Here is a 53437-nt window from a genome sequence, read left to right on the forward strand (position 1 = left end):
TTCCTTTACATGTACTGGAAAAACAACCATAATGTCTCACCTCATTTAATCTATAAATGGGTATAACTTTTTTAACAGGCGTCGTATCACTTTGCGGTCTTCGGCAAAGTTGTTTGGCGCTTACAGCGCCACCAAGCGGCAAAAATCTGGAGCGCACCCTTAGGCGTCATCGATTTTGCTCAAATTTTAAACGTAGCTTCCGGGAGTCAAAAACAACCTATTCAGGAGGTAAAACTAGGCATTTTTCATTTTTTTATTTTTCATATAAGTGTGGGCCACCCTATTGTTCATACCTACACCAATCGGACACGTCTCATCAAGCGTCTCATATAGAACCAGATGGGGGCTACTTTAGACATTTTTAACTATAACAAAACTGCATTTAAAATTCCAGGGTTATTTAGAAAACCACTTTGCACCAATACTGTAGTTTGCTATATCATACATTATTTCAATAAAGATATGCATTTTTCGAAGGTTCTGTGCTGTCTTAGGTACTATCAACAGCGTGATATTGTAATATAGACAACCTTAAAAAAGGGACCATCAATCATTCATATAGGTGAAACAGTGAAAGGATAGACTAGACATATTCGACTGTATACAATGATCCCAAAGACATCAAACAGATTTGAACCCTATGTTGAATTAAAAAAAATCCATATAAGTGTCAAAAGTAGCCCCGCTCGACGGTATTCTCAACTTTGATTTCTATTTTGGTCAATCACGTGTATTTCTTATGGGAGTAGCCAAATTAAAAGCATTAATTATTTAAGGAAAATTTTTGTTTTCTTGTATTTTTTAAATTAAATAATATGATTTTAACAACTGTAATCACCATATTATACTAGCAGGGTGATGCCTACCTGGAAAAACCTGGAAAGTCAGGGAATGTCAGGGAATTTATTTTTGGACCTGGAAAATCAGGGAAAGTCAGGGAATTTTGTTGACGTTCAGGGAAAATTTTTCACGATAATCATGAAACGATGTATTTGAGTTATACCACATGTTATGGAATTTGAAAAACTAGCTTAATTCTTGCTTCAAACTGTTATGTGCATGATTCTGGTTTACGATCAAATCAATGTATGAACTTCATTCTAATTTTTGTAGTATTCAGTTAACGTAATGCTATTCTAATTTTTTTTCATGAAGCCTTATTTCATGACAAGATAACAAGTCCGATTTAGAGCGAATAAGCTTAAAATTAAAAGTACATGACATTGTACTGAATGTAATTTTTGGTGAATTTTCGGCCCATTCTTTGGTGACATTGTTTTGTGATGCCTCAATCCTGCATCTTGATGGGTTTCGTGGTTCGATGGTTCTCTTGACATGATTACTTGTGACATGATTTGGTGACACCGTAAAACAGCATTCTTTAGTTTTTTTTAAGATTCATAATAGTTTTCCATCGTGTTCTCGAACAGACCACTATTTAAATTCATATAAATTTAAAATTTGGGTGAACAGTGTTGATAATTCTCAAATACATCCTATATCATAAATGATGCGTACCAGAAGGTACCAGATAGTATTATATACAGGTTTAATTGTTTGATAAAAATACCTATGTGGGCTTAACTCTAAAAAAAACTGAATCTTGCCGTTCTACAAGAAACCCTTCATAGATCTAAGTCTACAGTAAAGAAATCATCAAGAATTTCGATGAGAATATTTAAAGAATCAAGTGACGAGTTTACTATCGATCCCAATAAAATTGCAAATTTATTGAGACTTAAGAAGAGAATGCACAATAAAATAGAAAAGACATTCTCTTTTATATTTTATACACCAGAAAAGCATTTGAAAAGTTTGAGCTATTTCAAGATGATAACTGTGTAACGAAGACAGGATTATCAATCTTCTAAAAGTCTTTCAAGTGGAATTCGTGTTGCAATTCCTAGTTTTGGAAATTATTTTGGAAGAATTTCGAAACATAATCTGCTAGACATCCTGTAATCTTATATTAAGGTTCAACAGATTTTAATCAATGATTCAAGGCATCAGAGAGTTTAGCAAGAAAACCCGTACAAATTTTTGAAAGCACTTGATGGAGCTTTTAAAAGTATTTTTGGAACATAATTTTTACAAAATAAATGGTGCGCATTTCCAAGAAAAACCACTAAAGCAGTTCTAAGTGAGTTTGTCGGCATTGTGGCAGACCTCTTAGAAAATTTTACTTGGAAAGTTACACGATTCACGAAGGTGTTTTTGACAATTCAGGAAAGATTATAAACTACATTCAGATATTCTAAATAAATTTACTGTACTTATTTGTATCAGTATCAAAAATAATATTGCCGAACTTTTGGATGAATTTCTTGCTGAAAAAAATTTGCGAACGAAATTGCTACAGGATCTGAACATCTGGAGTATCTCTTAGAGTAATTCTAACTAATAAAATAAAATCCAGATGTCATCCTAACGATGTTCCTTAACCCTTTATAAGGCAGTGGCAACTATATTGCCACCTACTGTTTGTATTGTTTTCTGTTTTATAACAATTTATTTCGAACTTTTTTTTGGTTTACGCAAAATTGGGACTACTAACAACGCCTGGTATTTTTTTGGTACTAAACAAAGCTTTAACAACAATTTAGGAGCCATTTGTAGTCGCAAAAATGGCTAATTTTGACCGCGTGAAGAAAATTAGCTCAAACTTATTGTAAAATTATAGATTTGGTAAATATTTTAAGAAATAAGCAAATTCTGGGTTGACATGAGCTGAATTACACAGTTTATATTATGGGTTAAGCCCCAATCCACTCTAAAATCTCTTTTCCGGCTTTTTGTTGAAGTCAAAAGAAGAAAAGTACCCTAAACGGGCAGTGGCAAGAATATTGCCACCAGCGCTGGTGGCCTAAACGGGCAGTGGCAACTATATTGCCACCTCAAAAGCTCGTTTTTGGGGTTAACGGGCAGTGGCAACAATATTGCCACCAGCGTTTTTGGCCTAAACGGGCAGTGGCAACTATATTGCCACCTAGATTTTTGAGAGTTTCTTTCAAACAAAAATTGTTTTGTACATGTAATCATGTATATAATCATTTGCATAATAGTATGCGATGACAACTCTTCTAGTTTTCTCGGCCTTATAAAGGGTTAATTAATATCTTAAATTAATTTAGTTGTAATTTTGGCGTTATTTTTAAAAGAATTGTTACTTTGTCTTCTTATAGAATTTTTATCTAATTTAGGAAGTTTTTGGTGGACGTGTCAAAAGTTATTTCCAGCACAGCGTATCAGGTAGAAGAATTCTGAAGAAATACTGCCAATATGTCTTCAATCTATTGGAAAAAAGTTGGTGCAGTATACTTTTTTTTTCCTTTTTCTTTTTTTTTACTTTTTGAAAAACCAGGAAAATTCAGAAAATTTAATTTCATCTCATGAGCAGACACCCTTAACCTTAGATTTACATGACCTGGAATTTTCAGTGCAAGTGAAAGTCAGGGAAAGTCAGGGAATTTCATTTTCAAAATTGAGTCGACACCCTGACTAGGATTTAAACGTAAAAAAAATGTTTTGCTGGTTCAAATCGCAACAGGCTGAATAACGCAACAGGCTGAAGCTCTTACCCAACAGTATTTGTTTTTGAAGATTTATGCAAAATAGTGGCTCTAGTTCTCTCAAAAAGTTGAATTTTGTAAGGCAACTTCTGTATAGATTACCTTGTGAACCCAGCTCTGCTGAACATGAAGTGATGAATTCGAGTGTCGTGCCTCGAGCATGCTATACCTCAGGATAACGTCAACGGTTGGTTAAACCTTTCCTTATGGATGCTTTCAAGGAAGTGCTTGCATATTGTTTTCAGCGTCTTTCCGTTGATTTTTGGCAGTGTTGCTATGATGATTACATCATCTGAAGTAGCTCAAATATTAGTTAGAGAGGCTGCAGTTTCATGGAATACTATAGTACTAGTTCACGGATAACTTAACATAGAATTGTGCATAACATAACTCTGCTTGAGTTGACTGATAACTCGCGCTCTTGCATTGGCACTCCAAAAGAGTTTCATGATGGTTTTGTTACTACTACGCCCTCCATTACGGGGTACCAAAACTAATGCTTCAAAAAACTTGTTCTCTGCGGTCTGTGGGGACCGCAAGAGGTACTACCAAATGGAACTTTCAAAACATCTTTGGATAAACCAGTCTTTCTTATAGTTGGTTACGAATCTCAAAAATCGGCTACGAGTATTTTAGCTATCGAATCGATTTTGTGGGCATTTAAAAGTACCTCAAAAGTTAGTTAAATTTTCATTATTTTAGTTTAATAATTTACCGCTACCAGCCCTGTATATCCGGGGAGGAGGCCCTATTACCCTGTCTATTCTATGGAAAGACTAAGACCATATCCCCGTCCGCCGCTCATCCCTATCTCTGCCCTGCTGCTAGGAAAACTGCCCTGATCCTGATGCCATGACGCTCGACGACGGCATTTCATCACGCGACTCGAGATTACGCGCCATGATTGTGTGATGCTGTGTGATGTAAACGTCGACACACGACGAGAACTATAGAAAAAGGCGGAAAACTACTTCTCAACGAACGTTCTTGTGCCTGCGGATTAAGTAATGCGGTGGTGGTGCGTTTCGGGACAGACCGGATAAGCGTCAAGGAGAGAGTGCAGTGGTCGGTGCAGGAGGAGGGTGGGATCTGGGCTGGATTTTCGCTCGGAATGTTTCCCATTTCACTGTGTAAATGGGCTCTTGATGGCAAAAATGTGCTCCTCCATTGTGATCTATGTTTTTATTCGTGGTACAGTGGAAAGAGAGAACTTTTTATCTGGTTCAGTGTTGTAATTTTGTGCTGCATCGATTTCCTAGATTGTTACTTTAATTGAATGCTTTCCGCCGTTTTGAAATATGGGTCGCCCGGAATGCCGCTTGTTGTTTGCAGTTTTTATCTCAATTCGGTAATAGTTTAAAGTCGCACATCGTCGACGCCACATTACAGAATTTCCTGCGCTTCATGCGTTAAATACGCTGTGGACGAGTTTGAAAATGCAACCCATATAGCCGAAGCGGTAAACGCATGGGTATCCAGTAAGATCATGCTGAGGGTGACAGGTTCGATTATCGATCGATGCGGAAACTTTTTGTGATAGAAATTCCTTGGACATAGAGTATCTTTATGCCTGTCATGGAAAAGTGCTCGCAGAGCTCTAAGTTAAGCAGCAGGCTTTGTATCAGTGGAGAAGTTAAGCAAGAAGATTTAAACGTGTGCGCTATTCGGTTACTTTTGTACATGTGCCTTTTGAAGAATACCAAACTTTAGCAAGTCAATTGCAGCACTGGTTCTTACTGTCATTGGGGAAGTAAATGAATGTTAATGTGACGTTGCTTATTAAAGGGTGGTACGGTCAAATTTTGGTCATACAATTTTTTTTTATAACTTAAGACTGCGTACACCAAAATAGCTGATTTTTGGACCAGTAATGGTACATTGTATGTAGCTTATACCATACAATTTTTATCAAAATTGGTTTAGTATTTGCGGAAATATTGTTGAATCCTGAGATCTGCAATTTTAAAGTTTTGTACGAAGAGGATTCACAAATAAGAACACATTTTTACTGTTTTATTTATATAGCCAGAAAAAGTTCACCGATTTCGATGGAACAACGAACGAACAGGAAAATTTGTTTGCAAAGTATGCATGTCAAAATGTTGTGTAAAAATGTCATTAAATTTTATCTAGCCGTTACAAAGTTATATTTTCTTAAGTAGCACCCGGTCAGTTTTTTTCATATTCAAACTGCTACAACTTTGAAAGTATTCATACTAAATGGCTGAAAATTTAACTAAGAACATAATTTTATAATAGTATTAAACTGTAAAATGTTCATAAGAACCGGAGCAGTATTGGACGTTCTATAATCAAAATTGTGCTTTACTGTCCTTAAATTGCCAAAAAAATACTATGGAGCGCTTTGTACAAAATTTTAAAAAGGCAGGTCGTTGGTTTTATTTATATATCAACCAATACTTAATGGATTTTGATGAAAATTTTATGGTATAAGCTACATATAATGCACCATTACTGGTCCAAAAATAAGCTGTTTTGGTGTACGCAGTCTAAAGTTATCAAAAAAATGGTGTGACCAAATTTTGACCGCACCACCCTTTATGTTCGCTATTACTCTTGCATCTCCACGGCTGTCACGAGAAAAAGTTTTGATCATAGGATTCCTAGATATGTCTGTTTGAGAACGTAACCGAGAATTTTTGTTTTGACTGAAACATCCGGGCATGTAGACATGTAGACATTTAGACATCCAAGGTGTTGAACCAATAGGACAGATCGGTGAAGTACTAGATTTGTAGTAATGAGCTGAATTTTAGTGTGGTGAGAAGGTCAATTATCTGTTTCTGCAATGAAATGGTGCAAAAAGCGTGGGTATTATGATTCCTTGCCTAATTTGATGCTGTTGAGCTTGAGCTTGAGCTTGATTGACCGCCCGTAGATGCTACTCCAGTATCGCCAGACCAGCTACACTCACACAAGGAACCAATGAGATATTTGCCAGGGACTAGCAGGCATCTTCAGTGTGTGAGCGTTGGTGATCTTTTATTTTTAGGCGACAATGGCGCCTGCTACGTCAGGTTGCAGGTCAATGTGGGGAAGGGTAAGGAAGTGATGATTGCAATCGTTTGTATCCACATCTGACCGAATATACCTCTGCGTCAGCACAAATTCATGCGGATGTCGGAGTGTTGGTGGGACTTGGCTGGCAGAAGGTTCATGCATTGGTGTGTGAATACCAGGGTAAGGTGATAGAATTGTGTGTTTTTATTATTCTGAAGATGTGCGACACAGTTCGCTTGATTGCATAACTTGTAGGCATTATCTAATAGGATTGAGACACTATGCTGTGAAAGTTTGGAAGGAAGGGAAACGGCTTTTTTAGTCCGTTTCTGTTCTAGCGATGGCTATGAACATGTGAATATACATGAGTTGTATATGTAGAAAGCAGAGAGAAAGTATATAGAAAGATACAAAGTAGGAGGAAAGGGACGGGCCAGGGATTGAACCCAGGACCTTCTGCATATAAATCAGAAGCGGTAGCCACTAGACCAGCAAGCCCGTCTATTCCTTGCCCAATTTGATGATGTTTGAGCAAAATGTTGGCAACAGTGTTGTTGTTTTCTCCATTTCTTCCTACATAAACAACATAGTTATCCAAAGTTTTGCTCAAACAGCATAAAATTATGCGAGGAATCATAACACCCACGCTTTTTGCACCATTTCATTGCAGAAACGGAGAATTGACATTCTCACCATACTAAAATTCAGCTCATTACTACAAATCTAGTACTACACCGAACGTGCCCCATTGGAACAAACAATTCGTAAACACATCAAAGTACGAAAATGTTAAACATTGATTTGAAGTGGCGAACCTTTCAACAATTCACTAAGAAAATTAGCAAAAGTTGAAGGTGTTAACATTTTTGCTGTCCACAATGCTGTCATACGATTTGGAATGCATAACACACTGAGGACTCATCCGGACGCGGCAGAAAACCAAGTGCGTCCAAGTCAAATTTGGAAAGCAAAATTTGCAAAACCTTCAATGGAAATAAGAAGGTATCCATCAGAGATTGTGCAAAAAAGTGTGGAACGACTATTGGTATGGTTCAGCGAGCCAAGGAGCGTAATTCCCTGAAGACCTACCCAAAACAGAAATGTCCTAAACGCAGTCAAATTCTGGCGGATTATATGAAAACTCGGGGTCGGAAACTGAACGACGATGTTTTGAGCACAAATTACATGTGCATAATCATGGATGATGAAACGCATGTCAACAAATTGGACTACAAGGCACAGTTTCTCACTGTAAAGCGGGGCATGTATGTTTCGAATTCGGAGAAATCGATTTTTTGCGAAAAATTTAGGAAAACGTGTTTGTTTGGCAAGCAATTTTTTAAAAGTGGTATGAAATCGTCACCTTTCTTCACCGTCCCAAATATGAACGTCGAAATATACGAAAGGAATATCTCCAGAAACTAATTTTGCCACTCATCTTAAAGCACAAAGGTCCTACATTATTTTAGCCGGATTTGGCATCCTGTCAATATGCGCGTGACACCTTTGACTGGTATGAAGAAAACAGCGTCCAATTTGTGGAAAAGCCAATGAATCCTTTAAATTGTCCGCAAACAAGGCCCATTGAGAAGCATTTGGCTTTGGTGAAAGGGAAACTACTGAAAAAGCATAGAGGAGCAGAGGACATCATCAAATTCAAGAAAAACTGGGTCAACCCAAGCAAAACCATCGACGGAACGGTTGTCAATAACCTTATGAAGAACACCAAGAAGAATGTGCGAGAGTTGGCAAGATCCACAAAAAAAAACAGATATAAAATAATATTATGAGTTTTTCTGATTGTGAAAAAACAATGTAATTACATTTAATTTACAAAATAAATAAAACATTTTCAAATACAGCTATTTTCAAGTGTACTCATAATTAACGATACAGTCCCTACAGCTCCATAAAAACGTCCTCCTCAAATTCATTTGTATGAAGCACCAGCGATGGTAGGGGTCGTACGTCAAGTTAAGAACTATCCCCGGCTCCAACAGTACCCAGTTTCGGATCGGTTCAGTAGTTTTCGAGTCATACAGATATAAAGAAATTCATTTTTATAGGTATTTCTTTAGATAGATTGAATCTTCCAGGGTCTCCAGTTAGCCTAGTGATTAAAGCTGTGGATCGGCTTTTCTCGGCTCCCTGGGCATAGTGCATCCACGTGTATCATTGTCCTAGCCTCACAATATACAATTTCATGCAATGGCAGGCAAAGAAAGCCCTTCAATTAATGACTGTGGAAATGCTCAAAGAACACTAAGTTCAAGAGAGACAAGTTCCAGTGGGAACGTAGAACCGCAAAGAAGAAGAAGATTGAACCTTTCCATCAATAATTTCATAATGTTATGCTTTAAACATTTGCTATGCTAAACCTTAACCGATTGAATCCTCATTGATTATTTATGTTTACCGGACACGGATAGAATTTCAATCATTTCTCTGTTCGAAAAACCCAGCCGAGCAATGATGCGTTATATTTGGCAGACTGTGATTCTATTTAAAACCCACGTGGCTGAGTTTCCGAGTGGTTACGCTGGTGTCTAGAACAAAGCATAAAACACGTGCCTTTTTTTGGGGAGGCAAAGCGCGCACGACATGCAACCAGTCCGACCGATAGTAGGTACACGCGGCTCCGAAACCGCACCGCCAGTCGATTGACGGGGAGCAATGAAAATATGGAACATATAGAAAAACACGCCACCGTCATCCAATCTTTGGCAACAGAAACAAAACGCTGGTTTTTCTCGTTTTTCTGTAGCCAGCTTGTCTATCCTCTGCTAGGTGCCAAAGCTATAGCGAACGGCGAATCAAGGTTGTTGACCGTCGCGTCTCCACCATAATAACGCTGCCTGGATTGTTGTGGTCTCGCATTTATCACTGTTTACATTTACCCATATCTTAAAGCATGGTTCTAACTTACATCATTTCTTTCTTTTTTCTATTTTCAGATTCAAAATGTTTCTATTATCTGGGAATATGTTGCCTTCGTGATAAAGGAAAAAAATACTGACATAAGAAAATAAATAGTTAAGTGTTACAAAGTGTTTAAAGTGTGTAAAATAAAACAAAAATCCAAGAAAAATGGCAACCCCAAACTATAAGGAGCTTAAACTGCAGTCTCCCGCTGGTGCGGATCCGTTTCTATACAATTGGCCGTTCTCGATTGGCGGCGGTAACGATAACGGCGGTATGGAGCTGATCGAGAACGTCCGTTGGGTGTGCGAGGACATGCCGGAAATAAAATCCGCCATTGAGGAGATCAACCTGAACGACATAGACACGGGAGACTACGACGCCATGAAGAATCTGTGCGATCGTTTCAACAAAGCAATCGACAGCGTGACGGCGTTGGTGAGTAACAATTGCTGAACACTAGACTGTTTTATGACACATTCCATGCGTTACGCTTTGCGCGAGAATCAAACTTTTGCTTCCAAAAATTGATATGTTGTTAAATACATGCTAACCAGTATATAAAACTATCAGACTTGAATAGAAGATTCAACTTATGCGAGTTTTCACAAAGGCTCAGTGTGTGCCTGGGCTCGATTCGCGATTGGCCTTGGATTTTTTTTTTCGTAAAGGAAGCATCTTTGAACATATGGTATGTTTGTACCTATCACAGTATTACTGGAAAGGCAGGCCCTCGTTATTTCGTTGGGACTTCACGTGTAGGAAAAGAAAATGAATTTATGGTCGTAATAAATTTAAATTGTTAACAATAAAAAAGACCACAGCAGCTTTTCGTGAGCAAACATTTTCCTGTAGATCTAATGATGATGGATGATTAGAAAATCCTCATCAACGCCAATGACACAGAGCTATCTTCTAGTAGTGTTTACATGCGTAAGTTTTTCTAAAATCAGAAATCCAGAATTTCTGGGAAAAATTGACAAGGATACTTAGAAAAGAAGGAATCTCTGGGAAAATTTAAGGAGGAGTCCCTATGAAAATCAGAGGAAGCTGTGTAATAGTTCAAGGTTTTCCTCGAGGATTTCCTAGTGAAATCTAGATCGAGGAAGCTCTGTAATATTTTAAGGAATTCTAGGAGAAATCTAGATCGATTTCGGAAGAAATCATTGGAAAATTCCAGAACAAGTTCCTGAGGAATTCTGTAATAAATATCTAAAAGGTTTTCCTGGATTAACCAAATGAAATCACCGGAAATACTTGGGAAAACATCCCAGAGAGAAATTCCGAAGGAATCCTTGATGAAATCTTTAAGAATTTCGGATATAATTCTTCGAAAAATTCATGTTTTTTTTGTTAAATACAATTCCGAGGATTATTCTTTGAAAAAAAAATCCGAAGCTAAATAATGGAACAATCTCGGGAGCAATATCTGTTAAATTTCTGGAAGATACCTGAAAGAATTTCAGTTGAAATTCCGATTGAGTCTTCGGAACAACTCCAGGGAACCGCAGGAAACCGATGGGTTCGATCCTAGCCCCGGCACTTTCGTCAGTTGCTCTTTCCCCCTGAGAGCAGCTGACACTGACCCTCTTCTGAGCCCATGGCTCAAACGGACCTGAATACATGGACATCGGCGAACGGCACTCATAATGGACCCCCGATTTGACTGAAAAAGGGAACAACCAACAACCACACATCAATATCCTCGTGCTCATTATTCTACCAGAAAGTGAAAGCAGCGCAACGGTAACCAGTTAGATATATGTAGTAGAATTAAAATAGAGTACATTTAAGGGCGGACGGGACGGTCGGGTAAATATCCGCCATTGCTCTGTTGCTACTAAGATGGTAATCTCAGATTCTACTTCATATTTTGCAACAAAAACCTATCATTGTGTATGCTCACTTGCACTGCACATGCTGATTGTTTTTCATCATCTTCAGCGCAATAGAACTCGAGATTACCATCTTCAAAATCGCGAGGCAAATTGTTAGAAAGAGAGGCAAGATAGGAAAAATAACACGGCGTCCCGTTTCACCTTAAGCGCTGTACAAAGCGTAAGTACATCTTCCAATTGGAATCGCTCACGCAGTGCCCTATTAGACAAAAGAGCTGTAAATTAGGTAAAGTGATTGAAGAATTAAAAAAAAAAACTCCAGGAAACATATCTGTAAGATTTCCAGGAAAAAGCTCTGAAAGAATTTTGAAAGACATCTATGAAAGCTTTGAAAAAACCAGGAAGATTCCCAAAAGGAATCGAAGAAGAATTCTCAGAAGATTTTTGGAATTAATCTCTGGAAGAATAGGACAGATCGGTGAAGTACTAGATTTGTAGTAATGAACTGAATTTTAGTATGGTGGTAAGGTCAATTCTCCGTTTCTGCAATGAAATGGTACAAAAAGCGTGGGTATTATGATTCCTTGCCTAATTGGATGCTGTATGAGCAAAACTTTGGGCAACAGTGTGGTTGTTTTCTCCATTTCTTGCAACATAAACAACATAGTTATCCAAAGTTTTGCTCAAACAACATTAAATTAGGCAAGGAATCATAATACCCACGCTTTTTGTACCATTTCATTGTAGAAACGGAGAGTTGACCTTCTCACCATACTAAAATTCAGCTCATAACTGCAAATCTAGTACTACACCGAACGTGCCCCATTGCGAACATAAATCATGAAATATTCCGAGGGGCATTTTTGAAAAAAATCAGGGAGAAATCCTTGCATCAATTTCGGTAAAAAATTCTTTAGAGAATTCCGGAATAAATTTCGATTCCGGGCATTTTCCGAAAAGAATTCTATAGTAAATTTTGAGATTATTGCTTGGAATATTTTCAAAATAAATCATTGGAAGTTTTCTGAGAGTACTCTTCTGACGAATTTTCAATATTAATTCCGATTGATTGATTGATTTGTCTTTCAGTCCTTGGCTCGTTCGTCTCTATTAATTCCGAGAAGAACCAATGAAAGACGTCCAAGACGAATCTTTGGAATAAAATCGGAGAGAATTATATATAATCCTTCGAATTATTCCTGGGAAAATTACGAGGGGAATCCCTTGACAAAAATCCGGGAGAAACATTAGAACAACTGCGGGAGGAATCTCAGAAAGAAGTGACTGAAAAAGTTCCAAAAAGAATCTCAGGACGAATTTCCAAATTTAAATCGCTGGAAAAATTCTAGGAGATGTCCCTGAAAGTATGCCGTGAAGAAACCGAACAGATTCCTTTGAAGACTCTGAAGGAATGTTTTGAAAGATTTCGGGAAATATCGTTGAATCAATTCGGAGGAAGCTCTGGGAAACATCCGACAGGATTTCGAGATAAATCTTCTGAAAGAATTCCGAGAAAATACCTAAAATATTTTCGAGAAAATCACAGGAAGACATTCGAAATTGCATTCTTGGGGAGAACTCCAGGACAAATTATTCCTAGAAGAATTCAGGAATAAATCTGCAGAATGAAATTTGTGAGGAGTCTAGCTGAAATGCATAGGCACTCTTCAAAGATTTGTGTAAGGAAAAATGATAAAATTCTCGGGGGCATCTCTGAATGATTACAATAAGAAATCCGAAAGAGATTTATGAAAAAATAATACCGGGATGAATATATCTCAGCATTCAGATAAGAATCCTTGGATAAATTCCGAGACAAATCTCTCAATACACGCAGAAAAAAACTAAGTTAAAATCAATAATATTTGAAGTAAATTCAAATAAATTGTCAATTTGTTCAGGCAACAAAAAATACAACTGTTTGGAACAAATCGAACGTCACATTTGAAGCAAATGCAATCCATGTTTAAAACAAAAATGCATCTTCTGACAGATTATGTTAGAAACAAATGTGAATATTTTTTTACATTACATTAAACCTCTAAAGTTATTTCCTTCGCTGGAAAAACCAACCTCCCGTGTTGTACTTTCAATGTCAACATCATGTATAGTATAGGCAAAGTTTTAGAGTATTGTTCTAACTATATCCTAACGATATCTCCGGCACCTTTTCGGAGCAATTTTGTGAATTTCTGAGTAAATTTCTGTGAAAACGGCTAAAAAACACAAAATCGATTTGATACACCTTTAAATCTTTTCCAATTTGGCTCAATTTTGAACTGAAAACTTGTTTTTGCAAGTGGATTGATAATTTGATGTGTCACGGAGAATCGGAGAAAAAAAGTTTCAAAGTGAACAGGTCTAATGTATACATCTATTAGATAACATACGCTCCTGAAAACAACGGAATTTCGTGGATACTTCCGGTGAACCTTGCCTTTTTTTGCAGGAGGAAATCTTGTTTGATATTGCAGCTGGAACTTGTGAGTTTTGTTTACGTTCTAGATGGTGGAACGGGGGGCTCCTCAATCGGTATTGTCGAAATAAATGTGTAATTGAGTTAGTTTTAAAAATTAAAATTTTAGTTTTAAACATTTTTTCAATTTACCGAATAAACATGAATATGTTTGTTTCAAACGAACGAAATTTGTCTCCGTGTAGAACTCCGGGAGAATGAATGCAGATTTTCCAGGAAACACCTGAAATATTTTCCAAAAGAATCTGGAAAAGAATTCCTGGAGGGATTCCTGGAAGAATTCCGGAAAGAAACTTTGGAAGAATTCCGGTGAATTGTGGGAGGAATCCTTTTGAAGATTCCGGGAAGAAGTCCTTGAGATTCTCCTTGAGAAATAGGGTGCCTGTACCAGTTATCAGACTACCTAAGCAATACTATTTCTACAAAAATAAGAAGAAGATCGACGAATGCCATCGATATGTCTAATGATAGATAAGTTTTCATACTTCACATGAAAAATATAGAAACCGAGCCAAAACAACTTTTAGTATTTATTACGGCGTGTGCCAATGATAGGAACCCTGTACCAGTTATGGACATAATTGTTAATTTGGGTTCCACTTTGCACTATTTACATGTATTCCTTACGGGATTAGCCATAACTGGTACACTTTGGCGAAATAGGGTGCAAGGAAGCGAAAAAGTTAAGGAAAATTAACTATTCCTATCACAATTTGCGCAAATTGTGAAGTTTGAATGATTGCAGCCATCTTTTGCGATCGTGATATGTGTTCACGACTTTTTTCTTCTTGATTTGCATCATTAAAGGTTGAAAATCAACTATGGCGAATTTGAGGTACTATAGCCATAACTGGTACACTGAGCCTACCTGAAGACTTGGAGGAATTCGTGTAACGATTCCGGGGGAACTCCTATGGAGAATTTTGTAATAAATCCTGGAAGAATACATAGAAAACATTCCAGGGGTTCAGGTGTACCCCTGTCCGAGAAAAGCTCTGAAAAAAAAATCCTAGGCAAATTTATGGAATCATACCGGCGGAAATCTGTAGAAGATTTCTGGGAGACGGATGTGTTTAACCCTCCTTTGGCATCAGGGTCATTTTTCACCCAAACCGTACACTGCGTCAGCGAGCTGCTCTCAACGTGATGCAAAAGGAAGGTTGAAAGAATTCCTGGAGGATTTCCAAAAGAAATCTAGGTGAAAGTTTTCCAGGAAAAAATCGTTAATCAATTTATTGGGAAATTTCCGAAAGAATCATGAGAAGTCATTGAAAGACTTCTAGGTGATCTCCATTGAAAGAATCCTTTTGAATCCTATTCCCATTGACCTGTTCATAAAAGTTTAAAATTTGTTAGTACTCGCAGAGCAAGTAGATTTGAAGTTAGGGCGTTGCCACTGGATTTCGGTAAGATTTCTGTCATGAATTCCAGTAGGATTTTTCTGAATAATTTCCAGAGAAATTTCTTAAAGAATTTTTGGAAGATATCTTTGAAAGAAAAACCTAAAGGAATCACTGATGAATTCGTTGAAATAATTCCGAGAGAAATTTCAAAAGAGTCCCGAAAAGCAATTCAGAAAGAATAGAGGGAGGAATCCATTGAAGAATTTCGGGAGGGATCACTGGTATACAATTTCCGAGAGGAACACTTGAAAAAAATTCCAAATGAGAACCCAGAGAGAGATATGCTGTTTGAGTATTTTCTGGGAGAATCTTTATAAGAAATCCCTGTAAAAAATCCCAGACAATTTTGCGAGAAAAATCACTGTGAGATTTCCAGAAAAAAGCCTTGGAAAATCCGTAACATATCCTAAGTAGAATTCCTTAGAAGAACTCAAGGTGAAATCTCTAGAAGAATTCCAGATGGAATTCCAATTGAAACATTTGGAAGAACTCAAGGAAAAAAATCTGGTAAGAGCCTTTAAAAAAATTTCGAAAAGGAACTCTAAAAAATGAGAAATTGCACAGGAAGATTTCCGGGAGAAATTCTCGAAAGACTTTCAAAAGTGATATCTGGAAGAATTCGGAAAGAAAATTCCCAAAAAAATCCGAGAGGAACTCTGGAAAGGAATTCCAGGGAGAAATCATCATGAGAATTTCGAGAGAAATTCCACCAATGTTTCCGGAAGGAATTTCTAGGCGAATTCCGGGAGTATTCCTTGGTATATTTTCGAAAAGATTCCTTGGAAGTATTCCGGGGGCATTCTTCTGAAGAATTTTTGAAGGAACTCCTCGTAAAACTTCCGTATACATTCCTGGAGAATTCCGGGAAGTATCTGTGTAAGAAATCCTGGAGAATTCTTTAGAATAAAATCTGAAAGGAACTCCTTGAAGAATTTCTTTAGCCATCCCTGAGAGTGTTCCTGTGTTCTGTGTTCTGTGGATGTTTCCGGAAGTAAACCCTGGAAGAATTCCGAGAAAAATCGCCTAGAGAATTCCGAGACGAATCAAATCATGATTTCCGGTTGGGACATATGAAATTGTTCCGGGAAGAAATTTTGAAGGTACATACATACATACATTTATTTGTTCAACATCATTAAGACAAGACATAATCAACAATAGTACGCCACAATACTCGGTTTGTGGCTGCCGCTCTCCATCCTCGGTCGCGTCTAATGCTCGCCAAGTAACGCTCCACCTGGTCCGCCCATCGTGCTCTCTGCGCTCCACGCCTTCTTGTGCCAACCGGATCAGTTGCAGCTTTGCAGGGTTGTTGTCCGGCATTCTTGCAACATGCCCTGCCCACCGTATCCTTCCAGCTTTGGCCATCTTCTGGATGCTGGGTTCGCCGTAAAGTGCAGCGAGCTCGTGGTTCATCCTTCTCCGCCACACCGTTCTCCTGCACACCGCCGAAGATCATTCTAAGCACGCGTCGCTCGAAAACTCCGAGTGCTGGTCCATGTCTCGTGCCCGTAGAGGATCACCGGTCTTATTAGCGTTTTGTACATGGTGCATTTGGTGCGTGGGTGAATCTTTTTCGACCGCAGTTTCTTCTGGAGCCCGTAGTAGGACCGACTTCCGCTGATGAAGCGCCTCCGAATTTCACGGCTCACGTTGTTGTCAGCCGTCAGTAAGGATCCGAGGTAGACGAATTCCTCCACCACCTCGAAAGTATCCCCGTCTATCATAACATTACTACCCAGACGGATCCGGTCGTGTTCGGTTCCGCCTACCAGCATGTACTTTGTTTTTGAGGCATTCACCACCAGTCCGACCGTTGCTGCTTCGCGTTTCAGGCGGGTGTACAGTTCTGCTACCGTTCCAAATGTTCTAGCGATAATGTCCATGTCGTCCGCAAAGCACACAAATTGACCGGATTTTGTGAAAATCGTTCCCCGGCTGTTGAGCCCGGCTCGTTCTAAAAAAATCTCTGAAAGATTCTGTGAAAGCTTCTAGGAATTTCAGAAAGGATTTCATGATTAAACACTGAAAAGGTTCTGAGAAGAACATTTGAAGTGATTCCGGAAAGAATATTTGTAAGAATTCCGGTATGGGTTCCTGTAGGAATTCTCGGAAGGATTCCGGATTCGTGCAAAAATTCCGGGTTGAATCCTGTGGAGAATTCCGGGAAGATACCATCAAAAATATTCGAGTGGAACGCCCGAAAAGAAAATTCTGAAAACCCTGTACAATTTTCAGAAGATGTTTGTTCCGTCTCCCGCCGAATACGCGTCCAATCTAAAAGTAATACCGGCAACCATGTCGGTAAACAACCAACGACGTGCAGCGATCAACAAAACACGTTCAACCAACAACGGCACTGCAGTAGCGTGCTCGCATCAGTACAAGTCCGACCGTCGACCCGTTTGCGTCACAGTAGCAGTAGCCAGAGCAGAAAAGATTGTAGCTAGAGAAAAGTGAGAAAAATAAAGACATTGTAGTTTACCCGCCGGTGTTCGTCATTTCCCTCCCGTGAATCCCGTCAGTGTCGAATCCAACGTCAGCCGAATGGTCCCCGAGTCGTTCGTCCCAGCGCGAACATTTTGGTCCATCCCGAACCGGATCACGAACTAGTCCGTAGAAGCTTTCGCCGTGAAAGTTTGTCCAGTGCCGTTGGACAGAAGCCGGTCGCCATCTTTTCCGCCGAGTGAAAAGTGTAACGCTGCGCTCTACCGAAGTGAAAACCCGAACGAACAATTGCTCTCGCTACTACGGTTGCATCGCGTCGCGTCGCAGAGTGAAAAGTGCGCGTATACGTGTCGCGTTTGTATTGGTGGTCGTCTAACATCAGAAAATGTCACTGCAACATACGCCACCACCCGCGCGACGAGAAACCCAGACAAACACATCCCGCGATTCTCCACCCTTCCAAGGATTCTCCCAAGGTGAAATCACAATGGATGCTGCCACTACCAAGGAACTCTATGCACTGTACCGGCAGCGGAGCCAGGCTCGGAAGAAACTAGTGCGAATCCAACGGACAATAATCACCAACGATTCGCTCGGATTAGCCCAACTGAACGTCCTCTCCAAGAGCCTTTCTGCTACGTACACCGAATACAATGACTTCCATAGCAAGGTGCTGGCACTGGTGCCTGACGATGCCATCGAACAACAGGAGACCGAATATGATGGTTTCGAGCAGCTGTATTACGCCGTTTCCGAAGCCGTGGAGGAACTGCTTTTGGAGGCAAAAGATAAAGCAGTATCACACAACGCACCCAACAACGAACCGATGGTGGTGATCAAACAGCAACCGCTGAGTGCGCCAATTCCAACATTTGACGGAAACTATGCCGGGTGGCCGAAATTTAAAGCAGTCTTCCAGGACCTGATGGCCAATTCGGGAGATACAGATGCCATAAAACTGTATCACCTTGATAAGGTCCTTATCGGAGATGCAGCAGGTGTATTGGACACAAAAATCTTGAGCGAAGGAAACTACAATGAAGCTTGGAACATTTTGGAAGATCGTTTCGAAAACAAACGTGTTTTGGTAGAAACCCACATCCGTGGCCTGTTTTCGCTCCAAAAGATGACGTCAGAATCCTATAAGGAGCTGAGAGCTCTATTGTCCACAGTTACTCATCACGTTGAAAGTCTGAAGTTCCTCCAGCAGCAGATCATTGGCGTGTCAGAACATATGATCGTTTACCTGGTCGTCTCCGCGCTCGATAGGACTACCCGCAAGTCCTGGGAAGGGACACAAAGGAAGGGTGACCTTCCAAAGTATGACCAAACGATCACCTACCTTAAGTCCAGATGCCAGATACTAGAGAACTGTGAGACTGCGGATCTAGCTACCAAACAAAGCACGAAACCGAAGCCTTTCCAATCGTCGAAGATGAACCCGCAAAGAAGCTATGCAGCGTCGACCAATCCTTTCGAATCCACCAGCGTGTGTGAAATCTGTGGCGGCTCCCATCTTAACTTCCAGTGCTCGACTTTGTCCGATCTCTCTCCGGCCCAGAAAAATGAGAAGATTCGCGCGGCTGGAGTTTGTTTCAACTGCCTACGCAAAGGTCACCGAATTAAGGAATGCCCGTCCGATAAAGCGTGTCGGAAGTGTCAAGGCCGACACCACACATTGCTTCACGACGATGGAGTACCCACCCGAACACCCCCACCGAATGTTTCGCTTCCAACGGACGCTTCCGTTCCCGTACCGACTCAACCGACTGGGGTGCAGACGTCTACCCCTGTGGATGCACCCGTGTCTACAGCATGTTCATCAAATTTCGCACAAACAACAAAAACGGTGCTGTTATTGACTGCGATAGTACAGGTCTTCGACAGTTACAACGAGCCACATCAATGCCGGGTCCTCTTGGACAGTGGCTCACAAGTCAACTTCGTGACGGAAGAAATGGCCAACCGCCTTGGCCTAACGAAGAAACCGGCTAACGTTCCTATCGTTGGCATCAACGCCCTGCGCTCCCTTGCCCGTGAGAAGATGGTTGTCAGGATCCGATCCCGTGTATCCAGCTTCCATGTTAGCCTCGAGTGTCTGGTTACCCCAAGAGTGACCGGTGCGATTCCGACATCTAAGATTGACATCACCAACTGGAAGATTCCAAACGGAATAACCCTCGCTGATCCCAATTTCCACACCCCCGATAAGGTAGACTTGCTCATCGGCGGGGAACTGTTTTTCGACCTGCTGAAACCTGGACAACTGAGCCTTTCCGAAGGGCTTCCACAACTACGAGACACTTATCTGGGTTGGATCGTAGCTGGTTCCATCGTCGATCCACTTGTGTCGAACATATCACTCCAATGCACACACGCTGCCGTTGAAGACATCGAGCAAAGTATGCAGAGGTTCTGGCAAATTGAGGAGGTGCCAGAAGTCCCCAAAAGGTCAACCGAGGAAACTGAATGCGAAGCTCATTTCCTTGCTACCTACAAGCGTGACGAAACGGGGAGATTCATTGTTGAATTGCCGTTCAAAGCTAATCTGCCCCAGTTGGAGAGTTGTCGTTCCCTAGCGTTGAAAAGATTCCTGATGCTGGAGAAGCGATTTGCCCGCGATCCTGTTTTGCAAGCGCAATACGTCAGCTTTATCCGGGAATACGAAGCTCTCGGTCATTGTGTCGAAATCGACGAATCCGCAGATCCAGCAACCAAACAAACGTATTACTTGCCGCACCATGCAGTTTTGCGTCCGTCTAGCTCAAGCACCAAATGTCGAGTCGTGTTCGACGCAAGTACCAAGCCATCTCCATCAGATCTCTCCTTGAATGACGTGCTGCAGATCGGCCCGGTAGTGCAGAACGACCTATACCACATTGCGCTGCGTTTTCGAAAATTCAAGGTCGCCTTTACCGGAGACATATCGAAAATGTACCGGCAGGTTCTCGAGGCCCAGCCGGATCGTCGTTTCCTCCGGATCTTCTGGAGGGAGCATCCTTCGTTACCCCTACGAGTTCTCGAGCTGTGTACCGTTACCTACGATACGGCGTCGGCCCCATATCAAGCAACCAGGTGTTTGGTACAACTAGTCGAAGAGGAAGGTGAGTACTTTCCTATCGCCGCTCGTATAGTGAAGGAGGAGACGTACATGGACGATGTACTCTCTGGTGCCGACTCGGTGGAAGACGCCATCGAAGCTCAGCAGCAACTGAAACACCTGCTCGAACGAGGAGGTTTTCCCATACATAAGTGGTGCTCAAATTCTGATGAATTCCTTGAGCACATCCCTGTGGAAGACCAAGAAAAGAAGGTTGCGGTAGAGGAACATGGAACAAATGAAGCCATCAAAGTGTTGGGTTTACTCTGGAATCCATCTGAAGACTCAATGCTTATCGCCTATCGTCCGAAATCATCAAGGTTGTGTCTGCAACGGCCCACGAAGAGAGAAATGTACTCGGAAATCGCCAAGTTTTTTGACCCCTTGGGACTGGTGTCGCCGGTCATCGTAGTAGCAAAACTCCTAGCGCAGAGATTATGGCTTCTGAAGACTGGATGGGACGAACCTGTGGATAACGACACAGCACAACAGTGGCAGGAGCTCCAGGATTCACTAATGAATCTCCACGAAATTGAAATTCCAAGACGTGTCACGTGCGACAACGCCATTGCTTACGAGTTGCACGGCTTCTCCGACGCCTCCGACAAAGCTTATGGCGCCTGCATTTACATGCGAAGTGTTTTCGTCGATGGTTCAGCCAAGCTCCATCTCCTAACTAGCAAGTCAAAACTGGCTCCACTGAAAGATCTCTCTATCCCACGGAAGGAACTATGCGCCGCACTTTTGCTTACCCGGTTGACACAGAAAGTGGTACCAGCTTTGGATATGGAATTCCGGAGCATTGTGTTGTGGTGTGATAGCACAGTTGTTTTAGCGTGGATCAAGAAACCCCTTAACCAACTACAGCTCTTTGTAAGGAATCGGATCGCTGTAATTCAAGAGCATACCAATGCGTATCTGTGGGCATATGTTCGATCTCAGCATAATCCAGCGGACATCGTATCCCGTGGTCAACTGGTCGGGTCTCTAAAGAACAACAGCCTTTGGTGGAGCGGGCCCGAATTTCTCCATCGGGCAGAATATCACACAGAATCCCTTGAAGATGTTTCAGATGAGGAGCTTCCGGAGCTGAAGGCTCTGGCAGCAGCACCTGATGTGAGTACGGACCTCCATTCATTCTTTCTCCGGTTCAGTAACTTCCGTAAAATCCAACGTGTTGTGGGCTATGTTTTGCGTTTTGCTGCCAACTGCCAGAAGAGGAATCTGGTGGAGCGTGAGCTTAAACTCCATCTGACCGTCCGTGAGCTTCGCCGGTCAACTGAAGCTATCATGTACGTTGTGCAGCGCACCCATTACTCCGATGAAATGAAGCGTGTTCTATCAAATCAGCCCTGCAAAAGTCTTGGAAATCTCCGGCCCATTATCTATGACAGACTACTACGAGTAGGTGGCCGGTTGGACCGCTCACAGTTACCATTCGAGAGCCGTCACCCAATCATTCTGCCGGATAAGGATCCGGTCGTACGCCTACTTATTCAACAAATGCACGTCGAGCTTCACCACGTTGGACAAATTGGTCTGATGAACGCCATGAGGCAGCGATACTGGCTGGTGAACGCTCGTTCCACAATTCGATTGGTTACACGGCGTTGTGTGAAATGCTTCCGGACAAACCCAACCACTCCAAGTCAGCTGATGGGAAACCTTCCAGTATCAAGAGTTGTGCCATCACCTCCCTTCGCCGTAACCGGCGTAGATTATGCCGGACCTTTCTGGACCAAGCAAGGTACTCGACGCCCAACCTTGGTGAAATCATACATAGCTGTGTACGTATGCATGGCAACCAAGGCCGTACATTTGGAGGGCGTTACTGATTTGACCACCGATGCATTCATGGCTTCTCTTAGACGTTTCATCGCTCGCCGGGGAATGGTCCATGAACTCCATTCAGATAACGCTACCAATTTTCGTGGTGCAAGTCACGAATTGAACCAGCTGTACCAGCAATTCCGTGAACAAAGGACCGTTGACGCTATCGAATCGTTTTGCCGCAACCATGAGATTGAATGGCATTTCATACCCCCAGACGCACCTGAGTTCGGCGGTCTGTGGGAGGCGGCCGTAAAGTCTGCCAAAACGCACCTCAAACGTGTCGTTGGTAATACCAATCTGACTTTCGAGGAATTTTGTACCGTGCTGGCAGAAATTGAAGCTGTTTTAAACTCCCGGCCCTTGTTCGCTATATCCAATGACCCTGCGGACCCTTTGGTGATAACCCCGGCACATTATTTGATTGGACGGCCGCTTATCGCCCCAGCTGAACCATCTCTGGAGAACGTCAAGGCATCCCGCTTGTCGAGATGGCAACACCTTCAGCTCCTTCGCGAACAGTTTTGGCGTGCCTGGAGCCGTGACTATTTGAATACTTTGCAACCTCGAAGCAAAAATCAGCAGGAAAGGCCCAACATTCGTGAAGGGATGATTGTGCTGCTTCAGGATCGGAATCAACCCCCTCTTCACTGGAAACTAGGCCGCATCGTGGCCGTCTATCCAGGAACCGACGGTTTAGTCCGGGCAGTTAATGTCTTCGCTGATGGAGTCAAGTATCGTCGTCCTATCAACAAGGTATCTATCCTACCCATTGAGGATAACGAAGCTTTCCCAAATACGTCTTCTTCAATTAATTGAGATGCCTCAATCGGGGGGAGGATGTTCCGTCTCCCGCCGAATACGCGTCCAATCTAAAAGGAATACCGGCAACCATGTCGGTAAACAACCAACGACGTGCAGCGATCAACGAAACACGTTCAACCAACGGCACTGCAGTAGCGTGCTCGCATCAGTACAAGTCCGACCGTCGACCCGTTTGCGTCACAGTAGCAGTAGCCAGAGCAGAAAAGATTGTAGCTAGAGAAAAGTGAGAAAAATAAAGACATTGTAGTTTACCCGCCGGTGTTCGTCATTTCCCTCCCGTGAATCCCGTCAGTGTCGAATCCAACGTCAGCCGAATGGTCCCCGAGTCGTTCGTCCCAGCGCGAACAATGTTCTGAATGAAATCTGTAAAAGATTTCAGATAGATTTCAGGGAGATGCTCCTAGACGAAATCCCTGAATGATTTCCGAAAGATATCCATACAAGAATTGCGGGAAAGTTCCCTGAAATAATTTTAGAAGAGATCTTTAAAAAAGTTTCCTCATAAATCTTTTGAAATACCCCGAAAGATGTCCTGGATTAAAAAGGAAGCCAATTTGAAATGAAAATTTAGAAAGGAATAAGGAAGTGGAACCATCTCGGCAGGGGTCCTATTTTGGGCACTTTTCTGCTATATCTAGCCGTGTACAAAATTTCAAATCAATTGGTTCAATCCAACAAACCGTTATCGAGTTTCAATTTTTTGAAAAAGAAGATTGTGTTTTTTTCTCATAGGGTATGTGTGCCATCAGTAATCTCACGCTCCCATATTCATCTTATTCGAAAACATGGGATTACGGCACCGATTGACTCAGTTCTTTTTGTTTTCAAGCGTGCTCACTTCTAACAAAAAATACAAAAATAAGAAACAAAACAAACAGCGTTTCAATCCTTTGTTTTTCGTAGGATGAAAATGGGAGCCACATGCTTAAGAAGGGAACCAATACCCTATGTCCCTTTTCAAAAGCTAGGTGAAAAAATATTGCAAAACAAAATAACATGGAATACATTTTCGGATAGAAGCTCATACAATCTTTAATCTTCATTTGTTATACCTATCTACATAACATTCCTAATGTCGATTTTTTTCTCTTCCTCTTTACAGGAAAAGGGCACGTCCCTTTCAAACCAGCGTTTTACGTATCCTTCACGAGGTCTTTTACGACACATAGTTCAACAAGTTTACAATCAGGCGGTTGTCGAACCGGAAAAGCTGAACCAGTACGAACCATTTTCGCCGGAAGTGTACGGCGAAACGTCGTTTGATTTGATCTGCCAAATGATTGACGAGATCAAAATTACCGCCGACGACGTGTTCGTTGATCTGGGGTCTGGCGTCGGACAGGTAGTATTACAAATGGCCGCGTCTACACCGGTTAAGATATGCTATGGAATAGAGAAAGCCGACGTTCCGTCGCGTTACGCAGAAGGTATGAATGCTACCTTCAAAATGTGGATGCGATGGTTCGGTAAAAAGTATGGCGACTACGAACTCATCAAGGGAGATTTCTTAGCGGATGAACATCGCGAGAAAATTATGTCGGCAACGATTGTGTTCGTGAACAATTTCGCTTTCGGACCTAATGTTGATCATTCACTCAAAGAACGTTTCGCTGATTTGCGAGATGGGGCCAGAATAGTTTCATCCAAAAGCTTTTGTCCGTTAAACTTTAGAATAACGGATCGTAATCTCAGCGACATTGGAACCATTATGCACGTTAGCGAAATGACACCTCTGAAAGGGTCGGTCTCATGGACGGGTAAGCCTGTTTCATACTATCTTCACATCATCGATCGAACAAAGTTGGAAAGATACTTTCAGCGTCTCAAGACGAAGGGAAATGATAATGACAACCAAGCTAGCGGGAGTACTAATACGCGAGCATCGCGATCTAGAAAAGATAAAAACGAAAAGGCAGTTACAAACGATGAAACCAGTTCCGATAGTGAAGCGGATGCTGCGGGCCCGGCAAATAGAAAACAGCCATGGTCAGATTGGTGCAGCGGAAAAGAAAAGGAAAGTAGTCAATCCGAGGAAGAAAACAACAATTCCCCGGTATTGCGAAACGGTCGAATCCCAGTGGCAACAAAGAAACGTAAAAAGATAACAAGACCTAAAACGGTCAAAAAGGACCCGGTTGCGCAAGCAGCTCAACAAGCGGCGAAAGAAGCACAGGCAGCCGTTACGAAACGAAGAGGCCGGGTAAAGAAAGGACGGCAGCGAAGGGCTCTTAAAATCAATGGACTGGATCTCTTGCACAGTGAAACCTTACTAAGTACATCTGATCAAGCCATTGGAAAACGATTGCCACCAGCTCCCGGTTGCGTAGATCAGCTGCTTACGTCTTTAGCCGGTGACATGCAGCATACCGAGCTGGACATTCCGGAAGCACCTTCTGAGACGCCTTACGGCCTGCAAATATTGTTGGATTTGTTCAAAACTCAGTTTATGAAAGCTATCGAATCAATGCGAAAAACTTCATACAAAGATAATGTTCAGCAGCAAATAGAACGAGAAAAAGAACGAAATCAGCGCCTCTTGAATCGTGCTGGCCAACTGGAAAAGCAAATCAAAGTTCTAATTGACGACAGCGTAGCCCTTCTGAAGGCTCGAATGAATGAGCTAGGCATCAGCACAACTAGCCAAAATGACCTGCTTTGTAAAGCGAAAGAAATTGTCGGTCGGCATAAGGAGCTGCAAGTTATGGCCGCAAAACTACAAAATCAAGTGACCTCCATCGAACAAGAACAAAAACGATTGGTTATGCAGCATGTGCAGAGAATGGCCGACAAGTATATCAAAACTGAAGACGTGGAGATGACTCCAAAGACTTCACACGAACTGGTTCTCAAAGAAATTGCCAACACATTGTCGCAAAGAAAAAAGCTATATGCTCAAGTATCTTCCATGGAAAACGAACTGAGTGTAATAGAAAAATTGGCAGAAGAGCGAAAAGCTGCTGCTGCATTACAAACGACAATTGTCACACATCAACGAGGGGAACAACCAACGCTCCACCATCAGCATAGAGAGCAACATATTTCTCGAGAACAACCTCATCAGCGTGTTGAAGAACTCAGACGCGAAGTACACCATTCAGTGCAATCCCAACCTCAAGCTCCTTCCGTTACCGTACACGTTACTCAGCCACCTTCCTCCAAGCACAGCTCCGGGTCTTCTAGATCTCAGAGAAAGTCCCGCGAAAATCGAACAAGATCTCAAGAATGGCCGGAAATACCGGACATTGGCAAGATCGAAGAAAACAATCCAGAAATACTGGCACAAAAGATACTTGAAACCGGCAGACAGATTGAGGCCGGTAAATTGTTGGCCAATAGCGCAAATAAACACCAGAAAGAGCGGGAAACTAAGAACCATCATTTGCAGCAGCAACAGTATCAGCATCAATCGCAGCAGCCACATCAGTTGTCTCATCATACTCACCCCGCTGATGCTGCATTGATGCCTGCGCCTGCTACGTTAAGCAAATCACACCATCGTGGCAACAACAGCGCGAACACAACAACTGCCAATGTAAGCATACCCAAAACTTATGTACCTGTACCACCCTCAGCTGGCCCAGATATGGTAGGATTACCACCAGCAGGAGGCAGCACAACAAACATCAAATCCGAATCACGCTCAAAGCTGCAAGATTCGCACAAGGTGGTTAACTTTGAGGATCGCTTGAAAAGTATTATCACTTCGGTTTTACAGGCACCTCCAAAAAGTATCGGTTCCGGAGGACCTCTTCAACCCCAGCAACCACCACCTTCGTCGCACCAAGGACCGTCACAACATCATATGCGTGAAGTATCGCAGCAACCGATGCTTCTGGGTCACGGAGAACACGTTTCGCCTACTAAGTCGTCATCGTACGGGAAAACAGTGTACCTTGCATCGGGTCCACCACCACCTCCGCCAACTTCGATGCATAATTCTTTACACCACGAAATGGGACCACGAAGTAGTGGCAATCAACATCATCTACCTCATCCGTCTTCTGGTGGTGGTCCAACCTCTCAACCGCCGAGCCAATTTTCGTCCTTGATGAATCCTGTCACAACGGCGCACCATCTGAATGCCACCACGACCATCACATCATCGCCGATTTCGCCGTACAAGGGTCACGGCTCCAGCCAAAGTACGAAAATATCACCGAGTTCAAAGTACTACCAGAAATCAATGCCAATTAACCATCATTCCCCAGGGGCCAACAGCAGTAGTACGCACCAGCAGATTCTTCAGCAGCAAGAACGCGATCGGGAAACTCTGCGGCAAACTCAAATGGCAATGCACTACGGTGGGTCTCACAGTGGTCAACCCCACCCGAACGTTGTGGATCCTCATCTGTTGCACCGAAGTGCTCTGGAAGGGAAAATGGAATTCAAAGCTCCGGAGCAGTTTCGATATGATCATCGCAATCCCATTGAACCTCCTATGAGTGGCCAAAGTCACTCACGAAGTTCGTCGGCCACATCACTGGAGGGCGACTATCCATCTGCTGCTGGGGCCAACATTCGTTACATCAATGTGCCAACGAATTCACAACAACAACCGCAACAAATGCCACTCCAACAACAACAACAGCAGCAACAACTGTCCGGAGGAGGTAACAACTCCCGACCCGGATCATCATCGTCTCAACCCGACTACACTCAGGTATCGCCGGCAAAGATGGCCCTAAGACGTCATCTATCGCAAGAGAAACTAACGCACCCGATGCCGCCTTCGTCATCGAACACGGTCAAAACCATCGGCGATCTGGTGAATGGAGAGATCGAACGAACGCTGGAGATTTCCAATCAGTCGATTATCAACGCTGCCGTCAACATGAGTACAGCGGTGGTGCCACCGTCGGGACACACCGTCATCAACACGAACGTCCAACGACCGGAACGGGTTAGCATTCGGGTGATGGAGGAAGCTGCACTTAATGGAAGGTGAGTATTTTCTGAATGAATATAACAGATTTTGTTTACATCAGAGAATGCTGTGAAATGTCCGGTTTTGTTACAATGGTTGTACTTGTAAAACTCCGATGTATTATCGAAGATGCGTTGTTTTGCGTTTATAGGGTATCGAACCTATTTTGAGCACTTGCTGCTATAACATCTCATAAGCGGTCGCATAAGGTTTTTACATGGTACAGTTGGTTCGTGGGTGAACCTTTTTTGACCGCAGTTTCTTTTGGATCCCGTAATACTTAGGCTCGACTTCCACTGATGATGCGCCTTCGAATATCACGACTCACATTCACATTGTTGTCAGCTGTCAGTAAGGATCGAAGATAGACGAATTCCTCCACCACCTCCTAGGTATCGCCGTCTATCATAACGTTATTTCCTAGACGAATCCTGTCGTATTCAGTTTTCGCCTACTAGCATTTCATCACCATTCCGGCCTTTGCAGCTTCGCAATTCAGACGGGTGTACGTGGCAACCCCAATCCCACCTAATAAATCTGACAGGTTTCAACATCTATCGTGTATCCACATTAACAATGCATTGGATACACAAATGTTTACATACAACATGCTAGATTGTGAAAGATGGCGGCATTGCACCCTGGTGGGTGTACGAATCTGCCACCATTCGAAATGTTCTGGCGATAATATCCATGTTGTTCGAGAAGCACACAAACTGAACGGATTTCGTGAAACTCGTATCCTGATGTTGATCCCGGCTCGTCGCTTTACGCTTTCCAGGGCAATGTCGATGAGTAGGCATGAGAGACCATCCCCTTGTCATCTGCGAGATCCGAATGAACTGCAACATCCATGGATGTTTCACCCGAAATCATTACGCAGCTTCCCACAATAACCGTTTTTCTTCATGTTATATGATATGATAGCTCTTAGCGGTGCATAATGTTGTTTGCCGCCGTTGACTTCGATGAACAGGGAATGCGTTGGGACCTGGTATTCACGGCATTTCACAGGATTTGCCGTACGTTGAAGATCTTGTCCACTATCGAAAGGCCATCGATGAAGCCGGCTTGATAACTTCCTACTATTGTGCCATGAACTTCCTACTAACTCATTCGTTTTAGATGACAGCGATGATGATCGCTCTAAAGTTTTCGTATTCCAAATGGTCATCTTTTTTGTGAATGGGACAGATTACCCTTTCCTTCAATTCGTTAGCTACATGCGAATATCAAAACGGGGCATGTCACAAAAGTTCAGCTTATTCAGCTTCCGGTAGCTGTTCGGTCTCTCAGATCCTGACTATCATTCGGTACAGGCAGATGAACAACTTCTGCCCATTTTGATGAGTTCTACAGCTAATGGCTACTGGTGAATGGCATCCCTAACTTCCCTCAGCGTGGGAATTGGATCATTTCCGTTATCTTCATCTCCCGTGCCTACTTTCTCCTTGCCATTCAGGTGCTCATCCACCTTTAAATTAACTCGGTGTTTCTTCTCCCGAAAGAGGCAGGCCTGTTGCTTCTGCTACGTTCTGCAATGTTCTACGTTCTGCCGGGTTCCATGCTGCAGCATTACCGTCCGGGCTGCGTTCTTCTCCAAAACCGCTCTGCACTCCTCGTCGAACCATTCGTTCCATCGACTCCGTTGCACGTTCCCGATGGTGCTCTCGGCTGCGTCGTCGATGACTGCTTTTGCGCGTATGCTGACGTGACATCCGTAACTTCAGTCGCTCTAAGCTGTACCATGGCTGTCGCATGTACCATACATTGTTGATTTTTTTTTATTCTTCAACCACTTAACCTAATTTACTGCCCTAGCGGACCACTACGTGAGCGATTACAATAGGCGGCTGCACTTATCCTTTAGTACAGCGCCTAAATGTATTCTATCCTAATTCTAATTCGAACTGGTAGCCTTTGCGCTGCTATCACTTTTCTGCCCTGTCCATGGCACGATGTTGCTGTGTGGCTTTTGTTCCATTTTCAGTTCGATTGGGGGTCCATTATGAGTTGCCATTTGCCGATATCCAAGTTTCCGGGTCCGTTAGAGCATATGCTCAGAAAAGTCAGGTGTCAGCCGCTCTCGGGGGAAAGAGCAACTGAAAATTGCAAGTGCCGGGACTGGGATCGAACCCATGACCTTCCACTTATGAAGTGAACGTGCAGCCACTACGCTACGGGCCCCGGCATCTATACATTGTTGATGACGGGAAGTTTTCGGCGTAATTTGATTATCACCAGGTAATGGTTGGAATTGATGTTAACGCCACGATAGGTCCTGACGTCGATAATGTCGGAGAAGTGCTGTGCATCAATCAGAAAGTAGCCGCGACTCTGTTAGATGGTACCTGCAGCGCATCGATGTCGAACCCGCGATATAATAGATTGGAGATGTAGTAGATCGGAGAGTATGCGAGTGCTCCCGATGATGTTAAGAGATCGGCAATTCTACGTACCTAGCTTCCAATCGCAAGTCCTGTTTCGTCGCTAAGGCATTGATCTCGGTTCGTATTATTCTGTTGCTAACTTTCCGTTGCAATTCTATTTTTACGGCTGACTGGCAGGGCCGGACAACAATCCCTCAACTTTGCGGAGGACTATGATGCACAGTTCAGCTTAGAGCCCTGACGGCCCTTCCACGTCTGCCCATGAGAAACAGAAGCTATTGTGAGGTACTTGTAGAAGGCTCAATGACCGCAACAAGGTCTGTATTACGTGTTCCCCTGCATTTATCGTGTCATGGATACTACTACCGTAGTTTAGTTCGATGGTTGAGATATTTCACTAAGTCAATGGAGTCGCACGGTTTTCCACTTCCCCACTGAACTTATCAAGTTTTCTTCAAACGGCAGGGTTCGTCGCTTATGTACAAAGTCTTCTCGCTGTTTTACTCCGTCAAATTTACACTTTCTTTTGTTCTCTATTTCCAGTGCTCAAACCTCGTCGTACAGTCCGGTATCTCGTCCGAACAGTCGGGAAATGACAAAATCCCCTGTACATCTTCACGGTCAAAGTAATTTGGCCACACTGGCACAAGTGGCCACCTACAATCACAAAAAGGCATCAACGTCCTCGTCGTCATCTTCGGCGGCAATTATTTCACCGCGAGGTGCACCTGTACAGCAGCAGCAGCAGCAGCAGATGGATAGTCGAGGCCATTCCACGTCTTCGCAACAATACCCACAAACAGCACCGCACCCATCGGTTGTCTATCAACCGACGCGCAGCGAGAAACCGTCCTACTCGTCCGCAGATCGTCACGGAGCTGCAGAACCACCGTACATGGCGCTCCCCCGCGCGGACATTAAACCACATTTGGATTCGTATTTCATCGATGAACACAAACGACAGCAACAACAACAACAGCAGCAGCAGCAACAACAACAACAACAACATCAAATGCACCGACAAGAACCGTCAGCGGTTGGATCCCATCTTCCGCCGACCTCGCATCACCAAACCGGAAGCGGAATGCGAGCAATGGGTGACATGTATCACCATCGTGGTCTTGCGGTGGGCCCAATGGAGCAGCCGCATTCGCGCAGGGAACCTCCGATGGCTTCCCAGGCGATGGATGATCGTATGAACGGCAGTCCACCGCTTGAAGGTATGTATTCGTGCAGTTGATTCAATCGTAGCATAATTTCCTAATGTCCACGGGTTGATAAAATATATACATTTCTTCAGGTTTGGCTGCATCGCTACGGGCACGTGTAATCGCCCAACTGAACAGCAAGGATGAAGACGTTGAACGACATCGGCGACCGGATCTAGCTGCACCAATGCACTCAGGACCCAATAACACCATTCAACTAGTACCAGCGCAACAACACGTTAAAACTGAGAGTGAGTGTAATTCTTCGATGTGCATGGATTTTGGTAAACTCAGGTTCACCTTTCACGTCTTTTGCAGAGTACTCAGCCGGCATCAAGCGTACTTCGCCCATCATAGAAAACCCCCCAAGACCGCCGAAAATGCTTTACACCGACTGCTCGGACTCGATGATCAACTCGGACCTGCTTCACGTCGGAAGGAGCGGATCGGGGTCATCCCGCGGAATGGGACCGTTGATGAGTCCGGAAATCAATTCGCTTTCTGCGGTTGACGATCGGCAACATTTGTTGCGTCACGGCAGGAACGACGTTGACGGTATGTCTTTCTAGTTTTGATGCTAACTGTTCTCTTTTGCTTTACCTATTTTTTTTCTGTTCTCCTACATGTGATAACTCGTCAATAGTGTTGTCCTGTGTTATTTTTCGATCCTAATATCATAGATTCATTGAAATTAATTTTCCTCTGTGCCACTTATATTGTTGCTAGTATTCTTGTTGTCATTCTGCATATGCTTGTTCATGTTTTCTAACTGTAGAAATTTTCGTCTCAATATATTCAAGTATTTTAGGAGCACCTTCTTGAAACAGCTTCAAAACATTGCTTTTCTCCCATTGTGAGTGAGAGTCGCGAAACACGTTGGGACACACCACAGCTAATTATTCTTCTCTTTTCCATGTACACGTAAAAGGTTGCTTTGCATACGGCGAAATCCGTTTTGATAGCGAATATGCCCAGTAGAAAAACGTCTTCTCTGTTTAGTCTTTTCGCGCAATTCATCCATCAAATATGTAAGTTTAGATGTGACAATCTTGCAGAGCAATGTGTGTGTGACGTTTTCAACACTGACTCGATGTGGCTTTTCTTTACTACTATGCGTCACACATCCGTAAAAAATAATGATATTTTTGCTGTTTTGCACTTTTTGCGATCTCTAGTTTCATGAACGCAATTTGTTTCAATTTTCGGTGAGCGAAATTAGGATTTGATGTGTCCACATTGAACAATTGACCATGTTGAACCCATCACGAACGAATGTGAATTTCGTCTTTTCTAAATCTAAAAAGTCGTTTTTACTGTGTTAATTTGTCGCGCGTCAATGACAATGTATTCAATCTACTACAGACATACAAACATTGCTATAGTTGCGGAAGCGGAACAGATAGTCACACAGCTAGGTGAAGCGTTAAGCACATCATAACTGTGCTGAATAGTCTGGGTTCGATTCCCGGTCGGTCCAAGATCTTTTCGTAACTTCGTAACAACTTTGGAAAAAGTTATGATTAGATCCGCTTAGAAAGATCCTCGACCTAACCAGAAATCCAACCCATCCAAACCTTATGGTGATCTAAAGTTTCGTATAACTAGAGGGAGACCCAGCCAACAAAAAACGTGAAGAAAGAGTTTAGATGTACGGCAAAATGTTGTGTCCAATTAGTCTTCATTGTGCACCTTTTCAACTGGGTTATTCACGCATGGTTTCAGTTAGATCTCTTTGCATGTCTTTATTTCTAGCAATAGTGATTAAAGTAGATGTTGTTTCCTTTACTATTACAAATATTAGTGTGGTAACACTGGCTAACAGTGAAAAGCGCAACGATGCCGCTGGGAATGATTGCATTTAAGATAACAAGGATATATTGGACCGACGAAACGTAATCTAAAATGTCTTTTCTTGGATCCTAGTCATTTTTTCGGACGTTATAATATAGGCGAGGAAATAAGTTGTCTGCAGTCGTCACCGATCTGGGAACATACATTTAATGCTTTTTGCGCTAAAGTATTTTGACAATTACATTGTATTGTTACTCTTTTGTTATGTTCAGTTTTTAATTATGTTTATAATTTGCCTTTTCTAATAACACATAAACCTCAATCAACGATACACGTCTTGGTATTGAGCGCAAAAGAAATGTGTGCCGTACGCTAAACAATACCCTCTGACTGATACCAAATATGTATAAAAATGTGTATATTGGTCCTAGGCCGCGGTACCTGTGCCTCTAGTTCTACTACTACTACTACCACTACCACTTTCTCTTCTTCCACGTCAACAACAACATCCACCACCACATCAACCGCAACAATGTACAAAGCTCCACAACAAACAGTAGCAAGCATCGTAACCAATTCAACTGTTCAAATGTCTTCGACAGTAGGGAGCTCGTCCAGCAGTAGCAATGTTTCGGGTTTACAACAGCAACAACAACAACCGTCTTCGTCCTCGTCTGTGAAGGTAATCAACTTGCCCTATGGTAGTGGTGGTATGAGCAGTGCTAACACGGGCTGTTCAAATCCTTCGGGTGCACGCAACTATAATCACCAACAACAGCAACGGTCAATGCAACCTCAACAACAGCATCAGCAGCCACATCAACAACAGTCCCATCATCAACAATATCGTATTCAATCTCGAAACGATGGGCCGATGCCGTCATCGACGCAAAGGCATCATCACTATGCGCCCAATAAGTACCCTCCTAACTCATATAGCAAATGACAATGGCATCAAGAAGCGGCGACCTCTTTTAGTCGCAATAACCCAACACTACCGGTGGTGCGGTCATAGGCCACAGCCACCAGTTGCCGAAGTTGCGTGGCATGTTCCTAACGGTAAGTCAGAGTGAGCAAACATCAAACAAAAAAAATCGATCGCAAGCACACCCACTCAAAATCTCATAACAACAACAGGTACCACGACCACTGCAAAGCAATTGTCTGCAAAACAAGAACATGTTTTTTTTTAAATTTCTTACTCTAGTTGTGTATCTTTTGTTGGTTTTTATTATTTGTTATTATTTTCATATTATTTATTCTTTTTTTAATTTTCGTTACAATTCAGTTTTACTGACATTGCTCATGACTCATCACCGCAAAAATCGGATATCAGGGTTTGTTGTATATACGTATTACTTAACATGAACATTTTGGGAAACTTGAGTATAATATTAATAACGCGAAAAAAATTAGGCTGTGGGAATATATGACAATTAAAAAAAATAAGAGTATGCCGGGAGAAATAATGTGTAAATATGATAGTTCACAGTAGAATTTTTAATTGACCTTATCAAGCAGTTCAAATCCCAACAAGGAACTGTAACAATTTTCAAAGATCAAGTATCAAAATTGGAATGTGCTACATCAACAGCTTGTATAGCCTTTTCAAATCTAGTTTTTTTTCTAACCCAAACGAAATTTACAAAGTCTGGCAACTGCTGATTCAGTCCTGACCATCCATGGTGATCCAGAACAGCGAATTGAAAGATCTCCATCCATTGCAAGCCATCGCCTTGACCTGTGGCCAGGTCAAATTTCTTTCGACTTCCTTTATTTATCCATGGAGGGTGCGCCGCCATAGTCTGCCTCTGCTGCAATGTCCTGTTAAGTTCCAATTAACGATTTCGTACATGACACTGCCTATAGTGTGGCCGATCCATCTCCACTTTTGCTGCCTAATTTCTGTCACCATCGGCTTTTGATGACATCGACGGTGGAGCTCCACGTTGAAGAACCAGTTGGGCATCATACACAAATAACTTAATGCTACAACGAAATATAAACCGCAAACATCTATTGATGAAGATCTGCACAGCCGTTGAGTATTCTCCATTGATACACACTAGGTTTCATTGGCGTACAGCAGCACAGATTCCACGTTTGAGTTGAACATTCGAATGTTGGTGCGTTGACTAATCTGTTTTCCTAAACCTTTCCTAAACTCGCAAAAGCAGCCCTCGCCTTCTTGAACAGTGCACCTATGTCGATCTTGGTGCAGCCATTTGGCTACCAAGACATTGGAAGTTTCTTAATTCCCCCACTGCTTGTGCAGCTACCGTAAAGCTGGATGCTGCCGTAGGTGAGCGATCGGCTAGTTCATCGAACTTGCTCTGAATATTAGAGCGCCGAAAGCAACGTCATCAGTCAGTTCGAGGTCTTTAAGGTGCTCCATAGTAGTAGGCTGCCACAGCAACCTACGATTCTGTTCATGATCAATCATACCTATCAGGATCTCGTCGATTACGATAAGGAACAGTATCGGTGATATTATACATCCTTGCGTTATTCCACCGACGACCCTGGTGGTGTTGGACAAAACACCTCTGTGAAGTACTCTGCACGGAAATTCCCTGTACTGAGTTCCAATGAGGTTAATGATTTTCTCAGGGACACCCTTGCACCTGAGGGCTCCCCACATATTTTCGTGATTGTAACGGTTGAAAGCTTTTTCGTAATCAACGAACACCACGTAGAGAGACTCTTGGAATTCGTTGATGTGGTCCAAGATAATACAGAGCGTGACAAGCATAATTTTTCTCCTGTATCCGATTTAAGATCACTTTGCAGAGGACTTTGAGAACGATGCACAGTAACATGATACCCCGCCAATTATCACATACACCCTTTTTGGGTATTTCTACTAAGACGTCTTGCATCCAGTCGGCTAAAAAAGTCGCAGTTTTCCATATGTTGCAGAATAAAATTTATGCTACAGTTGTGCGGATACTATGGGTTCAGCTTTGAGCTGATATACGTTTGACCCCCGGAACTCAGTTCAATTTCATACTACGGATGACTGTTTCTATCTCCTGACCAAGATGGAGTCTCGGTGTTGACACGAGTAATTCAAAGTAATCGAAACGACGTTTCAATTGGTCAGCAGGGTTGGTCAACAGCTGTCCGGATGAGTCTTTCACAGACATCAGAGCATTCATCTTAGGCTCATTGATTAAAGTTTCGCGAAACATCGTAGTGGAGACGAATGTCGTCGGTATTTGCGGCTTTCTCGCTTTCGTTGGCTAGGGAGTCCGCCTACGCTCTTTTGTCCCGCCTACATGATCGTTTCACTTCCTTCTCGAGAGCCAAATACAATCATTGCACAATTATGGGTCACTTTGTCACAATTATTAGTCAGTCAGTTCACCATGTTAATCAAATGGAAATGACCCATAATTGTGGGTGACCCATGATTGTGCTATGACTGTAGCTGTGACGGGCTACAGCTTTGGCTCCTCCTGTTTTCGCTCGCATTATCGTGGTTTGGCGTTCATTCGCTCATCTATCTTCCTCCAGGTGTCATCTGTGACCCACTCCTTTTGAGCGCGTAGCTCACCCAAATTATTCTCGCCGGTGGCGATAAAGGCGTTCTTGATGGCGCTCCAGTGATCTTCTACGCTTCCACCTTCCCGAATATCCGCAGCACGGATCTCTAGCTCCTCGAAGAAGGACCTTTTCACTGTAGCGTCTTCCAGTCAGCATGTGTTAAACCGGTGCTTGGTTTTCTCTCCTGTCGATGGATCCTGGCAATGTGCAGCCGGATTTCACCGATTACGAGATGATGGTTGGATGCTATGTCGGCGCTACGTTTGTTCCGCATGTCAAGATGATCCGTCTCTATTTGCGGTTGATGCAGATGTGGTCGATTTGACGCCTTCACGGGAAACCCATTTCACTTTGTGCACTGGTCGATGGGGAAAGAACGATCCCCCAATTACTAGGTATGTCATTGTTCCCACTAAACTTTGCAAAGAGCTCTCCGTTCTAGCTCATTTCTTCGAGATCATGACGTCCCATGACTTGCTCATAGTCCTAGTTGCCATAACCCAATTTCGCGTTGAAGTTGCCCAAGGGAACCTTGATATCATCTTTTGGAATGTTATCCACGCCAGTGCTGTAAATATTCTTTTTGCAACTCGTTACATAAATAACTATTGTTCTACCATTTTTAGCAAATATAATAAAAACTATTTTTAAACACTAAAAGAAGTCATGGGCGGGATAGGGTTAAGGACAGCGCCTTGCGGCAGTGTTGCGAATACTCACTTGCAAGAGTGATACTCACTTACTTCTATCTCAGTCCAGAAGCATGCTGTCAAAAAATTATGTTTGAAGGGCTTTTAGATTGTAGTTTAACCTAAAAGTTTGCCAAATAAAGTAAAGGTCGCAGACGCATACCATAGTTATGAGAGAGCTGTGAGTACGAGGTGAGTAAAATTCGTGTAATTCATACTCACCTTGTACTCACAGCTTTCTCGCGGTTTTGGTATGCGTCTGCGACCTTCACTTTATCTGACAAACTTTTAGATTAAACTACAATCTAAAAGCCCTTCGAACATTATTTTTTAATAGCATGCTTCTGGACTGAGATAGAGGCAAGTGAGTATAACTTTTTGCAAGTGAGTATTCCCAACACTGCCTTGCGGAACGTATTAGAAGGGAGATGTTAGCACTACCTTCTATTTCAGATTTTTTTTTATCAGTCCAGTAGCGACCATGAGGGAAAACCAAACGTATCCTTCGGACTTTACCCTGCCTCTAACAACACCTGAATTCCCATGACACATGGGCCTGAGAGGGCGTAGAGGTCTTTACACCTTTCTAAGTGTTCAACTACTTTTACTTTCACATTCCTCATCTGTCGCATGGACGTGGCTAGAACAGCTCTCGACCTGGCTGAGCTAGCTTCTTGATATTTGTTGGTAATGTTGACATGCGTGTGTGGATCAAGATAAATCATACAGCTACAGGAACATGTTTAATGGGACGATTTTTGGGTACAAATCCTTATGATAAGGAACATATAGGAATGGATCAATGAAGCAAACATTTCTAGCATTCGCCGCATGTCAACAAAGGCGCCACTGCATATGGACATTAGCATTATGACAGCACACAAGGCTACAGTGGCGCTATCTGTTCAATCCATAGCGGCAGTTCTAGTTAACGATTTACAATAGGGGGATTCACTAAACAGCGTAAACAGATTGAACGTCGCGACCACCAAGGCAATATTTGATTATTTCATTCGCAAAATCATGAAACATTTCAAATAAGCAGAAAATCATGACTTACGCAGCAATTTAATCTGTTTAGTGAGTACCCCTAATGATTGCTCCACAGATTAGGCAGAACCATTATCTATTGCAATCAGCAGCTTCAGGTTGCAAAATGATGAGTTGATGAAGAGCGGTAAACATAGATCAGGCGCTTACTTATAAGTTCCGTCCTCATACTTCCACGGGCCAATCGATGACATAGACCATCAGCTAAGAGTTGTGTGCTTAGCTGGAAGTGTAGTCTAGGCACTGTTGTCCTTCTGGCTTCAGCTAGAATGAGGAAATATGTTCCAAGCGTCTGCTCACTAAGGAGATGCAGCTCAACTCAAACAGCAGCATCTGTTCGGGCATCCGGCGGCTGAGTATGAAATGCCCCTCCACAGGAAGCTATACCTAAGGTGGCAGCCTTATCACGGTGGTTAGAGGATCTTGGGTTAACAACCTACTGTTTCCGAAATCCAAAAAAAAGTTACAGAAACCAAAAATGTATGATAACGAATTGATTTAACAGTAGCGGCTTTTAGCGCGAAACAACGAATAAGAATTGTAAATTGGGATATATTAACCCTAGCTCGACCGGGTAAACTGTTACAATTGTCAATCAGGCTTATACGGGTTTGACATTTTAAGACTGAGCGAAGTCCTTAGGCCGAACTTTGGGGAACACAGATTGGCACTCGGTAAAATTCTGCAATGCTCTGGCCTACGAGGCGAACACGCTCCTTGTCACCGTTGAGTTGGTTCCCTGTTAAGCGATTACGCTCATGAAGTGGGAACCTCAGATTCAGATTCAGAAAACGGGTTGGCCCATGAAAACGTACCATGGTCCATGTTACGTGGCAATCGATGTAGCCGAATGCAATGACAAAAAAATGATTTTTTCAGCACGAGTCGTACATTTATCCGACGAGGCTTGCCGAGTTGGATAAATACGAAGAGTGCTGAAAAATCGAGTTTTGCAACGAGTTCCATACAACATTTTATGCAATGATTTTTTCATAATGCAACTCAAATGAGTTGCATTATGAACATTATCAAACTATTTTTCATTATGCAACTCATTTCAGTTGCATAATGAACCAGCTCGGAAAAAATGGCCATTATGATACTGAATTGCATAAAATCTTATTTTCTATGCCAAAATTATCGTTTAAGGCTATTACAACTCAAATATGAGGTGGTGCTCTGGAGCACCACCAGGCATTTGGAGAACTTAATTTCATGATTTTTCTCGTTAAAAATGGTCAAATCACAGGATGCTTCATTTGACAATCCAAGAAAATCACTTTCCCAACCAGTTTTATACAAATTCATTACAATTCGAGACAAGTTGTTCTCAAAAACTTCGAACTTTAATGCCACCAGATTTCTAGAATGGGGTGCAAACAATGATTACATTGGAAAATTGCTTATTTTTTGCACGCCATGTGCCCAGTGGTGCATATATGCACCATTCATATTGTATCAAATTAAGGGTTTAAATACACATTTCAGTTCTTTTCAACGTATGACTACACAAATAAATAGTAAATCTGTTAGAGAACTATTTTTATTTCAACCCATGAGGATGACTATATCATTAATTGAGACGTCAAAGTTTGTCATTATTTTTTTGACGAAAAAATAGCTTTTCGTGAAAACTTTTTTTGACAAAAACATTGAATTTGTATGCGCATACTTAGTGTAATGCCTTTAGATAGAGAACAACATGTGAAATCCTGATTTACAATTAAAAACATTCAAAAAACTTCATTAGTTTCAGAGATACAAGGGTTGAAAGTTATGTTGCTCTACAGACACCATGGGCGGGAAAGGGTTAAACTATGTAGGCTCATTTTTGGCCATGCAGAAGGTCCTAGGTTGAATCCCTGGCCATTCTCTTTCCTCCTTATTGTCTATAAGCTGAACGGCTAGCTAGCTAAACTTAGCGTTAGCTATAAGGTAAAATGCGAGCGCGTCTAGGTACATTCTTGATTCGCGTTTTCAAGAGCATCTATCTCGTCATCCACAAAATGCACGAAACCATGGATGTTTACCACGAGTTAGCAAACAATGAGTAGCAATGTCAGCCAGCCCTATGTGTTGTTCGGATGACGAAACTGATGCGTTTGGTGTTTGCAAGCAACGTTCGCCTCCAAAGTTCGAGAGCTATCCTGGCCACGTCCTTATGACTGCTAAGTGATGGGAAAGGACGATTATTTGGACATCTCAGGCCTAGGTGCCATGGGAATTTGGGTGTTGATAGTGGGAGGGTAAAATCCAATACTCCAGTGCACGGTGACGTCATGAATAAATCGTTCTCTTTCTCTCCTACAGAAAATTAGGAAACAACAGGACCAAAACCTGTCAAATTTGACAGGTGCTGGTCCTATTGTATTCTAATTCTCTTAAAGAGCGAAAGAGAAAGAATTTCACCGTGATGTACTCTATGGATTCGTTCGTACAGGTACACTACAAAGTATTAGGGAGCATCCATTAATGACGTAACATTTTTTAGATGATTTTGGACATCCGCTTCATCCTTGTAGCCTATTTTCCCATAACTACATGGTTCGGATCAAAATCAGAGACTACCTCTAAAATGCTACGTCATTTATTAATAATCCTTTAGGTAATTTCGAATCAGATTTCTGCTTAATTTGTCCGAGTTGTTTGATCATCTTGATTACAGCCGTATGGTAGATCTTACGCAGTTTATTGAAAATCATAATTAAATACACGGATTGGTATACCGAAACTTAGCATTTTGAGTATGCCTCTTTTAGCATGTTGAGTTGTAAATGGAACAATACAATAAGTAGTAGGTAAACGGCATTTGTTTACTTTGCGGAGAGATATCTTTGAAAGATAACAGAAAGGATACTTTATCCATATATGTCCTTTATTAATAAAAGAATTTCGTAGGACTAGTTTCCCAACCTCCAAAAATTCAAATGCCGGGTCGAGATTTGCAGTTTAGGTCGTTTACGGATAGCACGAAGAACATAGTAATTATGAGGTAGAGTACAGACAGTACAGATATACTCGACTTGTTTATCCCAAATTCATGGAAAATTGTGCACTGCATACTACCGCCTTAGCATTGTGATTCCTGAAGGATGGTTAGTGCGCCATACGCCCATATTATAAAAGTGTCTTGTCTAGGCTAGGTATCACACTGTAGACATATCCCTCAACGAATAAACAATATTTGTGAATAACATTCTTTGGTAAATGCTTCAACTTTGGGCATCTGGCTGGTATTCAATCTAGATTTTTTTATTATTTTTTTATTCTGACGGGTAGCTTTAGAGCACGGTTCTGTACTGTACGTTGGTAATAAGTAGAGTAAGTTAAAGACTAAACAAAATTGCATGCCTCTGTTCTCACTCTGTATGGTTTCCCATGAACGGTCGTTCGCTACATATGGTTATGGTAGTTGTTACGTTACTCTTGTTGTTGCATAACATTTACAATCATTGTTACGTCCTGTCCAGCTGTTTCTGCTCTAGATTTTATTAGAATGATGGAAAACGATCAAACGAACATCTGTCGGTGTCGGATTACAAACGCTGTACATACTGCGCTGATTCTAAATCATGATTAATATGCATAATAGATTTACACGGTGGTAGTGGCGTATTAATGACCGTCTCGGAATTATTCCTATTATTCCATCAAAACAAGTATATCCGATTTGCAGTTCATTATATTCATAAACATTTAAACACATCATCATACATTACGCTGAGTGCGTTCCAACCGATTCTCATTGTATTAACTTGTTCTAATTTTCTTCGTTCTCTCCGTAAATCTAATGCTTCGAAATAGACGACGTTGGAGACGATGAGTCGAGCTGGCACGATCGGGTGAGTTCGGGATTCGATCGACTGGTGGCGTTCGCTTCAACCGAGTTGGACAAAACACGACGGTCCAACGAGGACGCACCACCATCGTCAACTAGTTGCACTACCTCACCTGATTCCGGTATCAACCAAAGTGACCACAGTCGCACCTTCCTTTCGTCGTCGTCTTCCTCCTCGCAGCTAGACGTTCCGCCGAGTAGTTCAAGTGCCGGAAGTGGCAGCAGCGTAAGTAGTGGCCTAATGAAGCACGTTGTGCCAATAATTAAATCCTCACCGGCAGAACCGGTGGAGAGCCCACCGCTTTCGGATGTTGGACTCCCCCGAACACCGAGTCCTTCATCTAGTCCTCCATTAATGTACCAATCGACATCTAGTTTACCCACTGTCACTCAAAACCTGTTGCACGGTGGAAGCAGCTTGAAAATTCCCTTGAAGTATCAACGTCAGTCCAAGGTTTCCTCGGAGAAGCACTACAAGAAAAAGTTCCGGGAACGTAACTGGGAAGAGTACGAGGAAAGCATCGGCGGAAGGCTCAGTTCAACCGGCAGCGCAGAACCCATGGATCAGGACTTTGCCGATGGTTACGGAAGTACGAGCGCCGGTAACCCGACCAGCGGTTCCTCTATCGTTATGGGCGGAGGAAATTCTGTGGAAATTGCACAACATAGCGACAACCTGTTGCACCACCATCACAAACACAAGTCGGCCAAGTTTCGCCCGAAGGGCAAAGACTGGAACTGGGATGACGAACACTCTAACACGTCTTCGTCCAGCTCGCATCGCCATCGCTCGGGTAACACTCCAACATAAATCAACGCACCAACGCTGTCCAAAACTTGGCATTCAAATTGTTTAAATTCCTGGTTGTTTCATCTGGAAGAGTTTACTGGGTTTTCGCTATGATTTATCATATTGACTTTATTCATTCAGTCAACATCAACTGAAATTAGTCCAGTTTTAATTTTATTAAGTAAAACGTTTCAATTGCTCAACATCGTTATAACCGTAATAAAACCTGCCGTAACTGAAGTAAGTTCGTTAAAAGACTGAATCCTAACTAGATATTGAATCTAAACCGAATAATAATATCTTTAGTTGCAGGAAGAATTGTTACATCTCGGCATCCTCACCATTGTTTTCTGTTGTTTTCAATGATAATTCTATTTTCTACTCTGTTTTTATTTTTTTTTTATTTTCAACTATTCATTTTATTATAACTTTCTTGATTTCCTTTAAATATGTTGTAGGATTCTCCTATTTATAAATTTATTACTTTGAATATATGTTTTCCTTTAGAGATTTCATTCTGTTACATTTTCAGTTTTCAAAATCGCAAAGCTTTATTTCTTCTATACACCAGGATCCAGGATACACATGGTTATCCCATTAACCAATCGAAATGATGTTTGTTTACACCGTGTCGCTCGTTTGTGATATAATTCCCATTTTGTTTTTAACTGTTCATAATGGCATACCACTATTAGAAGTGATTCCCAATAATATACTTCTTCTTCTGCTTCTCCTTTATGATTCGACGTTTTCTTTGAAGCTAGGCCCGCCTCTCTTCAACTTTGTGTTGTTTTGAGCACTTCCTCAGTTACTTATTGAAGAACTCTCTTTGCCTGCCATTGCCTGAATTTGTAAATTGTGAGTCAAGCACAATGATACACTATATGCCCAAGGAATCGAGCAAACAAATTTTTGTCATAAAAATACAAGAACACTCTAAACGAAAATGAATTGAAAAACTCTGAACCATTTGTTCAAAGGGGCTAGGGGTTACAGAAATTTAAGTAAGGTATATCAAGTCTACCCCTAGGTCTATCCAGTCTCCCCTATGTATGCACGCACACTACTTTTTTTAGTCCTAAACACCCATGGTACAGAGCGTCGAATTGGAAGATCCCCATCCTGGGTGATTTCTGTCAAGTTCCTTTTTATTTCCTTGGTGAGGCTGCTCCGCCATGAGCCTCTGGGCAAGTTGATAGAAATAATGTTTAGCGATTTCGATCTTAATTTCTCTATTATCATTATATTTTTTTAAGTTGATGTCTCGATTGATTTAGGTATTCATCTTCTTTCTCGATAAAAAAAATCTACTCAAAAATCCTGTCTATTTTTTTCCCAAAATCCATGTTCATTGTCAAGTAACTGTCGTTCCTTTCATCGATTAAAATGTACAACCCCCTTAAGTGTGGTAAAACAGCATTCAGAGTCGAATATGAAACTGCCAATATGTTACCGAGAATATTCTACACAAATTGTTTCGACCACTAGCGTTTTTCGAAATAAGTTTGTCAAAGTCTGTCGAATACACACACTCACAAACCTACCTATGTTTACAACGGATTGGTGCACGGGTATGAGCAGTTCCGTGTTCCCTGCCATTCTAGAACGTACAAAGTAAACTTAATGCATTATACCTAGGAAGATCGCGAAACATCGATCCATATGAGCTATTCGGTAAGATATGTTGTCCTGTATGCACACCCGTATCGCCACAGTGTAATTGAGTAAAAAGCTAGAAACTCCTCTACAAAATTATTGCAAGCCAGGAGCGTAGCGATTGTAGGCAAGAGTTGGACGAATAGAAAACAATGATATTAGAGCATCAATAGAAAAGTAGAGCTGACAAAAGTGACAGCAGATTTCACAATCATTATGCGCAAATACACATTATACGATGGTATACTGAATGGCCATCAAACCACCACAGACACACATATAGCTTATAATAGCAGGGAAACTTGAAAAATGAACACCTCAGAAGCAACATATTTTTATGGATTTCCTGTCTAGTACACTTTGAGAAAGAAAAATCGTGTAAATAGGGATATTACAATGTTTTACGGAAGTTTTTTAATACAGTAGTTTATTTTATGCACTCCTGTAGAGTGCGGTGTAATTTGTAATTGCGTTTTTAAAACTCGAAAGCCGATCCGACAATTCAATTAAGCGTTGAAGTTTTGTTCAGTTTGTCTTTTACCTGTAAGTAGCCAATCATTCGTTCATTTCTGATAGATAATGCATTTGTTAACTAATATGCTGACAAACGTGCTAATTTTAAAATAGAAAAAAGTAAAATAATGCATTCAAAGTCATCATAATATCCAGCTAAATTTTGGAACAATTGCTTCTTTCTGGGTACATTGTATGGCAATTTTGCAATAATGCTTATTCGATTCAGTTTTTTTAGTATAAAACATTTTATGGTAATTATATTGAAAATACGGCCAAACTGCACGATGTACGATGTCATTTGTATTGAAATGTAAATATGGGTTGGCGATATGTAAATTAACTAAACATATGAAAATATCTCAAGAGAATAATAAACAACATAACTACAGTAATTAGCTACCTTCACAAACCCACAACCGGTTACAATAGATTTTTTACATAGTAGTCACTTAAGCCCAGAATGAATATGAATCATGTTCGGAACATACAAATATCCCCAAACAACACTACCCCATGTTATATAATTATTGAAGCAAACCTCACAAATTCATTTGTGGAATACATGTAATTTATTGTATAATTTTCACAACTGTAAAATATACTTTTAATCACTGCAAATAATCGCGATTTCACGCTCGTTAGGTTCGTTCGTTTAATTTATTCTGTAATGTAATGTTACAATGCTAAGCGTAATAATATGTTAAATTTATTGTCACCACCGACAGCAGCCCTTCGGTAATTATTTTATTTATTATTAAGCGATAAATTTAAAAAAAAAAACACTTCAGAGCATCGCCTATCGCCCGCGAACGGAAAAAAATAAAACAAAATTGTGTAATAGTAATACACGCGCATTAGACCTACAACCATAAGTAGCCCCATTTTATGATCGAAGAAATAGGCGACTCTACTGTACTATTACTATAAAAAGTAAATCTGAGAGAAAATAAAGCCCATATTATCACATTACATTGTGGTTCTGTTACTGGTCCGTTCGTCGATAATTTCACATTTCTTTACTATACTAAATGATTGAAATCTTTGAGACTCGAGTCAGAAGTCCAAAAAATGCCGATTCATTCAAGGTTCTCGCGTTTTAAGATTCGTCTTTCCAACTACACCCGATTCTTTTTTGCACGCGTCTGGATTTTTCTATAACTCAGTCAATTCTAAACCGATTCGCATGAAAATTTATACATATGTAGGCACGATTAGTACTATCCGTGTACAAAATTTCATGGGAGTCGGTTAAAAGTTGACTGAGTTATAGCAAAAACGAGGCCCGTGCAAAAAAAAGAAGCGGGTGTACATATTGTTTATAATTCGTTGTCCGAGTGTTGCCATTACATCCTTCCATTTGCTCCACTTTTGTTTTAGGGTTGCTATACTGGTTTTACAGAACTTCTTTTGGCAATATTTGAATTGACACTGATGTTATCCGCAAAAGTTGTTTTAAAGTGATCAATTTGACCTCGGATTACGGTACTTCATAATGAACGAATAAAAAATATCATCAAATTAGTCAATAGCATGGATTTTTAGCATTTTCTTATAAGAAATCATCAGAATAAAATATGTCAGAATCAAATTTTTACCATAATTCAGCCAACATTACTAGCTTACTGTAAAGCAGAAAATATTTTCAAAAAACAAACATTAAAATTTATTCAATTTTAGTTATTTACCTATAGGCAAATCTTACGGAAGCTCACGATCACTCTTTTCTCTGGTGGCAGGAATGAGAACCCTATGAAAAACGTGACTCCGCCAAAATTTGCCATGGCGCAGCATAGGCAAAGTGCACTTTTTCATATCGAATTCCGCATCGTAGAGAAACAAACGAGCACTTTTTGGAAAGAAAATTTAATTCTCTTTCAGATGCGCTTAGATCCGGTAGGTACTTACGAACAATTTATATGATAAATTTGAGGAGCTCTTGCTATGCCTCCGGCGGGCGATCTTCCGGATTTTTTGTTAGCTGGCCAATCCGGTGTCTGTCGGCGTGGGCATCAAGAATGGTGATGGAAGCCATTACCAATGGAAAATAGCAACTACCAAGGCAAAATACAGGGGATGGCCAAAATGTTTGGGATAGGCAACTTTTTTTCTCTCACAAAAGAGTTCAACATGCTATAACTTTTTATAGAGCGCATCAAAAAATCTCAAATTTTGAATGTTTGTCAACCTATTATATGTGCATCATTGGTACAAATTTGGGCTCGATTGATTAATCTTTCGCAAAGTTAGAACCGTTCGGGTAAAACACTATTTTTCAGACAACTCATTTTTGAGCTGTCATATCTCGGAAACCAGTGAACCGAATTGAATGAAATTTTGAACGTACACTAACAATATGTAAATGCTTCACAAACCATTAAAACATAGGTACTTTTTAAACATTGAAAAACTTATCATGGATTGACACTTTTTGGATTTTTCTCGAAAAAATTTAATTTTTTCACATCAATGTCAATAAATTTTAGTGTTGATATCCAAAGATTTTCCACTTCTGTTCTCAAATTATCTCTAATCAGATATATTAGAGCCTATTTAGATTGAAGGAAGAACACATTTAATAATTTTTGTGTGGTATTGTAAATTTGACTTATTTTCCTCTATATGGGTAAAAATGTCAACCCGGTATAACTTAATTCGCCGTGAGAAAATATAACATTTTATAACGTCGTATTAAGTATCAATATATTGTTGATAAACGTTAAAAAAATCATTCAATTTGCTTCACTGGTTTCCGAGATATGACAGTTCAAAAATGAGTTGTCTAAAAAATAATGTTTTACCCGAACGGTTCTAACTTCGCGAAATATTCATCAATCGAGCCCAAATTTGTACAAATGATGCACATATGATAGGTTGACAAACAGTCAAAATTTGAGATTTTTTGATGCACTCTATGAAAAGTTACAGCATGTTGATTTTTTTTGTGGAAGAAAAAAAGTTGCCTATCCCAAACATTTTGGCCATCCCCTGTATTAGTTAATTTTGAAACCGAAAATTTAATTTTTGATGTAAACAAACGATTATCTCCTCATCTCGCCTAGCGCCTCTACAATTGGGGGTCATTCGAATTCTTCTATAGTGGGACAAGATGAGCACCCCTGATGGGAATATAGAAAATATTTTGAAATTATTGTAATCCACTCAATAGTGCCGAACATAGGTTTCCGTACTCTCTGCAACTATTTGGTTGCGTTAGTTTCTGAAAATAAGCCACTTAAGAATCGTGCATTGCTTTTCGGGTCATTTTGTATAAAGTACTATAAAACCGACATTTTATATAATCGAAACAAAAACTGATCATTGTAGAACGTGATACCATAGCAATAAACAAAATTTACTATTTCAATCACTGTATGGCCAATTTATAGATAAAATATTTTGATTTTAATGAAGTGCTCTTCTTGCTCCGCAGCATGTTTGAACTAACCATAAAACATCTTTTTTGTTTAGTCGAATAAATCATCCTTATTGTGAATTTTGAACCCTGTCATGTTTATGGGTGGTAGAAAACATGATATAGAAAAGAACTACTGAGAGGTACTTTGAAAAATTGTGTTAACTTTCAATAAATTCAACGTGATCCTTAGGGTGCTCATCTTGCCCCGCCCTACCCTATCGCGGAAAGGTTTAATCGCCCAGAGCAAAAATCAAACCCTCGCTCCATATCATCGTGCGTGCAAAAGCTTTCCCTCATCTCATCTGTAGAGCCTTTTTAACCACTGCGTCCATTATTTAGGAATATTGTGGTATGACCCATATTTAATTTGGTGCTAGTCAAATATTCTGTCACAATTGAGCTGTGATGGACAATGGTTGATGAAACACCTGATCCCAACTAGGCACAACTCGTTTTATGAAGTTTATTACCCTGTTGGGATTACTTCGCCAAATTTCCAAGGGCTCTAGAAACCCAAATACCAAATACCGCCAATCTCTGATTGGATAGTACTCCACAGTTGCAGAGTAAATGTTCAGCAGTTTCGTTTTCCGCTTGACAGAAACGACACTCGGAGGATTGGATTTTTCCAATCTTATTTAGATGATATTTACTGCAAAAGCTTAGCGATCGTAACCACAAACGTTAAACCGAGATTTGTCCGGAATATCAAGCTCCATCGTCGATGTCATCAAAAGTCGATAGGGTAATTCGAGAGCGAAACTGTAGGAAGGGTCAGCCACACTCCACGCAAAGGCGGAAGCGAGAACTGCAAGCAAGCGTGAGACTGAAACTCAGACCAGGGCGAGGACATCGCAGTAGAGGCAAGTCCACAGGCTGCGAAGGCTCAATAAGTAAATGAAGGAGGTCAAGGCGATGGCGAGCAATCGCTCCCAAACAACGGTTTTCCCTGTGCTCAAACAATCGAAAATCATACAAGTCGTGGGAAGGAAAGGGTCAACCCAACTAATATTAATCAACCTTCTTTCACAGCCGCAAAAGATCATCCACGATCGAACTAGTTCCCTTAATTCTTACTTCCTCCCTCCATCGGTAGTAATATTAATAATTGTAAAAATTCAAATATCTTGTCCGTCCCATAGTTTCACATAACTGATTAGTGGATGACCTCTTGTTGAACCGCATCTGCTGTTTCTAGTCTGGCAATTATTAACTACATATGTCACACTTCACTTTTATAATTAAATTCGTTTTTGACAATAACAAGTTGGCAAACGTTCAGTTTAGCAGCATTAGATGATAACTACTAGAAAACTAATCTTAAATCTTACAAAAGCTTCAAACTAGAAAACGAGCTTAGTTCTATTTTTTTATAGTACTACAAGCTTAAAATGGTCCTCGAGAGTCATCCGACTAAGTGGGTCGACCAAGTGGAGGACGATTTGCGTACCCTACGCAGAGTGCGGAACTGGAGACACACAGCAATGGACCGAGTGGAATTCAGACGGCTACTACACAGCAAATATTTTTGTAATATCGAGGTGCGTAGTTTCTGCCGGTGTATCCATTTTCGAACGTAATTTCAATTGATTACATTGTTTTCCAACAAGTAACACTCACCATGTACACCCTGATTGGCACTGGAAAGTATCAACAAACCCAATCCAGTGAATACTCAGAAGCAGTACCAAATTTATCACCCACCATCTAACTCGGTGAAATAGACGAGAGGTAAGGGATAGGCCTCACAATCAACGAATCGGTGTACGAATCCATGCCAATATTTTACTTATATATGATTCATCTATCGATCCGGTTCTAGCGATTGCTAGACCCACTTTTCAAGCTGCGGTGGCTAATTTGCTGTGTGGAAAGGATGTAATTTGTACATCATTTTTGCGACGCGACTGATGTGCAGCGAAAACGATGTGATAACACAAGATTTTTTTTGCTGTGTATGTACAGCAGAAGCCACCCAGGGCTTAGTCTGATCGGTAAGTATCTATCCGTGATGATACTACTGCACATCTCCGACTGTGATGGCAGCTCACCAAAATAGATCAAACCTCTAAAGAACCCTCGTGTGCATTTTTGAAAAGCAGCACACGATTCTTGAAGCCATCATCCTTTTACACGTTGCGTTTAGTGTCATCATCATGATGTGAGAAAACGAACTTCCTGCCAAATCATGGAATTTCAGGCAGATTTATCATGAACGCTAACTTTATTCTTCCGATGACACTTCCTCATGACATGGTTAACAATATCTGAGCACAACACACATACCTAATGGTTTTGGAATACCTATTAAAAATTGTTCGCGACTGTCGTAGCTGACCACGTTAAATTTTCAATTTTTTGGTGCAATGGTGCAAGATTTTTTTTTCCTTTGCTTGTCTGTAATCTGGAATAACTTTTCAGTCGTTGCAAGAGAAGCGATGAAATTTTCATCGTTAAAGGAGGACAAGCTTATGATCGCTAACAAAAAAAAATATGGTTGTGATCTTTGAGAGCGTCACAATAAATAATACCTTGTGTCCGGATTCTAACTGGACAATGCTTTATGTTGGAGTGCATGTCGTTTTTAAAATGTTTTAAAGTTTAATGTAACGACGTGCCTTTTAATTTGTTAAAGTATCCGCGATGAAGTATTATGGTTGCCGGGGCCCGTGGCGTAGTGGCTACACGTTTGCTTCATAGGCAGATGGTCATAGATTCGATCCCAGCCCCGGCACTTTCATCAGTTGCTCTTCCCCCTGAGAGCAGCTGACACTGACCCTCTTCTGAGCCCATGGCTCAAATGAACCCGGATACTTGGACATCGGCGAACGGCAACCCATAATGGACCCCCAATCGGACTGGAAACAGCCACACATCAACATTCTCGTGTTCATCATTCTACCATGATAGGGTACTACACTGCCTCCACTCGCATAACAGTCCCATTTGACTTTTCATCACTTTTGAGTTAACGTTATGAATTGTCATCATTTTTGATGTACTTCCAAAAACAACAATAAAAATTACGAATTTTTATGTCAATGTGTGAAAAAAATACCAAGTTATGAGCGTCCCATATCAAAAGTACCCGCATAACAGTCCCATCATGGATTTTTGTGTTACGTAACACAAAACTGAACAACTTTGTAGTGATCGTAATATTTTTTACAGTTATATATTCATGTGCAAAGCAATCTGTGAAAGTTTGGAGATGATCGAAATATTTTTCAAATTTTGGCGATTTTTCAAAGTTTTATATGGAAACAAGTTTTCAAACTTCAAATGCCGTTTTCTCAATTCCTACTTTTTGCAAATGGGACTGTTATGCGAGTGGGGGCAGTACAGATGTACTACAATTATAATAGAATACATTTAGGCGCTGTACAAAGTGTATGTACACTGCACAGCTTCCTATTGGAATCGCTCACGCGTTGCCCTAGTGGACAATAGAGCTGTAAATATTAGGTTAAGTGATTGAAGAATAAAAAAAGTATTATGGTTTCGCTTCAAGTATTCGCGTTCGCGAGTTCGGCCGCCTTGGGCCCGAAATCATAAAACTTGATAGGCCAGAACCACAACATGTGACGTCGATTATCGGATCCGCTCTGCTCCAGATCAACATCGAACATGGTCAATTGATGCCATTGATGCATTAATGCCTCTAGTGGGATCTGATCGATTACTGCGTACGTCTGCTCCAAGATCCACGAGATTGGCTTCGCTCCTCATTGCTTTAAGGACAAACGTCTTGAAATCCCGCTTCAACATTGCATAGAAACTTCAGACGCACAAATCTCAAGAAGTAAGCGTCAAACAACAATATATTTCGTTATTCTGTTCTTGCTCACTTGCAATTAGCTTAAAATAAAAAGCTCAGATGCACTGGTTTTGTTTACGAAGAGATTTGTGCCCTCGAAATCGTGAGTAGGTGCCAAATTCGGCCATTGTGGCGGCCATTTTGGGATTCTAACAAGTCTGTCCTTAAAGATCTTTGAGTACATAGATTCGTTCATCATCCTGATGGCGAGGGCGTTATCCTTCTCGCGTTTAGCACCTGCTCCCATATCCCTAAGATTGGTGTAGGGTAGAGGAACTGCTGTTCTTCTTTCTTTTTCTTATGCCCATCCATTAGGGTCCTGGGAGCGTCCTCCCTCTGGCCCAACCTAACCTGTAGAGCAGAGACTAAATCGTTCCC

General features: G+C 41.4%; 1 protein-coding gene across 9 annotated transcripts; it reads left to right on the top strand.

The window, feature by feature from the left end:
• Nucleotides 1-9424: 9424 nt before the first annotated feature.
• Nucleotides 9425-46796, top strand: LOC109414131 (histone-lysine N-methyltransferase, H3 lysine-79 specific). 9 transcript variants are annotated; one of them, XR_009995786.1, is made up of 7 exons: nt 9425-9947; nt 24532-28370; nt 31287-31963; nt 32044-32202; nt 32270-32506; nt 34174-34801; nt 42832-42972. XR_009995786.1 is itself a non-coding variant. In XM_062843332.1 (7 exons), exons 1-7 carry the CDS (start codon nt 9678-9680, stop codon nt 43674-43676), a joined length of 5961 nt encoding a protein of 1986 aa, XP_062699316.1. In that variant the 5' UTR covers nt 9428-9677; the 3' UTR covers nt 43677-46796. The 9 variants fall into 9 exon arrangements, 4 of the variants coding, with proteins under 4 accessions (XP_062699316.1, XP_062699315.1, XP_062699317.1 ...); XR_009995787.1 differs by having other exon boundaries at nt 34285-34801; XR_009995788.1 differs by having other exon boundaries at nt 34300-34801.
• The last annotated feature ends 6641 nt before the right edge of the window (nt 46797-53437 follow it).

This window comes from Aedes albopictus, unplaced genomic scaffold (genome assembly GCF_035046485.1).
Source record: "Aedes albopictus strain Foshan unplaced genomic scaffold, AalbF5 HiC_scaffold_156, whole genome shotgun sequence".
Classification (NCBI taxonomy): domain Eukaryota; kingdom Metazoa; phylum Arthropoda; class Insecta; order Diptera; family Culicidae; genus Aedes; species Aedes albopictus.

Coding starts and splice junctions, on each gene's coding strand:
- LOC109414131 (XM_062843330.1), top strand. CDS start 9,678: ATGGCAACCCCAAACTATAAGGAGCTTAAACTGCAGTCTCCCGCTGGT. Junction 32,203..32,269: donor ACAACACGTTAAAACTGAGA/GTGAGTGTAATT, acceptor CGTCTTTTGCAG/AGTACTCAGCCGGCATCAAG. Junction 32,507..42,831: donor CGGCAGGAACGACGTTGACG/GTATGTCTTTCT, acceptor GCTTCGAAATAG/ACGACGTTGGAGACGATGAG.